A 72089-nucleotide genomic window follows, 5' to 3' on the forward strand; every position below is an offset into this window, starting at 1 on the left:
CAACACATAAAAAAGAGCGCATAATATAAAGTGAGGGGTCATGCGTTCCAACGATGCCATGAGGGTACTACAAGGTGCCACTTTGGTGGTTGAGAATATGATGCGTGAGGTAGGTTGGACACGATGTACTTTATACGTCCGTGGGGAAAACTTTGACTACACCTCACAAAAATCACTCCGCATTCCCAATCCCACTCGTAGAATGTGAATGCACCACGCAGAATGGTCTCTCAGGTTTTGGACACAGCACAGAATGTGGCGGGTCGTTCTCCAGACATGTCGAAAGAGGGTTTGCACAAAATTGTGCGGCCTGACCCGCCAGCTTCCGGGGAAGATTTTCCTAGCGGCAAGACCACTTCGTCCTATTTTTCTGAGCAAGCCAATAGCAGCTCGACAACCTCTTCCATGGCAGCAAAAACGTCTGATGCAGAACCTGTTGGGCCACCGACTGCATCTGGGCCTGTCTCTTCACGAAATTACGAGGCGCAAACACGCCCTCTTCTAGCCCGCACTCGGGAGGAAGACTCGTCTCTCCTGAAGATGAGCACGGAGGCCTCCTCGAGCCAAGAAGCCCTTCGCCAAGCCCTGGCGGATTCTGAAACGGTTGTCGCACCCTTTAGAGATTCCCCTTTACCGAAATATGAGCAGAAGGAGCGGTCTGTGCCCGCCTCACCTCTCTCCCGCGTTTTGGGGTTTGGTAGTCTGGCAGCTCGTCTTGCCGTGACTGGGGCCTACGAGGCTGTCCGGAGGCAAATAGTCATGACGGCCTCGGATCAGGAGGCGCCAGGATCTTCCTCTGCTGAAGCAAGGCCTCGAACGCTCTTGTCTGACAGAAGCGCCGAGCACATTGCAGAGACCCTGTGCAAGATGCGAGGCGCCGCACTGAAGCTCGGGCAGATGATGAGCTTACAGGACGAAGGAATTCTTCCAGAGCCGTTGACGAAGGCCTTGGAGCGAGTACGACAGGGTGCGGACGTGATGCCGCGTGCGCAACTGCACGCTCAACTGGAGGCAGAGCTGGGAGCGGGTTGGCGAGCGCGGTTCCGCACATTCGGCGAGAAACCCGTGGCGGCGGCCTCCATCGGGCAGGTGCACCGGGCTCGGACGATTGATGGGCGCGATGTCGCGGTGAAAGTACAATATCCTGGCGTGGGTGATTCCATCGAGAGCGACTTGAAAAACCTCAAGAGACTGGTCACGTACCTGAACGTCCTGCCGCCAGGACTGTACGTGGACGAAATCTTGGACGTGGCACGAGAGGAGCTAATACTAGAGTGTGACTACAAGCTAGAGGCACAGAATCAAGAGCGATTCAAACTTCTGGTGGAATCGGACCCGGCACTCGTACCGCATGTGTTAGTCCCTGGCGTAGTGTCGGACTTGAGCAGCCGCCAAGTGCTCACATCCGAGTGGATGACGGGGGAGCCCGTCGACCGCGTCGTTGCCCTAGATCAGGACATTCGAAACCGCGTCGCACGACTTATTTTGTTATTGACTCTTAGAGAGCTCTTTGATTGGCGATTCATGCAGACAGATCCCAACTGGTCCAATTTCTTGTATGACGGGAGCACGGGAAAGTTGGCCCTCTTGGATTTCGGGGCCTCAAGAAGCTACCAGAAGGCATTTGTGGACAAGTATTTGGAGCTAGTGTGGGCAGCCGCTAATCGTGACACGTCGAAACTTATGATTGCTAGCCATCAATTGGGATTTTTGACAGGTGATGAGTCAACTCAAATGCTGCGCGCACACGAGAGCGCCGGGCTTGTCGTAGGCGAACCCTTCGTAAATCACGAGCCGTTCGACTTTCACGGAAGCAACATGACTGTGCGAATATCGCATCACGGCAAAACATTCATGAATCATCGCCTTACTCCCCCACCTCGAGAAGCCTACTCTCTACACCGGAAGCTCGCGGGAGCATTTCTGCTCTGTATCAAGCTAAAAGCTGTAATTCCATGCCGAGATTTGCTGGAGGAAACTCACAAGATGTATACTGAAAATAAACTATGAAGCAGCGAACGGTAAAATTGCTACCAGTACAAAGAACCAGTAGTTCGCTTGAGGAATATTGCAATGCACAACAAGCAATATCAGATTTTCTGGCTCGCAATACGCCCGACGAAAGGCGTCGGGAATTTCTTCAATGCACCTTCATTAGCGGTATAGCTCAAGCGTTATGTTGTTCGCGCCTCATCTTGTATACAGGAATAGCTTTTTCGAAAAGCTTGTCGGTCCTTAGCCCAGGATTTGCCTAACAGAAATCGGGTCACAAGCGGAAAGGGCATGTGCTTCAAAAAGCCAAGAGAAGCTACGCCTGCCTCTCCACCCGATGGTGCCACATTCCTTTCAAGACTGCATTTTTGTAAGGCATTATGCATCGCATTGGGACATGGATTAAAGTCAAGGCACAGGTTTATTATCCTTCGAAAGCGAGCCACCGGTTGTCCAGGCCGAGGTAAAAGCCACCCTTTTTCGCCTTCGCTACAGCTTTTTCTATCACAAGCGGATTACGACCTTTGAAGATGCGTTTCCAGTCTCGATCGTGCTTTGTTGAGAGATTCTCGTTCGCATCTTGCAGCCATTTTAACAGTTCGACTGCACTCTTGTGTCCGTGACGCTCGACAATGTGGTGCTAGAATGCGAAGGAAATAATGAACGTAACTCACCATGTTGGAGAGGACCCAGAGCGTCTATGTCTACTGATTGATTTCGCACGCAAAGTCGTTATTGTACCAAACACGTCTTGTATAATATGTGGCTCACCTGAAAAAGGGCGTCGCGCATATTGTCAATATTGACATGTGGGAGCTTGGGATTTAAGCTGCTTTTGAAAAATGCCGGGAATTGAGACACGAGGTTATCCACTGCACCGTCAATAATCCCTTTAATATCCGGCCGCGCTCCACCATCGGGCAAATCAATCAGCTTGACTGGCATGGCACTGTTGATCTCAAGAAATAGAGCGCGGGCCTCGGATTCTTTCTCCAACGTGAACACTTCCAGAAGGCAGAAATTATTGTCTTTACTAATAATGCCAGAGTCGGCAAGAATTTTCAAAGCAGCTAGTCGATGCTGCCCGTCCAAGAGCTTGTATTGTTTGTCTGCAAGCTGATATAATGTAATAATGCCCGGCAACTTTACAGGAAAGGATTGTCGCATCTTTTCACGTGCGATGGATTCTGCTCTTTCCCGCCTGAGTATTCGTTGCTTCTCCCATATGGGAACATCAGCTAGCTGGTTGATCGTGGCACAGTATACTTTTTTGTAGCCCATGTCAGCAATTAGTTGTCCGAGAACGGGATGACTCGAGTCCTCGGGTTTTATCTTAGTTTGAAACGTAATTCGTTCCCTGAAGGGATGATGAATTGTAGCTATCAGTACAATGTGTTCTATTTACTGGGTATTCACATTTCACATGGGCCGTTAATAAATATCAACATGTCATGGAAAATCAATGGCTTTCGGAGGAATCGCTCCAGCCTCGACTCTCACCTCAGTCGCTCCACTTCTTGAAGTGCCGAAACGTGGGAAGCCTTCGCCGTCTCCACCTCCAATCGCATGCGCAAAAGTTGATTTTCGACAGTTGCAATATCTGTGTAAATTGAGCTTTCCTGTGCCATCCACTGGGCCATTATTTCCTTGCGGTCGCTTACCGGTAACATGGTGGCCATGCGCAGAATAAAATCCTTGCAAAGCCTCGACAGGCTTATTTTGGCCTTGGGCAATGATGCGGACGAGAAATTATTTACAGCGGCTGGTACAACAGAAGTTGCGTGGCGCCGCATATCTACGCACGGGGCCTATCTGTGTGAGATTGTCGATGGGTAGAATGGTGGCACTGAAGATAAGTTGGCGAGAGAGGGGTCTGTGAGCGAGCGGGCTTAAAGAAACTATGGGATCAACTACTTCCCGTCCTTGCTCGATGTGAATCTTAGCTTTTATGGTGCCACCAGCAGCCGCCCCGTCGGACGCAGGTAAGGCTTTCAATCACGCAAGCCATATCCATGACGCCTGTCGTGCTTTTTGTGTTACCTCTATCAAGATATTATGTTGTCTTCAGTGGAACTGCGTAGGGAGACGGCGGAAGGCGAGTCTGTGTGGTTGGCCTCGGAGAAGCCACCTCCCCGCAGGGCTTTGCTTCGGATTGCACCGACCGGAGCAGTGATAGGCAACGCGTATGTCGATCGTCAAAGAGGAATGGCTCTATGAGCGGGCCTCACATATCAGAAAGAGTGGTTTTCTTCATGGGAAGGGTGCGTGGCGTGGGTGCCCCCCTGACTTTAAGTGAGAGAGAAGCATACCCGCGAAGGCTACAAGGGAGTTGCCAGGCGAAGGGTCGCTTTTGGGCTACGCGGCGTTCTGCGTACTAGAGGTGAGCCTTGGCGGTAGCACCTCGTGAAAAGCATCACAGATCCATTACTTTCCCTTCCCTCTTCTTTTTCTTAAAACCCTTTCCCTGCTTCTTAGCCTAGGGAAATTCCCCGGTACGTGAAAGAAATTTTGTTCCCCTTTTGTCGCGCTGCAATAATTGTGCCTTGCTTGTATCTGAGTCGTCGACGCAAAAATGGCATATCTCGCGACACACGTTTTCTTGTAGGACAATTTGGGCGAGAGGCCAGGTCTGGACGACCCACCCCTTGCTGTTTGTGGATGGCCAAGACGCGACGTGGGCACACTGTGACTACGTCGGGGAGCCTCTCATTTTTGATGGGACTACGAATGGCGAGGCACAATTTGTCATGGTTCAATCTCAATGTGCGAACGCAACAGTTATGCGACCGTCTGCTCGTTGCAAGGCGAGTAAGGCAACAGAACGGGGATTACTCTCGCTTCTGGCCCCTTCCTTTATTTAGGGTTGCGCCACCTCTTCTGTTTGGTCTCCTTGTCTGGCGAGTCGACAAATGTATACAGTGAAATTGCGGTATTTTTCCGCGTATTTGGTTCTTGTCTAGGTGTGTTCAAAAATTTTAGCAAACGAGGCAGACGGCGTGCATACGATAGTCTTTATCGGCACCATTTCACAACTGCTTTGTTGTCGTGACATTTGCAAAGACATCCTGTTCATGTTTCGCACAAGGTAAGGGAGTGCATGATTAATACCAACAGGTGGCCTGGGTGCCTATGGAGGCGCGTACTCACTCCTTGAGAAGAGGTGCGTGACAGCATACAGCAACGTAGGAGGGGTACAATGCGTGAGGCGAAGACATGATGCGTTCACCCGATGTGGATGCCGCCCCAGGCATATCTCAAGAGCAGAAAGAGATTTCTTTCCTTTTGAATGACGATAAACACAGGAAATGGTATCTGATGCGTCTTCGCAGGACTTGGCAGCGATCGAAAAAATCATGAAACATCATTTGCTCTTGAAAGTGTGATGATAGCTCATTTCGTATTTCATACCTTACGTCCACTCTCACAGATGCTTTCAAAATTTCATAGGAGACCTTTGTCAGTCGAAATTTCATTGACTTCACGACGCGCGCGCTGTGCCTTCACCATGTTTCGGAATGATTGGAAGACGGAATTAGGGGGAAAAACAGTGAACGAAGATGCGTAAAGTGAATTATACGCGACTGAGTTGCTTTCTTCTTTGGTTGTTCCTTTATCATGTGTTTGCCAGCGGCTTTCCTCGTGCACGGGAATGTCCCGGGATCGGCCTTTCCGGTCATTCTGCCGCCAGGCGTTGCCCGCGCTCGTGGCTGCTTTGCACAAGCGGGACGATGGCCGCGCTCGTTCTCTTTCACGAATTTCCGGTCCAGAGCTTCATCGTTCAATACTCCCATCATAATCAACGGGCCTGGGTTTTTGAGCTAGGTTTGAAGCCAGCTTATGCGTCCGATCTAGGATCGTGTTTGAAAAGAGCCTATATGTCTTAATCGTCATACTGACCGACGCCATGACTCCCGTGTCCGTGGGAGGCACAAAGCTACCCACACACCTAGTTGCCATAACCTTGAATGAATTATATACTGATTCTTGCTTCGGTGAAGTTTTGGAGAATGTGGCTTGGAAAGTCCTAGCTTTTTATCTCAGACATGCAATGCTATCAGGAAAGATTTACCCGACAGATTCCTGCACGTACCCTATTGCCTCTTTGCATGCATCACCCCGTCTTTCAGAGAGTACCTCTTTGGGAACAGCGGCCATATTTTCTCTTTGGCTATCCCTTGTGCTCATGGTTTCTCGCCCCTGGTTGCACAGGATGATAAGTGCATTGAAACGTATCGCCTCGGCTCCTGTGCCGAAACGACAGGCTTTGGGCGTGCTGTCGACTGCGCGCCATCTGGGGACACTGGGGGAGGAGCTGAAAAGTGCCCCAAGCAAAGAAGACGAAGCAAAGTACGCGAAAGTTATCAAAGTGGGAGACAAGCTCTATGGCGTGCCCGCGGTACAGGAAGGTACCTTTGGACATGACCTTCAGCAGCAGGTCGGGCGGCGGTTTGAGGAGCTTGTTTACGAGCTCAACGGTGAGGTAAGTCTAGAAAAGGAAAATTAAGAAGGTCCTTTGTCGATCGACCTGTGTAGGTGCCCCTTTTTCTAGGGCAGTCCTGTAGCTTGCTTCCTTTCGATTTTCCCCTGCTCTGCTTCATGTCTTTGCCAATTGTATCGCAAATGTTGTCGACAAGAGTAACGAAATCATCTTATACCTCTGTGGGGTCTTTCTCCGACCGATTTCAGGTGCTGTTCAATCGTGATCCAGTTTTCGCGCTTCCCGATCAAGGAACCAAGAGCAACCCCGTGTTGGTACGTTACTTGCCCTGCATTGATAGGTGGTTGGTGTCATCTCCCCTTTTTTCTCTGTGGCAACTGCTCATTTTCCGAACAATCTTCGTCAACTCTCAGGTACCTTCTGGAGAAAACGAGCGCATTGTAGGCTACGAAGACCCGCACGTGCACCAGGTCTTCTGGTTCAAGCTGCGTAAAGGCGACCTTGTCTACGTTCCTAAGATCGATAAGTACTTTTCTCTTTACAAGATTGATTAAGTACACCACATTGACAAGTGGAGAGCAGAAAAATCGATGGGAGCGGCCATTTGAATGGACACGAAGGTTCCGGGTTGGTTAGAGAGCCCGCAAAGCAGCCAACCCCCTTATCTGCTAACGGTTACTTGCTTTTGCTTCCCTGTTAATTGCTCAGAGCGAAAGAAAATAGCTGTTGGGGTCGCATAATATACTCTCTTACGTGAAGCCGAGCTTAGTGGGTGAGAATTATGTCTCGGGTGTACGATAAAAGCTTGTCTCAGAAGATGTGGTTGGGAAGTGGTGTTTGCCGAGAAGATGGACATCATTTAAGGCCTCTTTTGCCAGCCAGCCCCGTCGCATTAGACAGCATTTTTTTGTTTCTTTAGCCCCGGACTGGGCGGTCATCGTCCACTTCCTCGGTGCTCTCACCTCTCGCCTCGTCATCTTCGCTCTCATCAATCTCATTTAGGAAGCACCTCCGCTTCCAGTGTCGCCTCCCTTCCTCGTCGCTTTCCTCCCTCTGCCGCGGTGCGGAACCGCTCTCCCCCATGGTGGTGCCCGACGGCGCCTCCTTTTCCGGCCTCGAACTTTGGCTCGGGCTGCGATGCCGACTGACTCCGCGTCCCATGCCCTGCTCATCTCCACGTCGAAACTCAGCTCCTTCCCCCGCCCCTCTGCCATGCTGCTGGTCGCATCCCCCATATCCCCCTATCCTCCGACTCCCGCGACCTCGTCCACTTTCTCCTCCGTACATTTTGCTTATCCGTATTACCCCTCCGCCTTTCTCCCCGATTCCTTGGATTGCTGGCCTGTTACGTCGCCTTGTCTCCCCCGATTCCCGCCCTTGCATGACCCTGTCCCTCTCCTCTTCCTCGGCCATACGCCTCGCTGCCCGCTCTCCAGCCTCCTCGTATTTGAGCTGCTGGCTCTTCGACTTTAGCCCAGAAAGCAAGTCTTTGAAAGAAGCCCCCGCTACTTCTTTGTCTCTCAGTATGGTGCGCTTAGCTCTGTTGTCAGCGGCTGTGTACTTCAATCTCAAATCAGACAACATCTCTTTTTTCAGACGCAGGAAAGTCCAGCATTTGCCCATCTCCACGAAAGGCTTGCGCTCCTGGAACAGAGATCTGCTAGCCTTAGCGAGGCCCTTCTGTACTTCCGAATAATTGTAACCATCACCTACAACTACCACGCCTGGAAATGCCTCCTTCACAGCGTGCATTGTCTGAGACAGACCGGTCTCGTTGGGAAAGCCCTCCCAGTACAGAACATCTGGGCGCAGGTTGAGTGTAGACTTTAGCAAAGCAATGCCCTCTTCAAATTTCATGCGTAATGGTACAACACCAACGAGAAGATTGTCTTTGTTCGATCCACGCCGTGCCGCTAAATGCCAAGTGTTCCGGAGGAAAGTGGCATAGAAAGGAATGCGCTCGAAAAGGTCGATGTTGGCAAAATTTTTGTTCAAAGACGGCTCAGCTTTGAGTGCGGCATTGTCCCAGGGATCGATGACAAAAATCAAAGCGCGAGGGGCATGCTCCGCGATGAACAATGTTGTTTTTCCCAGGTAAGCGCCGAGCTGCACAACTATTCTTGTCCCTTCCTGGAGCACATAGTTCAATAGAATCTGCTGCGCGGGGAACAGCCAACCAAAACTGAGGCGTGAAGTGGTGGAGTGATCGAAATGAGTCGATATCAAATGAGTAATTACCGCTGGATCAGACATGCCAGGCTTGCTGATGGGTTAAACGCCATCTGCCAATGGAGGATCGCAGTCCATACTACCGTACTCCTGCTTTAAGAGATAATATGTTGCTGACTATTTCCCCGTCAATAAATTACCTTTCCGGTCCCACATCCGGCTGTTCGACAGGGTATCCTACTCTTGAGTCGTTACGTATGAGAACTTCAGTCTGGTCTGAGAGACGCAGTAATGGATGGGCTGTCGGGCGATTTGGAATATCATTATCCTGCTCATCCGGGAAAGGATAGCTCTCCGTGCGATCCCGAAGACGGTCGCTTTGGTAATTTTCCTTCGTCGCGCGCATTTCCTTGGTTCTACCACCTCTCTATTTGTGGCAGAAAGTCAGCATACTTGAATTCGCATGGAATAGGAAATGACGCGAGATGAAGCACTTTGCCCCCCTCATCGCCTCGGCAGTGCACTCGCTCGCCGCCCGGAGGGAGGGAGGGAGGAAGCGAGAGAGGGAGCCAGAGTGGAAGGGAGGCGGGGAGCGAGGGGTGGAGGTAGCCAGAAAGTGAGGAAGGGGGTGAAGGAAAGATGGAGGGAGGGAGAAAGAGAGGAAGCGAGGACGCGAGGGAGGGAGGGAGGTAGGGAGGGAGGGAAGCCAGGAGGGAGGTTAGGGAGGGAGCGAGGGAGCGAGGGAGCGATGGAGCGAGGGAGGGAGGGAGGGAGGAAGCGAGGGAGGGGCTGACATGGAGGTGAGGGCAGTGCGTGGTGGCTGTACCGTGGCACTCGCGTTAAATCATACCTGTATCAGGGGCGACTCGTACGAAAAGATCTGTATTGAACTGCGAATGAGGTTGACATAGTGAAGGATTGCACCGACTGTTGCTCGGAAATTCTCGAGGATATGGTAACAGCCACGAAGCAACAGTCGTAACATTCACAAGATCGGGACACGCATAGCTCTTCCTTCTCTGCGCAGCTTTGTTCTCCTTCCTTTTCACACATTGTGACGCTGTCCATGATGAGAGCATCCTAGCGTAGATTATACTTGCCCCAGGGTAATTGTGCCAGCGCCCCACCAATCAGGGGACAGTGACCTCATTTCGGGCTGTGCATCCGTCTGATACACACACAGGGCTGAGAAGGTAGAGGCAGGCGATCGCGGCTCATCTTTCCCTCTCAGGGTAACGCACGCATCAAAGCAGCAAGACTGCGTACCATAGAAGGGGCTAAGTGGATCATCACATCTAGACGAAAAATCAAGTTTGCGAAATGTCGTCTCCGGGCAGAGCCAAAGCTCTTGTTTTTTCGCTCATAGGAGTAAGCGTCCTGGCAGGCCTCACGGTTGCCCTGTTAGGAATCTATGGACAGGGGATTTTCCCCAAAAAAGACAAAAATGGATGGCACGACCCGAGGCTCAGTTATGTGAAAACACCCAGTCTGGACGAGCTAAGGGCAACTTTCGTTCCGGACACATGCTTCGACTCCTTCGATCTCGCCTGGAGTTCGGGCAAGGATGGTCAGATATACGCCAACACAGCACCCTTCTTTGTCAAAGGTAAGTAATATAGACGGTGTAGGGTGCGCCTTTTCGCTTAGTGGGAGAAAACGGGCGTATTAATTGGCATGTCTTCGCAGGGCGCTCCCTTTGAGTTGTCAATTGATCGTCCTCACAATCTCCTCGCTTTCTATCCTTCGATGCCGTGCACACGTATCAGGCATCAGTTGGTTTGGATGCGAGGGTCATGGATATACGTTCACCGGCCTGAACTTCACCACTGTGGACACAATCTTAAACTTCTTCCTGCAGCACAAGTTCAACACGGTTCGCATCCCGGTTTCAGTGGCCTTCGGGTTAGCGCCAAAGGACTTTAAGCCAAATCAGCGCTTCGTGGGAAAAGGACTAAAGGGCAAGACTATCTGGGAGATCTTGGACGAGGTGATAGACCAGGCTGCGTTACGGGGGCTGATGGTGATGCTCGACATGCACACCCTGGGCCCCCAGGAGGCCACGGATCTTTGGTACGACGAGCAATACAAAGAGGCGGACATCCTGCAGGCATGGAGTAATATAATGGCTGCATACTCTATTAAATGGAATGTTTTTGCTCTGGACCTGAAAAACGAGCCTCACGGCATCGCTACTTGGGGCGTTAGTGCGCCTCAGACGGATTACAATAAGTTCTACGAGCGCGCCATTGCACACATTCACACCCAGTTTCCGAACTGGAAGGGCTTGTACATGGTTGAGGGTGTGCAATATAACAAAGAGACGGACAAGGTGACCGATTATCCGTTCTGGTGGGGCGGGAATTTCGGTGGTGCAATTCAACATCCTATATACGTGCCGGTACCCGAGGTCATGAACAGGGTAGTTTACTCGCCGCACGTGTACGGGCCCGACGTGTACGATCACCCGTACATGAACGTTCCAGCAGCAGAGCTGGCTAACGAGCTTGTTAAGGTGTGGGACTCACAGATGGGCTGGCTTATTCCGAAGCTGCAGAAGGGCATGATTATCGGAGAGTGGGGCGGGTCGCTGAAAGGGCGTGATGAGATTGTTCAGACAGAGTTGGCCAAGTGGCTGGTAAAGAATTGCATGGCTAATAACGTCTGGTGGGCAATAAACCCTGAGTCGTCGGACACGGGCGGCATTATGGCCTGGAATTGGAAGACGTACGACAAACGGCGCTTGGACTTGGTTGACTCGATTTTCCCGGACCCCACCCAGTTCGGTATCAAGCATTCCAAGCTCTGTCTGCGATTTGGTACCTATCCCAACCCGCAGTGTCCAGTTCAACCCTTTCACAGCCCTGAGGTTGCCACCCCCCAGAAATTACGGCATTAAAATGCCTCGAGTCAACCGGAGCACTCAGACTACTTTGGGTAGGTGAGGCAAAATGCGGGTAGATATCTTAAAGCATGATTCGAGGCGGTGTGTTGGCACAGACAAGCACACGCTCTCGTATAAAACCTTGTAATCTATCTGTAGCTCTGGGCGTTATACGACAAAACATACGCTGCTGCGCACAAATGCGGTGCGCAAATAATGGTGCAAACCTTATGCGCACCTCGAACTTCAAGCAAAGATCTCTGTGACCTTTTGGCTGAATCTCCTCCCAAAATAATGGCAAGTGTAGAGGGAGGAATAGAAATACAACTACAGAAGGGAAGGTCGACGTGTACTCTTTCTTTGGGTTGAAAGTCCAGTATAGAACAGTCGGATAGGACCTCGGGTCGTACAATTGATAATCGTTCTGCTTTCGTCGTTGCACCCATACCAGTGTTGTGTAAAAGGTGGGAGGAGATAGAAAACCTGGGGCGACCGCACCTTATTATCTGTCTTTAAAAGTCGGACGACCGGAAACGGGAATGGGCAGGATCAAAAGGGAGCTGGGAAGGTCTCTGGGGGGGCAGAGGCACGAATGTGATAGATTATTGTCTCATGTTGAGATCAATTAAAAAAGTTGGATCATGCTACTGTGAAATTAGAGGAAGTGATCACACATGAGAGCAACGGGGCAGTATGTGGATGGTCATGTATGGTATGTGTTTCAAAGGATCGAAGGGAAACTTGAAGTTGAAATTAGTCTACTTGTCATCCTCCGGTAGTAGCTGAAAATTCTTCGCTCTGCATGCATCATCACTGATTAAATTACATGGTTTTGATTGAAAGATGGATTTCCAGCGCACCCATGTGTAATCATGAACCCTCTCAGCTTCTGGCGCATCTTGAAGCTATATTAAATATGTGTTCGTCTGTATGTTTACACAAAAGCACACGTACAAAGGTTTAATATACCATATGTCCTGGGGGTACTTGGAAACATGCTTCCTTTCTTACTTAAGCAGCGAGCCTCCTAGCTTGCGTTAGGTACCCTCTAATTCTATTAACTATGTCCGCAGGAATCATCGACTGCGTAAAAAAATCCAAAAATGAACCATCGGGCCCGATTAAGTACAACACAATCGAGTGATCCACTAAGTAGTTTTCTTCATCTTCTTCATCAGCCTACAGATGAGGAAAGAAGATTTTGAGAGGACATCAATAACCGAACAGATGGATGTGACATTGAAATGTCAAAGATCATGAAATTAAAATTTTTTCTTGCTGAACAGAGGATTATGCCTGCGCGACTACCTTGCTGAAATAGACACGGTAAGCCTTGGTCATTCTGGATAATTGTTCCTCCGTGCCCGTCAAATACAGGATGCGCGGATGAAAGTCTGGAGGACAATGGAGTGAGAGTTTAGATTAAAATTGCGCTCAATTTTGAGTCTTCAGGCAACGCACCTTGAGCGTAATGACGTAATTGCCCCACGTTATCCCGGTCAGGGTCCACGGAAATGAAAACAGGTCGTACAACAGGCAGATTTGGCTCTCGATCTAATGAGTCCAAAATTTTGCCAACCTTGACAAGCTCCGACGGACAGATATCAGGGCAGTGAGTGAAACCAAAGTATAAGAGCAGAAATTCCCCCCGAAAATCGGCGTCCGTAACAGGCCTGCCGGTAAAATCAACGAGCGTCCACGGTCCTCCAAGAGCCGGCTTTCCGTAACTTGTTACCTTGCCCAGAGCTGGAATGCATCGTGGAAGATGAGAAGTCGCACTGATAAGTAAGACTCCATCAAATACTCATGATAGAAAAAAGACACAAACCTCCATCCGGATGGTGTCTTCATAAACAGTAAGGAAAGCTATGAGTGAAAGTGACTCTTCTTTGCGTGACCGCCTCCAGTGTGCAGCAATTATTTTGCACAGTGTACAATCACGTCTCAGTGTGGAGCAAAAACGCCAAAAGAACATTAGTTCTACCACATATACATTTATACTACCTTGCTGCTGCATTCGCTCTTTTTCGACTTGATAAAAGTACGCTAAGCCCGTCCCTGTCACTGCCATAATGGCTAAACCAACCCACGTTACTGGCTGTGGTAGGAGTTGAATGATATACAGTAGTAGAAAAGCAGTGAGAACAAAACCAACGTTTCATATCATATGCTTTTTGAATCAGAAACTGAGCGAAGTTGCTGAAAGGAGGGCTCCAGCAAGTGTTTTGCGAGCCTTGGCTTTGGAACGCAACCTTTCACTTTGCTGGCATTTGCCATTTTTGCCCTGGACAATGACAAGTCTAAACATCTCGAGAACACTGATACATTCTTAATACGGGCGAGCGACAACCGATCTTACCATTTTCTCACTTCTGGCGCTGCCAGGCTCAGACTTGGTCGCTCTCACGTTGTTGCTGCCGGAGTGACTGAATTTTCGCCTCGGAATAAGTCTCGCTCCATGCCGAGAAAAAGGATGATGATGGCCGCAGTGATACGTTGACCATTGCCGCATGGCTTTCGCATGGTACAGAAGTACTGACGATGTAGGTTTCATTATGTTCCTGTAAAATGTGTCCATGATAAGAACAGCTTGAGTCGACATTTGGATATCATTCATCCCGCATGGTAACATCAGAAGTCTTCGGAAGCTCGAGACTACAGATTCGAAATGGCATGCAGGAAAGTCCCCATTGCCTATTTATTAACTAGATCATTGCGTTCTCTTGCCCGCCGCGTCGCTCCACTACTCATCCTACGAGTCACAAGCGAGCGAGAGAAGGCTGTCCTCCATGGGCTGGCGCCACGTTGCCCCAATTGAAGAAAAGTGGCACTTAATTTGTGAAGCAAGTTCAGCATAGATTCATGGCTGACGGGTACGCACTCTACATTGCATCGCGGACGCAGGCCCGGGCGCCGGCGTCACGCCCTGGCATGTGACCACTGGGCCACGCCTTCTAAGAAGCCGCCACTAGGAGCGTTCGCGCCATTTTTAGCAATGAGCGATCACTCGGAGAGATGAACAGGGATTTCCCTCGTCCGGAAAGGGCCTCAGCTACTCGTCTTAGACAAGGAAACGCGCTATCCATCCCTGGCTGTCTTCATTTACTTTTTTAACTGCACATGGGGGAGCTTGTTGTCTCGAGATACCCCCCAGCTCTTGAGACGTTGTGCTAAAGTTTCAAAGAAAGAATTTTTCTCTCTATTCTCATAATTTTTTCTGAAACCTGTCCCTCCGCGCAAATGTGGCTCAGGTACCTGTCGCCGTTATATCTACGGTTGAACGACATTAAGACAGATGGATACGTCGGAAGTGGATGAACGTGCGCAGCAAGCACCGCATAATCAGCCGACGGCCGATGGAGGAGAGGGCGAGCTGACGGCCACCTCTTCGGCAATAGTGAGTGGGGATGCCCCCTCCCCTGCGAGTGGAGAAAGAAATGGAATGATTGTTGGTCAACAGAAGGAAGAAATTGCCGAATCACACGGTGTGAATGATGGGGAGGGGGCAGGCACAGCCGCAGTAGCTCAACATGAGCAAGACAAGGTAAACATGCAGTCCCTGCCCATCCGCGCCTATTTGGATCAGACAGTTGTGCCGATACTTCTTGACGGCATGTCTCAACTTGTTGTAGAGCGTCCTAGCAACCCAATTGAGTGGCTAGCAGCATATTTGATCAAAAATAATCCTCAGAAGTTCGAGTAAAAGAAAGTGTGCACCTAAGATCCACGACTCTAAAAAAAAAGGGTCTTTTTGAGAGCAGAGATACAAAATTGGGGGAGAGGATATGTGCAAAAATTCAAGTACGTTGTTGAGTTTTCTTTTCCGTAAACAATACGCTCCGCAAGAACGGATCATACCGACTAAGTTGCGATGACCTGTTTTCTCGATTTCCTTGCCTCTTCCCCGGTTTCTTGGAGTCATGAGAAGCGCGGCAGTCTGAGACAAGCAGACTGCCCATGAATATGCGGTTCACCAATTTGTAAGGGAGTTTTTGAGATGTGACCAGAAATCTTGAGGCACGAAGGGTGTGAGTTTTACGCACAGCTGCAGGACGCTTGTGTAAAGAAGTTGGGACGGAAAGAGTAATTAAATTGGTCACGAAAAATGAGGTCTGTGCTGTCAAAACGACCAAAGTCATAGAGACATTGCATAAGAATATGTGAAAACCGTGCAGATGGTTACAAAAGCAATGATATGGCACCAAATAGGGAGTGCACTGGATGCGCTTTGACTATGCTCACGGAGCTCACCTCATTTGCCATCAGCAAGGAATCCTTTTAGCAGCTTGGCTCCCGTCACCATGAAAAGTGTCTGCCAAATGCCCAATAGAATGCGCGGTACTACGCCTTTAAACAGTCCTGCAGGACCCTCTGTGGTCACGATGCCGCTCATTACCTTCAACATGGATCGCGAAGCCTCGCCCGCATTGGCAGCCGCCTGCATTTCTATCCGTGCCACTTCCTGAAAAATGTTGCCCGTGAAATAAAAAATGTGCCATGACTTAGATATAAAATAGGATGACAGGCAATATACGAAAGAAGCAAAGCGCAGACAAACAAAGGGAGGCAGATGTCGCGATTTTCCTCCGCGTGCTGTGCATTCCAAGCTTTACGACCAGCAATGCCCTCAACCTCCAGAGCTTCGACAACTAAAGCAGTCCAAGACTCACAAATGGGTGATTCCAGCAAGAGAGCGCACCGCCAATTATGCCAGCAAAGGCCTCCTGGGTTACTGTGAGTTTGGCCTTGCTGTCCCCATCGTGAAACAACACCTTGAATCGCTCCCTCACTGCCTCGGTAAACCCCTGACGTGAAGCCCAGTTCGTCGCTTGACGGAAAGCGATGGCAGTTCCTCCCGGATAAAATCCTTTGATCCCTTTGCTGAGCCAAACTTCTCTTGCCGTCGTCCACACAGATACTTCTTTACCGCCGCCTGTTACTGCTGCTGTTACCAGGAAGGTACAAGGCCCCATTACCACCACCTGACACACACCGCCGCCAGCTCCTGCCAAAAACCTGCAGCGTTACGGATAGCGGTTGCAAGCCATATGAGATAAAGACCAAAAGACGATCGGACATCAAGGCAAACCAGTATCTGTAGCGCACCATTGAAGTCACTACGAGTATTGGACCGCCATTCATACAGTGAGGCAAGCCCATGTGAAGGAAAACTCCTCACATTACTCCTGTACTTTCCCAATGTGCTCACCCTGTTGTGGTCTGCGAGACTCCAGAGGCCAACAAGGAATTGGCAATAGCCTCCTTCGAAAAAAGAAGGATCGCACCTTTGCTGGCGCTCTCCACCATCTTGGCTGAGGTCCCCCGCCAAAATGCGCTCACACCTCCTCCATCTTTGTACAAGTTTCTGAATGCTTCGAGCGTCGACTCAGTCCGAAATCGCCCCATTCGCGTTTTCCAGACTTCGAAAGGCATCCCTAAGGTCGCGGCCTCGACACACTGAAGAACGGCACCATTAAACAAATCCTGCGGACTAGCATTTTTGCTTAGGGGTGCCATCGGGATTTATGGAGGTATCACAAGTCGCCTTAATCTTACAAGGCCGCCTGTCCGATAAAGAAGAGACTTAAGTCAAGCGTTGAGGCGCTTATGGTAAAGCACACGTTGCTCCACTACTCGATTCAGTGTCGCCGCGTATGCGGTCGGTGACACAACCATGTCGACATCAAAAGTCTTGGTTCGTCCCTTTGCTTGAAGCTATTGCGGATTGAGGCAGCATCAAAAAAAGGCTGGGTCGATTCAAGCATTGAAGAATAATTTTGAGTTTTGAAAGACAAAAAGTCCCTCAACGGACATTGACTGGAGAAGGTGGCCGCTTACAAGTATTTACAATCAGGAAAAATAATGCAACACAGAAAGGAGGCTGACATATCTTGATGTCCACTGAATGACTTCAGTGGGCTGTGATAGAACTATGCAGACGACCCAACTTAATTCTAGGCATTTTAATATAATTGGGCGGGAGACGAATCAAAAGGGGCGAGCAGGTCGATTCCTCTCCATGCCAGCGGCGGGGGCCGGTCCGTTTTCAGTGCTAGCCTGGAGGGGGGCGGCCCGGAGAACGTGCGAGAATGCTGCCATCTCGACTAATGTTTGCGTTCTTTGTTTGCAAGGGCCATGAAGTAGTGTATCTAAGCTGCTATGAATTTCATGTCTTTGGGCGGAAATCACCGTATTTGTTTTTAGGCAAAGCCAAGGGGCTTCGCTCGTCATTGTTGTCCGTAGCTCGTCGTATCAAACCCACCGAGCGTGCTTAATACATTCACACCGGGTAAAAGCAAACATTAAACCCGGTCACTAGTATTTAAAACATATTTATTGTGAGCTTCATAAAGGCTCTGAGACATGCGATCAATTTCGCGTTGAATTTTGAAGGACAACCAAGGAGCATATAAAATGAGATAATGACCCTTCTACCAAGTACATGATAGAGTAGATAGGAGAAGGCTATTCTTATCTTCACTCTATAGCATAAAAACTCTCCGAGTATGAAACTCGAAAACTATATAATGAAAAGAGCTCAGGCTTAGCATTTGAGGGCATCGAACGATGTAGAAAGTCAATTTGTTACCATGCCTATAGTCTGCCCATGATCCATCCATTTAAATTCTTTAAAATTACCATCAACGCGACCCGAAAAATGTGCTGTGCACATTTTCGACGTAGGAAGTGAGGTCACGCCACTAGCCTAGTGACTGATAAGCCCTCATGCAAAGAGTCCCTGTGCTTGATGGACTCACGCATTTCAGATTAGCGACTGAGTGTGAAAGTGTTCTACGTCCTCGTTATAGATAAGATAAAGTTCTGACGTACATAGGCTTTACCGAATTCATAGAAGATGCGACAAACGGATTTGAGCTGCTGGCTGCCCCGCTGAGACTGGCAGTCACCGATCGACTTCAGGTTGACAAAGTGTTGACAGATACACACCTAAAATAAGAACACGATCATTGAACTTTCAACGAGATACCTATGGTGCCTCTTTTCCCATCTAGCCTAGATCCACGAAAGCATGTCCATACCAAAGCATGTCCATACCAAGCTTAGGATTACCTGCTAGAGGTCCTCTATTCACTATTTTCGTTTTGATTTGTCCTAACTTTCGGGACAACTGAATGCCACATTATTCAAAAATAATTTTTACGTTACGCTGTCTCCGTCAACTATTGTTCTCTTCCCTTGGCTTCCAGGCGCTTCTCGTGAATTTGAAGGAGAAAAAAAAATGTCGCTGTAATCATGAGCGTGGCATGGACCAAGATTAAAGAGGAACCATTTTGTTTCACATGGTTTTTACTTCTTTCAAAAATCACTCACATGATGAGACATATCTGGTTAAGACTCTGTCCTATCCATTTTCAATACACAAATCCAATCAACCAGAAATATTTATCATGTACACTTTGTTGTCTCTAGAGCCTATTGAACATTGCCAGGATTTCCTGTAAGGAAATACTGTTTCCTTAGGTAAGGTGATAATTGCTGGACTTGTCAAACGACTTTCGCCCGTAAGAATGAGCTCCCTTGTCCCTGTATCGACTGCATCGAGCTCACTGTCGAGATTTAAAAGCAACAACTTGCCAAATTGTGTTGTCAATAGGACGATTAGGCTGCCCTCTAGGAATGTGGGTTGTCCAGTTATCACTTCATCAGGCCTCGTCTCTAATTTTCTCTTCCAGCAATGCTTTCCAGAGCTTGTCTGGATACAATACAAAGATGTTTGGCAGGCTATTAGGACAAGCTCTATTTCCGTTTCCGAGTTGCGCGGCATAAGACATGGTGAAATAAAGATTGGCGATGATTGAACTTGGTCGAGTAGGATTCGCCATACTATAGATCCCCCGTGGAATGGATCCAAAGCTACAACTGCGCCGTCCGTTCCACCAAATACCAAATATGCAGTTGTTGTCGAATAAACAGGCGTCGTGAATACAGCGCACCCGATTTCTTGTTCCCAATCAGAATGTAGAGCCCATCTTAAGTGTGCTCCTTTCAGCACCATTCCTTCTCTTTCCAGTTTCAGTTGTGCAACACGTCCGCGGTTTGTTACAGTAATAATTCGCTCATCCGAGTCTGAATTCCGCTTTTCACCAGGAATTACAATCGGGGAAGCATAAGGACTACCTTGGAGAGGAAACGGTTTCGCAAAGCATGCTCCCGATGATGCTTCAACGACGTATATTCTACCATCGTAACTTCCGAAGAGGACGAGCGAGATTCCTTTGGATTCGTCATGAGTAGGACTTGGAAGCCAGAGAGGGAGAGGTGTACATTTTAACTCTCCCTGTGTTATAAAAGTCCATGCAAGCTCTCCCGTTACCAATGAGAAGGCATAGAGTCGGTAATCAAGGCAGGGTACGAAAATGAGATCATTTTGTACTGCTACTTTTCCTTCGATACGACCGCTCGTATAAGAGCGCCACTTAACCTTTCCTGTGTTCGCTTCTAAAGCAGCAATATAATGATCATGAGAACCGACAATTATCAAACGCTCACCGTTATCTAATGATACGACACATGGTTGCGCATCCACGCATTTTTCAAATTCAAAAGTCCAAGCCTGCAACATTGTAGGAAGTTGATTTCTATCTGAAATTGTTTCGGCGGTAAAGCTTCTGCCTCGCTTTCTCGGCAATGTGTCCCGATTTTTGCCTATCTTTTTCGAAATCTCAGCAACTGGTCGGGCCATATCTTCTATCATTACGCCAGCGCTTGCTGCTTTAAAATGCCGCTCAATGTGGTATAATGCTTGCATTGCTAGAAGTGAATGGCCTCCACGCTGAAATAGACCAAGCCCTATATGATTTTCGTCTTGAGTACCAACAAGCTTTGAGAAACAAAATTCCAACCAATACCCACTAGAATCATCTTTGAATCTTGATCTGACCATCTCTGCGTAAGATGTGCATCTTGATGCTACTTCAGAGCCCCAAGTAGATAACATCTGTCGATCCAGCTTTCCATTTGAAGTAAGGGGCAATAGCTGATCTTTCATACCAATAACTATTCGTGTCGGCATGAGCTCTGGTGAGATTCCTCGTCCAATTAACCGTTGTCTTAACTTGGGCAGATTCGGCCACGATTGGGCTGCCTTCCATGTTAGGGCTATTAACAGCTCAGAATTCTCCGTATCTGTGTTGCTCGAAACGACACTAAGTCCCAATTCTTCCTTAGAATTTAAGCCAAGCGCCAGAGCCAGCTCACGTTCCCCCTCCTCCAAGTGTATCCAAACCCCTCGGACTTTCGCTGAAGAATCCCTTCGATGGAGAAAATAAAGACTTGTATTAGTCGTATCCGAAATACACCTAACCAAATCTCCCGTTTTAAATACTGGATGGCCATCGCGTTCTTTAGCTACAAAATTGGAATGAATGCCTTGCTTGCCGTAGTAACCTAGCGCAACGCCTGGTCCTTCTACCCAGAGCTCTCCATTCATGTCAACAGGCATGCCAATTTGCCCCACCTCCAGTTTCGTTGATGTTTCGGACCCCACCAGCCACATGCGCGTCCCGGGAAGAGGTTTACCAAGAGGAACGATGTCCAAGTTCGCGGTTTTTCCATATTCCAGATCACCTGTAGTTAATGTCGTCCATGACGCGTCCCCAGAGACTTCCGTCGAACCGTACAGATGAATAATCGTACATAAAGGTGCACGCATCAATAATGTTCTCGCCGTGATGAACGACAGAGTCTCTCCGCTGCATAAACAGAAGCGCAACTGTCCTCGGCTTAATATAGGCGCATTGCAGTGAAGGAGATTCACAAGCAGAGAAGGTGTCAATGTCGCCCTTGTAACCCCGAGACATTGGAAAAATGCAGGGTCTGGCATTCCAAGACTAGTCAAATGGATACATAATCTGGTGGGGGAGACAAGAAAGAACTTTATAAGAGAGGTAGAATAAATGAGGGCATAGCAATTTTTTGGATAACGCTGAGTATGCTTCCTGTGGCTCAGGATGTTTGTACACACGTCGAATGCTCTCAGTCCTGTAACAGGCCTCCATTCCTCCCATTTTTTGCAAAATAGGACTCGTGAGTTTGCCTAAAAGTCAGACCGCCCGACGACGAATCATCAATGCCAGAAGCAGCCACAAAATTATCGAGAGTTCTTTTAGAAAAATCCATACTTACGGTACACCTGCCAGGAGGGCCCCCCATATCTCCCACACCGAATCAACAAACGCGAGTGGTGTCCGTCGAAGCACTAATTCCTTGTCTTTGATAAAAGGAAAAGCCTGATGCATCCAGCCGATCCGATAGACAAAACCTTTTTCCCTTCCAACGACACCTTTGGATGGGCCCGAACTCCCGGAGGTATATAGGATATTGAATGCGCCATCTAAGCTGCTGCGAGGAGGTTCTGGATCAGGCAAAGGCTGTCTGATGAGCTCATCGCCTTCAGAGATGTCTCCCCACCGCCCAATCCGCAACAAGGGAGTTTTATTTGGTAGAAAAATAGTTGATTTTCCTACATTTTCCCGACCACCGACCAATACTAATCGCACGCCTGCGTCAGAGACAATTCTCCCACAGGTAGCGTTGTCCAGTGCAACATATATCGCGGCACACTTTAGCACGGCTAGCAAGGAAATTATTTCTCCTGGATCTGAGGCATGAAAGTGAAGTCCGATGCGGTCCCCTGGAAGGACGCCTGCTTTCAATAAAAGCTTTGAAAGACTATTGCTGTATCGATCCAGATACTCAAATGTCAAATCTCGTACATAATTTCGGCTATATTCAGAAAGGTCGTCGATAGGGAGATTCGTCACCACTCGCAAAGCGGTATCGCTCCCACTGCTGGCCACGACTGCTTTCCACATTGCCAAAAGAGACATGTTTGAAAACTTGTCGATTCCGATCCTATCCCCTTCTACCATTCACATGTAATACACTGGCGTGTGCAGATTGAGACGATATGATGAGCTCGCATGTGCGTGACCCTAAAATGGCAGCAACCGCTGCAACCTCCTCCCCTTCCCACCGCCAGCTTTTTTCCGTACCAATTGCGTTGCAAGAAAGTTGTCAGGATATAAACTATGGCAGGCATTTTTCTGCACCAAAAATCAACCAACAATGTCTTGACACGCTCTATCTGGACGATTCAGCCGTCCCTTACCGTTGCTTTCATTCGCCTTCAAGTGCCTGTGGCTTGCTCAATGCCTCCCGGCGTTCGGTTTGTGCCATATGACGAAGAGTTGGGGTCTGAAGAGGGAAAGTAAGCTTGATAGTGAAATATCTTGTCGATTGGCAGAACAACTCTATTCATAATCTCACTGAAAGCGCTCTTAAAGCCTGATTAGTATGTCTCACCCTACATGGCAGCGCCGGGCGAGGAAGTAAGGAGTGAGGGACGTAATCATCTCCTTAAATTGTAGAAATAGTCGAAAATTCCATCCATTGATAGAGCATGATCGCTCCATTCCTTTTTTTAAATAAGGGAATATTTGTTCTACTCCCATTTATGGAAGTGGAGGGGATCTTAAAAAAAATGCTCTGAAGTGCGAGCGCATGTAGCAACGGTGGCTGTCAGGGTCTGCCCCTGCAACTCGGTGGTGGTGGTGCTTGGCGGGGTCTTGGGTCTCGCAAGTTTATATGTGTGTGTGACTGCATAATTCTTTAGATACGAAGTTTTTGCCCTCGACATGTTTTTCGCTATAGGGCGCGTGATTTTCAAAACGAGAAGAACGTTGTTCACAAGGTCAGTGTCCAAAGGGTTCGCGGCGCCGGTGGTCTCACCTTGTTCTATCTTGCCTCGCAATATTTCCAATCTCTCCTTCCCTTATTTGGGGGAGACAGCAGGATCACGCCCGACGTAAAGCTTTAACTGGCATCCTCGTGCAAGATCGCATGGAACTTTTGAAATGTCAGACCTGTGGCCTTGGATTTAACTCGTCATCAGCTCACAAAGATCACTACAGATCTGAGCTTCATCGCTACAACTCAAAACGCCGTACGAATGAGTTAGGCCCTGTGAGTGAGCATGATTATCAACGTCGGAAAGCCGCTGCACAGAGTTTAACAGGATCAGAAGGATCAGCGTCTCACGGATTCCATGGGAAGTGTCAAGTGTGCAACAGGACATTCGCATCGAAGGCGACGCTTCAGCAACACTTGAAGTCCCGTAAACATGCCTACGCCACAGAACGAAGCACACAAACGACCAGTAAGAGTGAAATTGTGAGCGAGGGTGGCGTTGTTATGGCTGCTCTAGGTGGAAGCGAGAGAAAAGACAGAAGCGGGACTACAGAGGAAGACGACACTGTTGGGCCGGCTGATCTGGATCCAGAAGTTTGTATTTTTTGCAACCGCAGATACTTTACAGTAGAGTCTGCAATTTTGCACATGTGGAAACAACATGGATTTCACCTCCCCGACGGTGAATTCTTAGTGGATCTGCATGGCCTACTCCGCTACTGCGCAGAGAAAGTGAAAATTGGGTGCATGTGTTTGTATTGCAACGGCAAAGGCAAGAGCTTTCTGAGTCCCCGGGATGCGCAACACCATATGGAAGCAAAAAGTCATTGTAAGCTTTTGTATGAAGAGGGCGAAGACTTGCATGAATTTCGACCGTTTTATGATTTCAGTGCCTCGTACCAGGTACTCGATTCCCGACGACGGTATCAAGAGGAGGAGAAGATGACCGACAAGACTGGACCAAAAAGTTCTGGTATCGACCTGGGCGCTGTAGATGATGATGACATGTCGCTGGAGACGGTGGACTCCGCATACGAGGAACTGAGTGACGGTGGAGGAATGACAACGATGGACGATGGCGGAAACGTTGGGAAGGGAGGCGAGATGGAGCAAATCTTCGACCATGCAGCTATGAGGGTCTCGCATTTGGGCGAGCTCGTGTTGCCAGATGGTCGCTCTTTAGGTTGCCGGGAGAACAACAGGTACTACAAACAGTATTACCGCCCTGAGGATACACGTGTGGCGTTAATAGCGTCGAAACAAGAGAAGGCTGGGCGCATGGCCTCAGGAAGTCATGACAGCGCAATGGTGAGAACGGGGAATAATACAAATGTGGCATATCGGAGCGGAGTCAGTAGAGAGGGAATGTTGGAAAATGACAGAGCTGCCCGACGTGCAGTGATGAAGGTGACGGCTGCCGTCCGGCGGACTTGCGAGAAATACAGACTGCGACGAGAGATAAGCACGAACAAGTTCCATAAAAGGCCTCAGATTGATGGCTAGATGTGTGGCAGACATTGAAAAAGTATGCAGGAGCTTCTAAGGACAGCAGTGGCTCATCGTGTGAGTAGTAGAAAGTGCATAGCTTTCTCTTCCCATTTTGCGAGTCTTTGTTGTACTTCCTCTCTTCACGACTCCATTTTTTTCTCATTTTTCTCACGTCGTCTTCTTTTATCTGCGTGATATTCGATGCGTGATCTTTGTATAAACTGTACCTCATTATTACTTTACGGGCCAGACGCACCGCTACCCGGCGTCACCCTCTTTGAGAGAGAAGACGTTTTGGAGAGGACCTCTAGATGCAGGGCTCTTTTCTATCACCTTAAGTATAACACCTAGCTGCTGCCTCAGGGACTCGACGCCATAATTCGAAAAATCATCGAAGAGAGCGTCGATCACAGCCTCTCGCTTCATTTCCGTCAACCTTCTTTCCTCATGTGTGATATTTTTGAGCGACGCAAAGTCAGGGGCGTAGAAATTCCGTAATGCTTCTTCGTCTAGACTGAATCCTTTTTCGTTCTGTCTGAAGTGCACTCGTTTAAGCAAAAGCTTGTCGGCAGCATGCATTTCGACTCCGCCCCGTTTCACAATGTAAAACGCGTCTTCAGGGAGGCGAAAGGAAGAAAAGTCTAAGAGGAAGCCGTTTTCTGTTGATACCTGTGGTAGCGCCTCAGCTATTAGCAGGTCATCTCTGACTGAAGCAGGCGAGCACACGGCGGAGGACGCGAAGGAAAGCAGTTCAGGCGTGGCTCTCCGACAAACTTCGAGCGAAAGGTGATACTTAATGCAGTCTATTGGTATCTCATGCAAGCTTCGCTTCATTTCTACCGCCACCAAGACTTGGAGCCGATTGGAATCTGTAGATGTAGGCGTGACAACGAGTGCATCTAGCTCGGCCTTAGGCCTATCTGTTAGATCGTAGACACGACCACATTCTCGGACGACATCTCCCCTTATTGCCAGCATTGGCTCTGAATCCAGAGATTTGAGGCGTACCCCAGTCAAAATTAAAAAAGGTCTCGATTGTGCGGGCAGCATAGCTTGTTGCCGCATCCACTTCACCAAGCAATTTTCCAGAATTTTCCTTCCTTCCTTTTCTACGGCCTTTCCCAAAGCTTGGCTCAAGTCCCGAGAATTCTCCACACTTGCTTGCTCAATGCCCTTTGTGTCGCCAAAAGAATCGTGTCGCGAAACTTCGCAGCCTGTGCTTCGCACTTCTCTGTTTATTGCCAGACATTCATGTTTCCAGATCACCAGGTGCTCTTCGATTGCTGCCAGGACTTGGATCAATACGTCAAAGCGATCGAGCCTGCCTTGCATCATCTTCGAGCGTTCTTGGCGTTCGAGGATCTTGGAACGAAGCGTGCCCATGTCGATAGTGCTGTTCACACTCTGTAGCAAAAGCTCTTCAATACTAGCATTAAGTTGGTGTAAGGCCTTAGCCAACTTTGCACGACCAAGCTTTGCTGTCAAAAAGAAAACAAGAGGGAGGAGACAAGATGAATGTAAACATCTAGATCCTGCCGACCAAATCTACCCCTGACTATTCGCTAGTTTGGCACTATCTAAACTAACCTTCAGCTAAGTGACTGGTCTTCTTGCTGGATGTTACAATTTTGGCCGTGACAGATTCAAACAGAACATTCTCGGAGGCTGCGACCCACGGATTCTGCGAAGTATGGAGTGCTTGCATCAGTTGCCTATACACGGGATCCCCATCCGTTGGCCCCGAAAGATGTGCATGCATAATGCGGCGCAGCAGAGTATCTTCACCCTTTTTTCCAAGTGTCTGCATGTCGAAACTTTCAAGAATGAACTTTCGAAAGTTCCGAGGGATCAGATAGCGGTCAACATCCGTGTCAATACTGGAGACGGCCCGAAGCTGCTGCGCGAGAATGACTTTAAACTCATCTTGAAATGAAGGTATAGGAGAAGGAGCATCACAAAATTTGCGTTCATTCATGTTCGTGGCGTGTGGCGTGAGACAAGATGAATTTTCGTGTGTCGGAGCAGAACATTTATTGATGCGCCCACCCGGACGGCGAAAGCACCATGAAGGCAGAAAATAATTCCGTAAGGGCGACAGGCACCGAAACTCGATGAATGCTGGAACAGTGCTGAGAGCTGCAAGCATGCCTTACTGCGATGCTGTTTTGCCAGGTGGGTGAAGTCACACATGAACACCGGATAAGATGGTGTCATGCGTAGGAGAAAGTGTTAACATTAATTTATATAAGGACCTGTGAGTCCTCAAAAATTTGAGATTTGGCTCAAGAACGGCCGCGTTATTCATGTATTTTTGCATTAATTGTATCAGGCGGAAGCGGTGGGGAAAATGAGTAACACAGTCAGGGTCTTATCCCGTCGACAACCTGAAAACAAGACGCGATACATGAGCCGTGTCCCTCAAGAAAGTTGTAACGTTTTGCATCGTATAATTTGGGCTACACGAAAAATTACCATACTTCACTGTAAGTTCCTTGGGTGAATTGCACTCAATGTAGATTGGCTCGTCGATGCCCCCCGCGCTACGTAAATTGGAAGCTTTTTTTTGGGTGGCCGGGCGGCTGGAACGTAGACACGGCGTCGCCGAGTCAGGCTACCGGCCTCAGCGAGAGGAAAAAAGGGCGCACGAGTCTCTGTATAACGTCACGCGTCTGCTTGACGGCATCGAATGCTTGATCGCGTAGGTCAGTCTTGCACGTTGAGCGGGTGCGTCGACTCTCAAGAGCAGTGCAGACCTATTTTCGTCTTTCTGCGCCCGGTCTCCTTCTTTACTCAACATCCGAGCAAAGAAAACCTTACCCCCCCTAGCTGAAGAGACGACTTCTGTTTGGGCATGACCATGGACACCTCATTCTCCTCTAGAAAGTAAAAGTAAGCAAGTAAAAGCAGGACGGCAAATGATTATGTGCTGCCAAAAGTCTAATGGCTTTCATATGTCATGTCATACGACGCTTGTTGACATCTGACAATCAAAACTCCACACCAGAACTCGCACTAGAATTCATCCACTAGGGTAATGTATGTCTCGACTGCAAAGATACATGGCAAGTTCTCTCCGCTCGTAGCGGCTGTCCTGTTCTTCCTTTTGACACATGTCCCCCTAGCTGTTGGGGGCTCTCTGCATGAAGGTGATTGGACCCAGAAGAAAGAGGACGAAACTATCACTGGTGGTAGAGAGCCATCTACTCGGGTCAAAGGTAAGCAGAGGCGGCGTATGGCGACGCACGTCAATGACGAAGAAATCCTTCATTTACTTCGGCATGACCCCGTCGAAATGACTTTGGAAGAGGCCAGTGACTGGCAGCGTGTGAAACGCAGATTAAGCAAAGCCCGTGAGGAGACCGGATGGTTCCACCGCGTTGAAGATGTTTATGTACCACCCGACTCGGCGTTGCGTTTTAAAAAGGACGTGGACAACAGCAAAGATGGAAGCCTTTTTGCAGGGGACTACTTTCGCCGGACTTCCAGCGATCAGCAGGAGGAAAAGGTTGTAAGATCAAGCTCCAAGGGGAAGGAGGCTGCGAATGAGTACCGGATCTTTGAACGCGCGCGGAAAAATGCGATCTAGCAGTCGAGAGAATGAGTAAGGAGGAAAGTGGGAATGGACATGGGTCATCGCAGGCACCATGGCGGATGCTCATGTTGTCTATGAGATGCGATATGCCTTCGTCAGATTTGCGGTTGCAGTTCGTAAGTTACAAGTGAAATCCATTCTTTTGAAGCACTCTAACATTTTTTTGTGAATATCATCTACACTTATGAAAGTTTGAATACTTCTTGCTTGCCTAACGCGGGATAGAAAAAAGTATATGTGCATCTACAAGAACCATATAGTCAATCTCTTTCACTTAGATACAGAGTTTGCAATCACGAAAATTGAAAAACACTCCGATTTACTGCCGTCTCGCCGCTTCGGGACTGGAGCCCCGCCACTTTCTCGACTGCCTTAAAGGCTTGCGTCATTTCCTTTTTTCTCGCTCGACCTTCCCGCCGCGCTAGTTTCACTGCGGCCTTACGAGCTCGTTTGTCCAGCACCTTTTCATCCTTGTCTCTCTTGCTTCCTGTATTTGCATTTGAAATTGCTTTCTTCGGTGCCAGCGGCAAGACTCCCAAAGGCAGCCCACTTTTTTTCGAGAGAGCCACCATTTCTGCCGCGTTCTCGGGGCATAATCCTACGTCACGACCTTCCGGCAAACGTGGCAGCTCTGAACAGTGCTTGCCATGCATCTTCCTCCCTTGCCTGCCCCGCTGCTCGCTTATGAGGCTAGGGTGATTGTCCAAATTGGAGCAAGTCGACAGGATTGTCTCACAATCCCACGGCACTAGGCCATCTCGGTCCTAATGCATGATTTGATATGTGTCATGACAAACGACCATAGGCACAAGGACAAGAAAAAGAGTAAGCCTCGGGAAGCCGTAGATCTACAAGCTGCTCGGCTGAAAGGCAGGAGCAGAGAGACCCAAATAACAAGATAAATACTCGTTATGTTCCTCATCCCTATGTAAATTTCCTTTGTCCACCCACCCTCAGCAACGCACTTACCCCGAGGTAGTCATGCTTGGCGATGAAGTCCTCTATGTCATCTGCTCCGGTCTCCAATACCTCCTCCGCTCCTTCATGTATCTCATCTTCCTCCATAACTAGCGTGGAGCTACCCGATGACCCTGGGCGCCCCTTCCTCCCAACCTCTAGCTCAGAATGGCCATCCCTCTTCCCCTGGCGCGCTGTGCATGCAATTTTCGCCCTCAGGAAGTTGTCCAAAATGTCTTCAATCCTATCTTCCTCTTCTTTCACGGCTCCTGGCCCCCCTCGAGCGCTTGCCTCTTCTTCTGTACCCTCCAGGCCCCCGATATCTTCTTCCCCGTATTCTGTCAGCAAATCTTCAAACTCCTCCTCAAAACGCGACCGCTGGGATTTATTACATTATGTCGAAATCGGTGAGGAAGTAGCACAATAACACGGTTCACATGAACAGCGGAAGAAACATCTTTACCGCCAATTCAGAGTATGAGGAACACCACTTCCAAAAAGACAGGTTACACGGGCCGGCATGCCCGCACATACATTTTACAGAGACAGCACCGACACTTGAAAATGCCTGTCTTACGACTGTAAATGACAAAAGGCGATTCCTCTCCCTCGCCACTTACATGCTTGCCAGACTTCGGCATTCCTCCTTCGCCTGATGACTCTTTCATCCGCGTTGCATCATGCGGTTTTGCCGCAGCACCCATTTTTTTGGATCTGCGGCTCAATTCCAATGTTTTTTCATCATCAGAATCTCGAAATCCTAAATGTCTACTCGGCGTCACGCGTTGCATGCTTTCCAGCTCCCCATGCCCCCATCCGCGCGCAGGAGCCCAACCCAAGGACTTTTCGCTATTCGCGATCAACATTGCCATGTGAGCTTCGAAGTCGAACTTGTCCCCTCCTCCATTACCATCAACCTCACCGTCCTCTTCATCTAGATCTTCCTTCGGCTCCTTGCCTGCCTGCAAGATAAAGTCGTCATTCAACTCCCCACAGCCCCTCACGCCTTCGACCTTCTCCTCCCCATCTTCCGTATCGCTCCCAAACAATGCCCTTTCAAGTTCCTCGTCCATGCAATCAGCTGACAAGGTAATAGCATCCACAACTGGCTTCAATCTTTCTTCACGGCACGGCGCAACTCCTTCATCTCCCGCTATTCTCTCGTCCTGCAGGCCTGACCCCTGCGCAAGCTGGTAGACGCCTCCTCTTGTGCGCGCCTGTACTATCTCTCCAGAAGCAGCAATGAAGCGACCACCCCCCATTGTTTTCAAGTGTCTACCATAATTGTATCCATCATTTGGCAGGCCTAATTCGTTGATGTGATCCCGCCAGCGGATATCCTTCTCGCGTTGACTTGGTTCAGTTGCCTCTCCGCGGTCCGCTGCGTTCCCACGCTTCACATTCAATGCCATGATATTTAAAGAAGGATACAAATGAGTAACGTGAGACAGACAAACGTAATCTTGGTACTTAAGAAACAGAAAACAATATGTACATCCTTGAAAAGCTGGCTAAAGCGTTTCGGGGACAAATGAAAAAGCCCCTTCTGAGCAGAATTTCTCCGTGTATTCAACCACGGCCTTCAAACATAGGAGGGTAAGACTAGACAATGCGACTTTCGAGGTCCATCAACAAGTCACGTACCCGTCCTGGCAACAAGACATATTGAGAAGCTTTAGGGTCGTCGCCATTCGCATCCCGCTGGCTGCGGTGTACTACATAGAAATGCTGCGAATTTGCTGGGTCAATAAAACGCTTTCTAGCTTTGCCCTTTAGTAAATGTACATAGAATAAAAGTTGGTATTTTTATGAAACCGTGCTGTATAAAAATGTCGAGTGAAGGAGAAGAAATGCCTCACCATGATGATGTATCTGGATACCGGAGGATATGCTGCGACACTGAAACCGTACTGATGTGTGCGCGACGGCGTAGCAGCTATAAATATCTGTTCATGCCCAAGAGAGTTGAATTCAATGAGAAATGCGATACGGCTCTGACATGTCTTGGTGGGAGCGTTCCCAATTTTTTTAACCCACGTGGCTGCAGCTCCTCGAGGTCGTGCGACAGGCGTCAGTAAGTACTCCTTGTGCAAGCCAGTGGCGGCTAGATTAGCTTCTCGCCCTCGCCCTGGCCGGGAGACCCCAACTTTAACGAGAAGGCAGCCTTTCTCAATTTGTTCATGATACGTGTAGATGAGGTGGTGCGAATCCGTCGCACCATGAGAGTATGGACACGAGGTCTTCAACCAATCTCCGGAGAGTTCGCGTCGCTCGGTTGGGGGAATTCATTGCGAAGAAGCATTCCTACCTTTTTTTTTTCGAGTAAGCTCCCCCTTGTCTTCTTTTGCCATGTCTTGCTTTGTACCATTGACTTGTTTTTATTTTTCTCATGGTGGATTTGAGAAGGTAGAGGACTAAAGACATCATTTCCTCCCCAAATTCGCGCATTGCAATTCGGGTTACCATACGTGAAATGTGATGAGGGAGAAGACTTCGGCAATTTACGTGGGCAGGGTGTCTGAGACGATTTGGAAACACTCAGCTTATAGTGCATATATTAGTTAGAGAGTTAACTTAGCTTCAGCAATTTAGGGCGTAGGAGAAGGATTTACCGCTGCCACAGCTGAAAACGCAGGTCAAGCAACAAATAGTAAGGACACTCAACGGAGCTGAGGAACTTACATGTTGTCAATCAAGTATTTGAGCCTATTTGCTGTGTTATTATGAAGTGTTTGCATTCCCGGGCACAAGGAATGAGCTCTAACAGTGAAGCAGTCGCGAGATGTAAGTACAGGCTGCAATCGTTTGTAAGGTTTTAAATTTCCCTGTTGCCTTCTATTCAAAAAACTTAGCAGCGAAGGACTGCATTGCTACTGAGCAGGCAATATAATGGAGAAAGAGATGGTATATCACAAATAGAAATGTTTAAGTTCCACTATCTCATTCATTGAAGCTTTAGTGTGCAAAGACTGGTTGAGATTGAAAATAGCGGAAAACATGACGACGGTCTGAAACTGGCAGCCTCCCATTTTTTTGCAATTGACTACATCTGGGCAATGATTGTCTCCTGCTAGTTTGTGAAATGATCCCTTCGAGGAGAAAAGAAATCCTTCGAGCATGTGGTGTGGCCCGTTTGCGTCTCCCTCCACTTGTTCGCATGCAATCTCAGCGGGTATCGAGACTTGTTTCCTTTTGATCAATTTGCAAAGTAGTCAGACGTGAATGTAACACAGATAAGCTTCGCAGTGTCACCCAAGACGCGGTGTTGCCCACCATGCAGGATGGAGGACGCTTGCTTGCCCCGAACTAGTCGAAAAGGCGTAAGCCAAGCAGATTCTATGCAATAGCTTTGCCACAGTTTTGGCGGTATGATCCATGTCAGCCTCCTGTAAGTTCCCCCGTCACATTTGTCTGGCTTTCAGGCCGCAGAAATCATGTTGCCATCTTTTTTCCTTTCTTTCGCCACCCCCGATTCTCCGATTTCACCTTCTTCCCTCCTTGGAGTAGCAGGTGACCCAGGGTCTCACTTATAGCCATCGACAAAATTTGTGGAGGTCTCCAAAAGCTGGTGGCATCACCGCTCAGGGAGTGATAAGACTCATCTATGTCAGAGATTCGTGGAGTAAAATGAGTCCAGTCTGGCAGATCCCTTGCAGGAGGGATGAGTGTCTCGACCCTATCAGCCCGCGCCGACCTTGTCAAGCTTGTGAAAGGCGAACTCATGTTTACAGGCGGATTTTTCCTCATGAAGGATTCGGTCGATCTAGGGGAACGACTCGACAGTCCTTGCGGTGAGTACAGGGCTCGAAGCGCATCTGCTATCTTCGAACCCGTTACAGGTCGCAACAAGGTGGCGGTGAAGCCAGCCGCAGATATAGAATCTGATCTCACACATTGAGCCCCAACGATCATAACCATAAAAGCATCTGATCCGATTTGAAACAAGTCTGAGACGAGCTCTTCTGCCGTGATGCCGTGCAAACTTTCTGAAAGGAAAATTGCATCGTACGGGACTCCATGGGCCAGAGCGAGTGCCTCCACACCATCTTGCACGACATCAAATGCTGCCACGAACCCAGGAACCAAATCACGCCCTACCTCGTGCTCCAAAAATTGTCTTATATCGCTGGCTTGAGCGATGTATGTATCCACGACCATGACGCGTAGTAGGCGAGGCTCGATGACATGAGCATAAGCGCGTAGTCCGACTGCTCCCGTGACTTCAGGATCAGTGGAGGAGCGCGATCTTCCCATGCAGACCATTATATGGCGGAAGATACGGTAGAGGTGGAGCTGAAATGCTATGAGGACTGGTCCACGTTATTGTGCGCAGGAATGTTTTTTTGATTGCTCCAGGATGGCAGCATCTCTGACGAAATAACCTTCTATAAGGGCAGGAATTGATAAAAGTCAGACGTCTGAAATGAGAAGGCGGGGCGAAATAAAGCTGCACTTCCACTCAACGGCATTCTGTTTGCCACAAGCCAACTCCCTGACAGAAGACGTGGCCTTCTTTCTCGGGCACGCTCGGGTAGAAAGCGGCAAGGCAGCGACGGGCACAAGCACGTCGCAGCGTGACCGTTTTTAAAAATGGGTTGTCAATCACGAGATAGAATGATGTTTCTCGATCTGAGGGTAGATCGAATCAACGATAAGACAGTATGCGTTATCGGTAACTGTACAACCAGGAAGTCAGGCGAGATCCCTAGAGATAATCTTGCAAGGTGATTGCTATATCTTTCTCTTCCTTACGGGTACCGTCAAGTATGGTTGATTACTATACTAATAATAGGGCGGATGGCAATAGAGGGTGGGACTTTTGCCAATGACTTGAAAGACCTGCTGGTCTATCAGCCGACGACTGCGCGCTGCGTGATAAAAAAACAATCACGAGAGAGCCTCTTGCACAGTTCTTGTCCTTTTGTCTCTGAATTCTTTACAGAATTCACATGGGAATGCTCAACACTTCCCGGGATTCCCATATTCTCTGATAGCACGCCATGAGCGTTCGCTAAAAGAGGGTAGACCTACCTTTCGACACCGGCACTCTTCACGGACATATCCCCGGTCGTGGACACCCTTCTGCCTCCACCACCACTCGACAATCATGCCCGGGCCACACAGGAGGACTCAGGCCGCTTTAAATCTCTCCCTCGCATTCTTTTTTTCTACTCGATGGTTGGCCTACTAAACAAGTAATCACTATATATTGAACACTTTTGCACTGTGGTACCCATATTTCACGTCTGCCACAGTCTTGCCCTACAACTCCATAATCAGACTCGGAGAGCCCCTAAGGAATAGATCGTAGGGGGGGTAGGGTCCCGAAGGCAGCACTGGATGCACCATCACATCCAGTGCCGCCTCGCATGGAAAGATAATAGGAGCGCGTCTCTTGGTTCTTGATACGCTAGTCCTTCACTGTTCCATTGCAGTTCACACACCACATACCAGTGAACACTTGAGGATAAACACATCTCCTCGGCGAATAACCTGTGACTTGCCAACGAAAGAAAGTCAACGTCCTCTGCCGACGTGAATCCCTCTGAAGATGTTCGCACGCGGCACGTATTCTTTGCTTACGCACGAGACACGGTGCGCGCGTGGTGCAAACCGATTTAGGTGACACAGACCTGGCAGGAGTCCCACCCTCTCGTGCCACGCGTCCCGTAGCTATATGCATAGGTCCTTATAGGTTGACAATACCCACAGAGAGAAGCAAGGTACAGAGAAATACCAAAGAGGTAAAACTATGACAACACCTTCTTCCCCGAGAAAAAGTCTATACTCCCCTGCGTGATTCCCGCCGGGTGGTATAGCGGCTCGGCTCGGCCTGGAAGATACCCAAAGTGCGCTATTCTGTCTACACATCGAGAAACATCTATCACTCACTTATAGCGCGATGGTTCGGTGCGTCGAGTTAGCTGCCACAACGTTTCGCTTGTTTCCAGGGAAAAGGTAAAACTCTGTACCGATCACTGTTGGACATCATCCTCATTGTATAAATGACAGGTAGCTTGCTCTTGTAGGCCTTGTCGCGGCTTCTATAATACATGGCACCCAGAGGATGGGCGACAGTCTCAGAGAGGGCACTGCTGAGACAAGAGATACAAGAGGAGCAGCGAAAAATACCAACCAGGCTTCCTTGCAATAATAATCCAGGCCAAAGCAAGAGAAGGAAAGGAACAAGGCATATCGTGACGATGACGAGTGGCCTCCTTCTTCTGGCATGCCCGCGGATCCTTGGCATGACCCATCTCGATATTGGAACAAAGCGTCAGCCGATTTCCTCTGTTGCATTTCTCCACTGCTTGCCGTCCAACGCACAGCCTGCCCATAGTCAGCCTTTCTTTGCGACTTTCTCACCTGCCTCCTCATTATTCTCTGCCTCAATGCTTTCCTACTCGCCACCCCCTTTATTTTTCGTCTCAAGAGCCGGCTCCATCCGACATGAGCGCTGGCGACTGTGCAGACGGACGAGGAGAGGCAGACAAGAATCTCAAATGAACGGGGACGTGTACGAAACAGTACAGGAGGAGGATTCCCGGAAGTATGCCGAGATTATGCGGGAGGTTGCCGAGAGGTGAGGTATAGTCAGACGCCTGATAAAAAATGTCCAGTTATCATATTCTCATTCTATGGATTTTTTTTAAAGACTTTCAGAAATCCATAGATGCTTGTTTGGTATGTGTCTTAAGGGCTTCGATGCTAACTTTGATTCACGTTTCTAACACAGGTTCACTGCTGGTGAAGAGATATACCGCAGTGAGACGGGCCTCAAAATGGCAGTGGCAGAGCTAAATAGTTTGGAAGCCACTGCCCAGATGTTGCAGAAGGAGGAAGAGGAAGCCAAGATAGAGGAAGCAGAACAACAGGCTGAGGCGGAGCGCCTGCGGGCGATAGTAATGCGCCGCAACGGAACGAGAATGCGGAGAAGCAGCAGCAGTGCCAAGTCAGATCAGCTTGAAAAAAGATATGGAGGAGATGTAGTAAGAGATGAAGAAGGCATGGAGGGACAATCGATGCGGAGTGCTTCTGAATCAACTCATTCCAGCGCGTTCAGAGACTTTTCCGAAGGGCTTTTTTCATCTTTCCAACCGGACTTGCCCGATTTTCTGGACGTCAAGACGATGGGCTTGATGGGACGATGGGAGGAGATAGGAGGCAATTTCTTGCTCCGTCCCCCAGATCACGAAACATCTCCGCCCAAAGCAGTCCTTCACTTCCTTGGGGGCGCCTTTGTCGGGGCCGCGCCTCATCTGACATATCGCTACCTCCTCACGGGACTGGCGGAGCAGGGGTACCTGGTGGTGGCCACGCCCTACCATCTGTCATTCGACTACGTGCAAGTCTGCGACACAGTACTAGAACGCTTCGAGAGGGTTGCCATCCCCCTGGCGAAGGAGTACGGTGCCTTGCCGGTGGTGGGCATCGGGCACTCCTGCGGGGCCCTGCTCCAGGTCCTCATTACCTGCCTGTTCCCCGACACGCCCAGGCTCGCCAACGCCCTCATCTCCTTTAACAATCAGATGGCTCAGAAGGCCATCCCGGCCTTCGAGGAGCTGGTAGTGCCCCTGTCCCTCTCGCTCATGGGCGAGGACGGACTGGGCGCCGAGACCCCCGGCATGACGGGGGAAGGCGGGGCTCTGGGGCCGGGGACGGCCTTGCGCCAGTCTCTGGGTCGTCTTCGCCAGAACTTCGAGGAAGTAGTGGAAGCATACGCAGTCAGTCCGTTGGCCCCCTCAGTAATCCAAAACGAAGTAGTGCCCCTGGTGAAACAGGCGATGTCGGTGGTCGACCAGCTGCCCCCCCTCTTGCAGTCTATATCAGACGGAGCCAGGGAGTTCGCGCCTACACCAGATGACACGCGAGAAGTATGCAGGCGGATGTACAGGGCACGACGAACGCTTTTGGTTCGATTTGAAGACGACTCAATCGATGAGAGCGAGAACTTGATGAAGGTTCTGCAGGAATCTCGCTCGATTATGCGGATGAAGAGGCCCCTGGTCAAGATGGACGTGCGCCTGGAAACGATTAAAGGCACACACATTACGCCTCTGGCTCAAGACATCTTTCAGAATCCACCTCAGGTCGTGGACGTGCTCAACCCTTTTGGGCCACCAGTACGGCGCTTCGCCCAACAGCAGTTCTTGACTACAGTGCGAAGCGTACAAGCCCTTTTGGTAGAGTGGTTGGAGGAGGGGCTTGTGAGATGACGGAGGCCTTTCAAGATACGTAGCTGATGGTGGTTCACCGTGGTTGACGCGCATCCAATAGCATCATCAACCTAGGCGCGGCCCACTTTTGCTTTCGTGACATCATGTAACGATTGAATAATTAGGGGCGCTGTCGAATCGAAAGTAAAAATTGTAAATCAGATTGAAATGCAACGCGCAAGTATACACAAAAAATATTGCGAGGCGGATTAGTAAGAAAGTCAAAAAACCGCATTACCCTGGAAATCAATTCCGTAAATCCGATTACCGGTCTTCGATCGCTTTTGTGAGGCCTCCCTGGTCTCTGCCGGCAGTCATGCGGCTTACCACTCCTTTTCTGTTCCCTTGAAAGAACATAAACAGTCGTTAATATTTCCCCCTTACAGAGTATGAAGCTGCACAAGAGCAGAAATCGATATTTGAATGGACGGATGAGCTAATGGTTTGTTGAGACGAGACTGGCCGACGTAAAGCGAAAACAGGCGATGCTTCAACAACGCGTGTGCTGGCAGGTTAACAACTAAATAGGACCCACGGAAAGGAAGGGAAAATAAGAGAAGAAGGGTCAGCGTGCCTTGCCTCAAGACACGGTTGAATCTGCCGTGATGTTGCACATTTATGGCGTGTCAGCCTCCTGGTGCCTTGCCTGAGAGACACGAGAGGGGAGGCCGAGGATCGCAGCGACCACCATGACCATCGCATTCCGCGTAATTTATGTCATGTGCGTATCGGCAGGATCGTATGTGGTGCAGGGACACATGCATAGTTCTGATGGAATTATACGCGAAGAAGCGTACCTGTGATCCTCGATACCTTACGTTGGGCATTGGGGTTAATTTCGAAATCCCAACGTTTAACGAAAGTTTGACGTGATTCTCACTGCTTCGCTCTACCCCTTCCCCTGGCATCTGTTGCCTTTTATCGACATTTCATCAAGCAACAGCACCCAAATGGCGCAAACTTATGATCCTCGTCGCTCGAATGTCAAGGAAGAGTCGCTCGCAACATTTATAAGGGCCCCCATCACGGGGGACTTGACTGAAGTGCCCGGGATCGGCAAAGCCGCCGTCTCCGCCTTGTCATCTGGAGATGATCCAAACGAGAAAATCACCAACACCTACCAACTTATCGGCAAATATCTTATGTTGAAAGGACCTGACGATGGCGAAAATAAAGTCTCGTGCGTAGAGCATTGTGACAAGTTCTGGGCTTTTTTGCAAAGCAAGGGTGTCAATGCCTACCGCTCGGGTATCGTCCAGTGCATTGCAGAAAAGTGTAACATTCTTCTGCCTGGAATCTACGATGACACAGCATTTTCTACCTGAAAATTAGGCGTAACAGGGGGTACATGCACGCATTGAATCCCATGCAGACGTGTCGCTTTCGAGTGGGCTGAGACGTGTGTCAAATTTGGACATTCCCATGACTGTCCATGCATGCAGCCAATTGCCCAAAAGAAAAATGAAAGGATCCATGTCACTCATGCTTTTCGAGCCAAAATAGAGTTCAGGGGGTAGATTAGCCTGTACGACTTCTTTCAATGCGAAGTTTGCTGACTTTCCTCGTCGACGTTTTTTTTAACATTTGTGCTCATCCTTTTATCTTCCCACTATTCTATCGCCAAAAATTACGTGGGATTTCCCGGACAATTTCGCTCCTGATGCGCTCATGCGACTTGTCATTCCCCACTGCTTCGCCACGGCGAGCCAGCTACCTTCAGTCGTAGAGGCCGTCCGCCTGCAGAGGTAAACGACGCATTGTTGAAAACAAGATGACCATATAATGGCAAAAGAGTAACGTTCTGGTCCGACCGGTCCGACCCCTGTGCTTTACATTACCTCCCAAAAATCCACAAGCAAATCGATCATCTGAGAAAGAGGGACAGGCTGTGGCAGACGGGCGTCCCCAGTTGTAGAAAAGATACTCTCAATAACGTGATCCACGTCCACCGATCTAGCCCTGTTGTTAAAAGCCACGAACATAAAATGAGAAAGTCGCTCATGCACGGTAGTTGCGCCCAACCCGGATGCGTCACCTCTTTGGAAGTTGACTTCTTGCTGGAGGAGGCTCCGAACGGGTACCGCCTCCTTCCGACTGCTTATTCTTGGACTGCCACTCTCTCCGTCTTTCGCTCCACAGCTTGAGACCTGATAAAAAGTCGTCGTATTCGAACGCGCCAAAAGAAGATAGATGAGTTCAACAAAGCACTTCACGAAAACTTCAAGACAACGAAGATGCACCACGTGGGAAGAGGACAATAGGACATGTACCTACGCGTCCAGTGGAGGTGGATAATAACGCCCTTTTCCTCTCACTGCATTCTCACGCACCTAAGTTGACATATTCCTCCCTGGACGCGTGCGTGCTGCCTGCTGAGGGGCTCTCCGCTGCTCCCCTCTCTGTGGCAGTGGACGCCTCTGAAAGCGACCCAACCTCTCCTATAGCCGCAGCACTCTCCCCATTAAGCTTGAAGTTCTTACTCATGTGCGACAGAGAAGACCGTGACTTCTTGGATGCTTATCTTCACCGTGCAAGGAAACAGAAATGCTGTCTCCCAGCTTCTTCCTTTGTATCCGCCAATATGGACGTGTTTCAAAAAAATCCCTGAGCGAGCAGGAATGTACTACTCTCAAACTTTTGCTAAATAGGAGGGATGCTGTGATATTTAGAGATCAAGCACATAAGCTTGGCTTATAAGAAGATAGCAGGCTGTGCGGCTGCAGACGGGTTGAGCGGGCGTTGAATATTGCCTATCGTTATGTGTGTAGAGCAGGGAGCGACATCAATTTTGAAAAAGCACCGAGTTTTGGCTGCATAAAAATGGCATGTAGCCTTACAATGAACAGTTGACCACGTGAGATCCGGTCGCAGGGAAGACCCGCATGCGAGTCCTCAACACAGTTCGGGTCGGGGCTCGGCCCCCATGGCGGCCACGGCACAAGATGGATGCATTACCCGGGGGCTGACACACTGTAAGTTGTCGCGGGATTCTCAGTCGTGCGCCACAAGACCCCACGCACAATGTACCGAAGTCATATTTTATGCTCTTCAGTGCGCTTACGCTTTTCGCCCGCATAAGTACTGAAGTGGTTTCGGCCTCAGCATTTATCGGACAAGTACGTTTCCTCCCTCATGCGTACACAGGCACAATTTCCCAATTGTGGATGGAATTAGGTTGGCGTTGCCTTCCTTTGAGTCTTTTTCTACGCGCTGCATCGAAGCGGTAAGGACAAGTTGTTTGCAGCTCAACAGGCCTGCGAGTTACTTATTACAAGCGTACAGCCTGGTACGAGCAACCACACTTAAGCATATATGGCATCAAACGATCCCAGTCCTCGTTGGTTGCAGGAAGACGCTACAAAAAGTTTGTTGGAGTCAGCATGTCATGAGGAGGAGGCCGAGGAAGAAGAGTCCCTCGCTACTGAGCAGTCACCACCAAACAAGAAGAAACGGCGTTCCGAGAGGCATGAGGAAAGTCGTTGTCAGAGTAACGAGCGCGAAACCCGAAGGCGCCGTATCACAAAGCCATTTTTTGCGGTACTATCAACATTTACAGTGCTCTTAAGTCTTGTGAGTGTAGCCTACAATTTGTATCTCATCGCGACTAAGGACAAAGACACGAACTCGATTCTGCCCCGGATACATAGAGGCTTTGCAATTGTCTTAGCATTTCCGGCTATCCTGAATGAGTCGGGCATTAAGTGGTGGAGAAAGCTATGTCCAATTCTAAGTAATTTTTTCGTGCGGGGATTTTTTTACTGTCTCATAGCATGTCTGAGCATTGAAGACTTCAGTCCAAGCAGCGATAATGTAATGGGCTTTGTTTTCTTGAGCTTAGGTCTTTTTTACGTCGCTTTAGGCATGCTGTGCGTGCGTCGGCATGTGGAAATCACGTGAAGGACTGCATTTGCGTGTAACGACTTGTGATTGTACGGTTCACCATGTCATGTATCCTGTCAAAGAAATGTAACTCCAGTTTCAATGCGGCTCTTCTTGGTCTGGACTTACTGACAAATCACTTCAGTTCAATCTGAGGCTATCTCGGACTGATTCTTATACATTACCAGTTCGTCCTAGGCATCTCACACTCGGAGTTACTCACGCAATCTTGCAGTGATATCAGGGATAAAAAGTGTCGTTCCTTCTTTCTCTCATTCTCCACTCGCTTCTTCAGTATTCTCAGTTACACCCTTTGTTCTAAGAGACGTGGAAGGGAAAGCTACGGCGGGTCCTTGATGACTCTTCGCGACAAAAGCTAGCACCTTGTACTTCCTTCCCATCTGCTCGGGGTCCACCAGTCGACGATAGGAGTCGTACAGCAACAGTGCCTGACGATCTGTCAACCCCGAGCGTTCCTCACCTTCGCCGCCCAGTAAGGCCTGTAACCGCGCCTCGATGCCCATCGCTGACAAAAATTCCCCTTGACTCATCGGTCCGAATACTCTCAATCCCTCAACGTGGGCCACGGCCTCCCTTAAACCCTGAAAGTCAACGTCCGCGCTTAAATCCACTTCTCCAGGCTCTGCGAGCGGATGCACCAATGCATGCATTTTTAATCCCCTCAGAGTGTCCCCCTGCGCCATATCCTCTCCATAGTCGACGAATAGAGCCGCACCACCTGTCCGGGAGACGCGCTCCGCCACATGTTGCGCGAGCTGCAAGGCCAAAGGGCAAACCTCCAAGCTGGTGCCCAATTTCTTCTTTTCTGGGTCTTCAATTGCCTCGTCCGTCTTCGTCCCGTCTGATATTTTATCGTGCCCGCAAGGAGAACAAGCGGCGGTGTCCAGAAAGTTTTGTAATGTTCTTGGCATTATCCTTTCCAGGTGGATAACTGGCACGGTCGGCTCTTTGGCTAGGATGAACTTGAAATGATGCGGCGTTTGGGGGTCCTCGTCCACGTCAACCAGCCGTTCCCGCCAGCCGTTTTCCGTATATTCGAATTGATGCACTGGCAACGCATCCAGTAGTTCTTGAGCAAAAATTATCGACGGGCTCTCCACCGGCATTTGCCTTACGTCATCGTGCCAGTCAATCTTACGCTTGCAGGGTAGGCACCAGCGGGCTTTGCGTTCGTGTCGCCTGCCTCCACGCTCCCATTCTGCCTCATCTCCAATGTCACGTGCGTCAGAGTCTCTTTCTGTATCAGAGTTAGTCCAATTTTTGTCGATTGAAACTGCTCCCAATGCCTCCGCCTGGACTCGCCGCAAAGCTTGGCTGGTCTCAATCATGGATACACCACCCAGCGCGTTGTGAAATGGAGGAAAGTTTTGAGCCACCCGCAAGATATCCTTCATCAGCGTCCCCTTTCCCGGTCCAATCTCCGCCAAGCGAAACACTCGGGGCGTTCCCAACTTTTCCCACGTTGCCACGGCCCATACTCCCAACAATTCTCCGAACATTTGACTGATCTCGGGAGCCGTCACAAAATCACCGCCCTTGCCAATCTTAGTCGTCTGCTGTTTCATGTAGTAGCCGTGCTCCGGATGCGCTAAGCACACGTCCATAAAGTCCGCAATGGATATAGGACCCACCTGCTTTATCGATGTTTGCAGAAGCTTTCCTAGGGGCGTCAGTGGAGACTTTTCTTTTTTTCCACTCATAGCTCGCGTCACTTCTTCATAGAGGCCTCGCTTATCAACGCTAATATAATGCTCCCCAGATACATCTGTGCTATTTGTAAGCGTTCTCCTTCCAGAGCCACCCAGGCCATATCTCTCGTCATGGTAAGTGGTCCTGACGTTCCTCGCTTCCCAGCTGCCACAACGCCCCGTTGGGGTCGTTAAAAATGTTCCAAGCGATGACGACCACGCACGGATGCGTACTCTATGATGAAGGATATGGCTCATTCTTTTTTGACCGTGCAGTGCCTCTCACCCTGTCCCCTGTGGATTTAATGCTACTATGCAGCGTAACGGGATGTGTAGTGAGACCCTTTCCTTTGGTGCTAATTGACAGTGGATGGGACGTGTGATGAATATATTTTCTATGCTTGCACGATCAAATGTCACTTCCATTTTATTCTTGAAGGTCTGTCGGGAGGAAGTTGGGCAAGCATGGTCGTCTTCCCCTTGCCCCTGAAGATGGAAGGTTTCGACTAGTGAACATCCCAAGACGTGCTCGCGTATACACGTCAGGTAACACTGATAACGTGAATTTGTCAGGTGGCCCAGCTTCTGCCGAGCGAAGCATCTACTTTCGAGACCATTGTTGCGCATCTGTTTGGCGGAGGGAAAACCGCAGGAAGAAGGATGACCTACGCTGTTGGACAGCACCAGAAACGAGTCTGATGTGTTAACTTTCTCGCCTGGGAATGAACTGATAATTTTATTTCGTGACGGATCTTGAAAAGTATGGGCTACCGTGTCATTTCACATGCAAGTACGTATATACGACCTATGCGTCCTCTCTCCCGGAAGCCAGGACGTGTCCAGGGTTAAGGGCCGCGTTTGGCGTGGCAGTGGCGGGGTCGGGCTCCAACTAAGGCCGACAACGGCCGGTGACAGGAGATGCGCCCTCGGGGAAATCGACCCGGGCCTTGAATGTGTCTCCGGTCCCTAGAACAAGTAAGTGCATTACACCGTATCAGAATACCCCACACGCCAACGATGCCAGCGTGCAAGCGCCAAGTCGAAAGCCGGGGACGTGTGCGTCCGTCCCTATCACTAGAAAAGCGTTTGACGAACGAAAATTGAGACGTCATGTCAGACGTGATTCAGTGGACCAGTCGACACCAGACTTTCACGTTGTACATCTCAGACGATAGACAAGAAAGCCAAGCACATGTGTAAATATTGCGAGGTATCCTGTTGAAATAGTCAATATGTATACATAGAGAGAGTGTGAAGAGACGAGTGGTTATAAGCTTTCCACCACGATACCTCCATCATAGCTTTGCGTCTTCACGTTGCCTACTATCCTCATAAACTCTCACATCATTTTCTCCTGGCATCATGGTAAATCGTTGGGAAAGGCAGCTTTTTTGGTTCTGGCGAAAATTTGGTCGAGTCGACCTGATGTTTGTCAAACTCATCTTTCGCTGGGGGACAGACACCCGTTTTCAAATTTCCTCCCTCACACCTCTTGATCCCAACTGCGTAGGTTCTAGTCCACAGAGCGTTGCACACTTCTGGGTGAATGGACTTTGGCGATGATAATGCAGGTTATGCAGATATGCGTGACATCGGCTCTTGGTATCAGTTGGGGGGGGCCGTGGTCTGTGTGATATGTGCAGCTTTCGCGGCGGGCCTCACTGTGGGACTCATGTCCCTAGACCCGCTTGAATTGGAAGTCAAACGTCGTGTTGGAACGCCAGAGGAACGCAAGCATGCAGAGAAAATTTGCCCTTTAATTGCTCCGCACCATCGGCTTCTCGTCACCCTCCTGCTTTTCAATTCCATAGCTAATGAAGCCCTACCCATTTTCCTGTCGGGCCTGGTTCCTGGCTACGTTGCTGTCTTGCTGTCTGTAACAGCCATTCTCATCTTTGGTGAAATCATCCCGTCAGCCATCTTTACGGGGCCAAATCAAATAATTATGGCGGCGCATTTCTCAGGGTTTGTCTACTTTTTAATGGGCGTCTTCTGGCCTATCGCGTACCCCATTGGAAAAGTGCTAGACAAGTGGTTGGGCCATAACTCTTTTAAGCGCTATACGCGAGAGGAGCTATCTACGCTGGTAGACCTTCAGCGAGAAGTAGGGGTGGTGAAGCATCGTCGGCCTCCGGGATCTCATTCCGGCAGCGGGGGTGGTGGTGGGACTCTGAAGGCGGCGAAAGAGAAGGAGTTAGGAGAAAGCATGCGCGCGATTACGGTAGACGAGGCGACAATTGTAGCGGGGGTGCTCAAATGCCATGCTAAAAAGATTTGCGATGCTTTAAAGCCGATGGATGTCGTGTACACCTTGTGTGAAGAAGATATTCTGGACGAGAACAAGCTCTGCGAGATCATGGCGTGCGGCTACTCACGTATCCCAGTGCACAGTGCACGTGGCCGTCAAGACATCCGAGGCTTTCTTCTGGTGAAGAGACTGATTGTTCTTGATCCAGCCGATCGTCGCCCGGTCCGTACTTTGCCTTTGCGGCAACCCATCGTTGTATCGCCCACCGGGTCCCTCCTTGAGCTGATCAACGTTTTTCAAGAAGGCAGGAGTCACATGGCTATCGTTTCTCCTTGTCCAGACCTTACGCGGCAGGCCCTTCGATCAAATAAACCTCTGGAGGGGAGGATCGCGCCCATAGGAATAATTACGTTGGAGGACTTATTCGAAGAAATCTTGCAAGAGGAGATCTACGATGAACATGATGATCGGGTGAGTAGGCTGGTCTCGAGACTGTTTTCTTGTCATTCTTTGTCTTTGCCATGCTACTCGATTAAGAGCGATTGTATTCTCATACCTTTGGATCAATAATGATTAATAATCATTCACCTGTTCTCTCTTTCCGCCACTTCAGGAGAGGAAGGCGATTGAGACTTTACGGCGTGTACGACGAAAAGTTCGTCGTCTTCATCAGCAGCAGCAGCACAAGCAGCAAGGGCCACAGCAACAGGCATTCAGTGGAAGCGGGCACTTAAGTGCGAGCAGTAGTACAAGCAGCAGCGTCTTAATGAACCAGTCACCGGATTCATCCCCTGCTTCCTCGACAATGTCCAGTGGCGGGCTTTCGCCCACTACCACTGCCACATTCCTGCTGTTGAATAGCGATACACCCTCTCTATTGCCTGTTTCGCATCGAGTGTCTGCATGCCCATCACAAAATGACCCATCAACAGGCCTTCTGTCGGGTGGGCCAAAAAATGATAGCACACATATACCCGGAGATGGGAAAACTGAGATGAAATCAGCCACGAGGAGAAAGAAAAATGGAGAACATAAAGAAAAGCCATTCAGCTGTTCTTCCACTATCGCCAACGGTCTCGTGAAGATGCAGTCTCCGACGTCGTATGGCAGCACCGACATGGGCGACTCCCTTGTGTAGAGAACAACGAGAAGCATTGCAAGGCACACGAGCGAGCGGTGGCTAAATCGGTGGAAGTCAGGTCTAAGCTGTATGAGTAATTTTTTTCTGCTGCTCAAGATGTTCTTGGGTGGGCTCGATGTCTGAAATTTAAAAGACGCATGAGTCTTTGCGTTCGGAGTGATAAGCGAAAGAAATAATAAAAATGGGGCATTTTGTGTCGGAAATTGACTGCTTTAGGGGCAACGTGTAGTAGCATGGGCAACACTTAGTACTAAAATCTCGCTTTTCTTGACTTTCAGAAAAGAAGTTTTCAGAATGTCTGCGCCATACGATTAGTGACAGTATGCCAGATTGGCTCGCGACCAAAAAGTTGTGATCGACATAAAGTGTGTCATGGAAAAGTTTACAACCCTAACCCTAACATTCAGGATACTCATCGTATACCAGTGAGGGTCCGATCGTCTTTCAAGGTTTGACGAGAAGTTTTTGAGGAGCAACCTTGACAAGAAGTCTTTGTAGAATAAAAAAAAGCCTGGATCGTTAACTTTAAGGCCATACATAATCGCTGGTCTTTGTTAGTTCCAATGCTCGGGAGCTTAGTTGGTGGTCCACAGGCTTTCCCAGATCGTGCAATAGTGGTTGCACTCTTGCTTCGCAGTCGGATGACTTGTGCTCGAAGACCAAAGTGGCTTCTTGGTACCGATGACTTAACTCGGTTCATTTCAATTAATTGTAAGTTGACTGCAGAGATCACTTCAGAAATGCCTGCCACTTCTCGGCAGACGTTAGATAAGTAAGGGCTACCCACAAAGATGCGCTGCAAACAGTTAGCTTGCCATGAAGGGCATTCCTTCGTTAAAATAATATTCCTTCATTAAAATAATGATACACCCCTTACGACAGAGGCCTTGACGTACCCAACAGCTGAAAATGTAAGCCATGGAAGATTGAAAGCAGAGACTTACGTTGTCAAGAAGGCAAGAAAAGCTTCATTGCTTACACGTACGTGAACATCTTGTGTGCCTCATGCTGTGTCAAATTGTACTATTGCCATTTGATGTACCAGACGATGTAGCGGGATCGGAGTCCCTAGTATCCATCTGCTCGGCAATGCGCGCGTACACCGGGATAAACGAAGTACCTACTAACTAGGCACTCAAAATAAATTTGGTAGAAGAACATATATTCTCCTGTAAAAACCGACACACAAGATTACCAGCATTCAGTACTCTCAAGAAAAAAGAGGAATTTGAGGTGCAACTCATATTGTAAATTTCCTGCACTTTGAGGTTTAAAGTTCTCCACGAACTCATTTAATTATCCGTCGGTTTGAGACCATGCTCGCGAATAATACGTAATACTCGAAAGACAAGACTAAGCAGTTGCAAAGGAACCGCTCCTGGCAATTGAATAAGAATCATGCAATAATTGATGCTATTTTTTCCACGAAGGACAGGTAGTTTTTGGTTTTTCTCATAAAATGTTCTCGTGAAGGACTTCTGGATTTCTGCTTGGCTACACGGGAGTCGTGCGAGATTTTCCTGCGTCCACATTGATCAAAAAAGACCATGAGAGGATCACGTTATCGTCAGCTTATTCGAAAACAAACTTTTGAAAGTACATGATTCGGGAATGGGGGCATATAGTTTCTCAAGGTGTTCCGCATCGAAGTTTAATCAACGGAAGAATTGGCTTACTTGCTGTGAATACCCAGAAAAATTAAATCCATGATAATAATCCATTAAGTACTCAACCTGATCTCCTGTGTTTTTACTCCTAACCTATTTGACTACAGTTCCAATTTATACTCTTTCGAAAGTAGGTAGATTGCTCAGTTGCTTTGCGTCGTCAACCGTCAAATTTCAGCGATTCGGACTCCCTCGTGTTCTTGGGGGAAATTGAAATCGATGCAAAATGTTCGCCTCGTTGATGCTGCCTTAAAGGGCGCACAGGTTGCTAGTGGGTAGACGCAGTCTTTGTGGTCGGCGCCGTCGTTCCCAATCCAATCCACTGGCTACATGAGTAATATCTCATCGTCTTTCGTCAGGAACGATAACCCCGCGCCGGCCCATGTCTTTCATTATGTCCGACTGAATGATTAGTTATTACGCTTTTTGATTGAATTCATGTGGGATTATAATCACTTTGTAGACCTTTATGCTTTATATGCATTTTTTTAAGATTCGTCTGATGCCATCATCTGGTCTTATCATTTTAGCAGAACCCGGGGGTGTGTTCGCTATGATGCAGACACGCATAACCAAGCTCTTCAAAATTCAGCATCCCATTCTGCTGCCAGGGATGTCATGGATATCTCAACCTAAACTTGTTGCTGCCGTTTCCAATGCGGGTGGCTTGGGTATCTTAGCGTCCGGGCCCCTCTCCGCCATCGAGACCGCCGCGGCGATCAAAGAGATCCGCAGACTGACAGACAACCCATTTGGGATCGGGACAACTCTTATGATGCCAGTGAGTAATCCAGGCCATTGTTGTTAATACAAATACTGTATACGCATTATCGTCCAGGCCAACATTTAAACACATCCCATTTTCCTTCCAGGGGGCGAAAGAAAATGCAACCGTTGCTTTGGAGGAGGAAGTACCAGTAATCAACTATAGCCTAGGGAAAGGAGATTGGCTGGCTGAACGGGCCCATATATATGGCGGTAAAGTCATTGCCACGGTCACCTCGCTTAAACACGGTACGAACTTTCGAAGCGAAAACAAGTTAACGGCTCCTTCTTGTTACTTTCTACGATCTTGGACAAAACATATCTTTGTTAAGGGGCAGAAATGGTGATGGAAGGAATGCCAATTTTCTGTAAAAGACCTCTACTTTTCCATTTTCTATTCGTTGACCTCAAAATATGGAAAAGCAAAGTCTGCTCGGGCGAGTGGCGCGGACGCTTTGTTAGTAACAGGCCATGAGGCTGCAGCTCACGGCGGGGACGTCACATCCCTGGTGCTTGTCCCGGTTATCGCCTCCAATATGCCGGACCTACCTCTCGTGGCGGCGGGCGGCTTCGGTGACGGCCGAGGATTGCTGGCGGCGCTTTCTCTCGGTGCGGACGCGGTCGCCATGGGCACGCGTTTTGCGTGTACCAAGGAAAGCCCCCTTCACGAGAATGTCAAGGCGGCTATCTCGAGCCCTGAGAAGACGGAAAATGACACCGTGTACTCAAAAAATATCGATGGAATTTCTGCCCGCGTTCTGAAAACCCCTTTCGCCGCCCAGACAGCTGTCAGTCGCCCCAATCCGTTGCGGGTTTTGATAGAAGCATTAAAGCAGGCCAAGAAGTTCGGAGTGAACCCTGTGAAGATACTACCCGGCTATTTTTGGGAGCCGGACAAAATTTATATGCTTGCTCAATTCGGAGGAGCAACTCGAAAATTCGAGCTCGCAACGGTAGGACCTATCTGGCAATTGCCAACATAAAGTCAAACTATGGCTGTTTTCCTCAATATTTTCCCAAGAGAGTCGAGGAGACCGTTCCTTCTGATTTGTATATTCTCCTTTGTTTAAGCCTGATAGATCATGAAGATAGTGTAGTTTTGAGTAAAGTCTCCGCGGACGATGGTAAGGACGACGAAAATCCATTCTTTTCACATTTGCTCCACTCATGCGTACTACAGGTCCAGGGAGATTTGGAAAAGGGAATACAATTTGTGGGACAAATTCAAGGCCTTGTGAATGATGTGCCCACAGTACATGAACTTGTAAAAAGAGTGCTCTCAGAGGCGGCACGGCTTCACGAAAGGCAGCAAATGAACTTTTTCCGAGAAAGGAAATGATGGAATAGAAGAAAGGTGCAGAATGTTCAAATATAGGCGACAATGTTCCGAAGATTGCTACCAGCAGCTTAAATGGGCCTCCAAGTAATAGTCACGTGCGATTGCCAAATAAAACTGCATATATTTTCCAAGTGGCTGTATGCATTTTTTGGACAGCTGATATGTGCGCGGGCATGTACACTGACGTTCTATTGTTGAGGTACTTTTGTCGGTGATATGAAGGCAAATATCAGTGTCCAGTTCAGCTTTCGTGACATATTATTCCATTAAGTTGCGAACCAAATTTTAATATTTCGAGCAAGAGTGGTTTGGGGCCGAGGGACCCTACCACGGAAGCTAAAATTTCATTTTTCTTTTCTTTCGAAAGTCCCATGTGCGAAGGTGTTTTCGTCTTCCTGTCACGCACTATCACGCAGGCCCCCACGCCCCTCCTCTTTCAGTGAATGATCATGCTACCATTATACATAATATGATACCCGGCAATTAGTGGGGCTGAAGCTCTCACACCGAGGCTGGAAGTACATGTGTTAGTGTCTGCCGCTCTGTATGACTTTGCGACCACTATCTCTTTGTCTACTCCAAAATGCGCTTGATAATTTATGCGCACTCATTATTGATCGTAGCAATCCCGCATATAGCTTTCCTCCCAGATGCTACCCCGCGAGGGTGAAACTCGTCGAGCTCCTCCCTGTCCTTCATTGTCATACTAAAGCCAGCAAAACAAGGCCCGACTACCATTTCGGTTCGGAAGTCTTATTACAGGCATTATGTTGAGATGGATAAGACAAGATCGGATCATGGATATGCCCACACTTAAAAATCACACCGCCACGCTTGTGGGAAACCGGGTACGTTATCCCCCCCCCTTTGCAGTGGTAACCGTATACAAGAAAGTTACCATTCATTTTCATGATTTCCCTCTAGATTTTTGTCTTCGGTGGTTACGATGGCCAGCGCAATCATTCGACTCTACATGTTTTTGACCACACTACCCTGCGCTGGGTAAGTTTCTTTTTGTTCCTCTTTCCCGTTCATACACCCGTATATTATTATACCGCCCCGGATATGATCCACATAAAGTTTTCTAGCCTTGAAGATAGGGGGCAGCTTATCATCTTATCAATTTCTTTCTCCGTTAAAACGCAAGGTCTGCGAAAAAGTTTCCGGCAAAGCTCCCCCCGGGCGCAACGGTCACACTGCCACCCTTGCAGAAAACAAGCTCTACATCATTGGGGGCTGGCTGGGCTCCGGGCCTCTGGCGGCCAGCGACGTGCACTACATCGATCTAGCAGAGATGAAGTGGGTGGAGCCCCCCATCCTGGGTGAAGCCCCGGGTCCGTGCAACATGCACACGAGCGACTACCTGCCTCACCGGCGCCAGATCCTGGTCTTTCGGGGCGGGGACGGCCGGGAATACTTGAACGATTTGCATGGCCTTCACGTAGACACCGGGCGGTGGGAAAGGCTGCGATGCTCAGGGACGATTCCGGAAGCGCGCGCCAATCACTGCTCGGCTGTCTTAAATCGCCACCTCTTCATTTTCGGTGGGTGGAATGGACAGACGCGTTTGAACGACGTGCACGTATTAGACACCGACACGATGGTGTGGAGCCGCCTTGAGCCGCGAGGTGTAGCGCCTCCGCCCCGCGCGGGTATGACCCTCACCCGCATCCGGGACAGGCTCTACTTGTTCGGGGGCTCCGGCCCTGCAGCCAAGTGCTTCGACGATCTTCAGATCCTTGATCTCAAGGAGATGTGCTGGTACGTGTGGGGGCTTAAAATTTCGGGAGAGGGTTCAAGAAAGACGGGCTGTTAGAGTGATCGACCTAAGAGCGCATAGACTCTTGTTCGTAATCACTACTCTGCCGCCCGTGTGAGGCAAGTGACATGTGTCAGGACTTCCCGTATTCCCGTATCCGTGATCGGCGTCCACACGGACCACTAGGACGGGCTGATACCTGACTGTATCCTTCCAAATGCATTCTCAATCAGGACGGAAATCACATCACGATCGAAAAGCGGTGGAGGTGGCAGTTCAGGAACAGCGCTGAGCAGCGGGTCCGGAGTCGGGGAGGAAAGAGCAATTCCAGGTGCACACCTTGCTTCCGCCGCAGAGAACAGCGGTCTTGAAAGATCGCGAGGGGGTGGTTGGGGCGGAAATCAGGCCAACCCAAACGATGAGCATGTGACGGAGTCGGTCTCAATTTGGGGAGAAGGTCCTGGTCCTCGCGCTGGACACAGCGCAACCGTGCTCGATCGGCGCCTCGTCATTTTCGGTGGCTCTCACGGATCGCGCTACCTCGGTGAGATGTTTGTGCTTGATACAGACCCCGTTCCAGAGCCCCTGGTCATCGCTCCATCGTGCGCTCAGCTCATAGGGAGTCATTTACGACACTACCTCGATCGGGAGGATTTCTCGGATGTGACGCTAATCGTTGAAAAGCGGCCTGTTCGGGCGCACCGATTGGTCCTGTCCATAGCTAGCGATCGTTTCAAAGCAATGTTTTCCTCAGGGTTCCGAGAGTCATCTGAACGGGAGGTGGAAGTAGAAGGCTGTAGCTTTGAGGTCTTCAAGCTCATGTTGGGATACATCTACACCGGAGAGCCCCCGAGCGCATTGCTTGTTGGCAGTCAGTCGGATCCTATATTGGCTGCCGAACTCCTAGCGCTCGCGGATCAGTACATGTTGGACCACTTGAAGCAATTGTGCGAAGCTCGCCTCACAGAGGAGGTGAGGGAGGACACCGTCGACTCCATAATGGATTTGGCAGAAAGGAGCAATTCATGGCAGCTTCGTGCAGTCTGTCGGCACTTTGTGCGAAATCGTGATGAGAGGCACGCGTCCTTCGCCTCGTCTTTCTGAGTAATCATAATCCAAAACTAAGCGATGTACATATTTGCTCATGAGACAACAGTGGGGCCGTAAGAAACGAGACTTTATCTAAAACCTTTTTTTGCTCCTTATGTTCAGAGCAGAACAAATAAAAAAAAAGATTACCCCAGGGTAACGCCCAGAAAGTGGAAGGGCGCAAGGTTTTCAACACTCACTATGTTTATCAACACTCATTATGTTTGGTATGATTTCTTATTTTTTACATTTCAGACCTGTTCCAGCTTCTTCTTAATCGATCTCCCAGTCAAACTCATCGACTACTCTCTCACCAGCCTTGGGGTCATGAACTACCTCTTCCCACCCCTGCTGGGATTCAATCAAATCTTTCCCGTCCGTCATACTTTCGTCTCCCGCTGAGGGCCTTCGATCTACCATATCCCACCACTCCTCATTCTCTCTTCCCTTTACTTGGGGCCATATGCCATGTGCAACTGAAAACATGTCTGGAGGCACTGGTGCGACAAGACGCAAAGGGTCCCCTGTCACGGGATGGTCCACCACCAGGCGGAGGGCGTGCAGCATCGGTCGAGTGACTCCCCACCGCCGCCGTGCCCGAGCGTTCCACTGAGCATTCCCGTACAGTTCATCTCCCAGCACGGGATTCCGGCGGTGCTGTAGGTGTACGCGGATCTGATGCGTGCGCCCTGTTTCAATCCCTACCTCTACCACGCTGAGCCGACCATCAAAGGCGAGGGTCTTGACCGTGCTGCGTGCTTTGCGCCCCGTCAAAGGCGTGTTCCCCGAATTTCCCCCGCGGCCCATCAAGAGCTCTTCTCCCTCTGTCGAATTGTACCCAATTTCCTGATCATCCTCACTGTACCCGTCATAGTTCAGCACTGCGTCCTGGGCATAGCTCGCGCCAGGAAAAGAAGAGGTATGCGACGTGCGCGCTTGCATGGCCACAGCCATCCGCTGCCTATCCCTGGGATGTCGGCCAATGGGCACGTCGATTACCGCTCCTTGTGAGCTCGGATTTCCAATGCTGATCGCCAAGTAAGTCTTGTTGACACGGCGCTCGGCGAATGCGGACGACAGGGCCGCGTGAGCTCGGGCGGTTTTGGCCGCAAGTAACACTCCGCTTGTGCCCTTATCCAACCGATGCACCACGCCTGGACGACCCTCGCTTCCGACAACCTCTTCAATTTCCCCCCCTCTACGAGCCACGTGAGCCAACAGGGCATTGACGAAGGTCCCATTCCGATTTCCGGGAGCCGGATGCACCACCATGCCCGGGGCTTTATTCACGGCGATGACGTGTTCGTCCTCATACAACACGTCCAAAGGTATGTCCTCCTCCTCCACTTCTGCCAACCTCTCATTTGTCGCGCACTGCCGCACAAATATTTCGTCGCCCTCCACAATTTTGAGACTCTTCCGTGCGGGACTGCCGTTGACGTAGACGAAGCCGCGGTCCAGCAAGTCGCACACCGAGCTGCGGCTGTGGCCCTTCAGTCGCTGAGTCAACAATCGATCCACGCGTATCAAAGACTCCGAAGTGTTCGCGACGAACATAAATTGTGCTGTTATATTTGCTTCATCTCGAAGCGTCCCAAAATTTCCATCCGTATCTTTTAAAGTATTGTCAGTCTTTTCGGGGGTCGAAGATGAAGTTTTTGAAGTAGGGGTGATGCTCGGAACAAAGGCAGATGTTCGAGGAGAACTCCCATTCAATAAGCTCTGTTCAAGGACCCACAATTCATCTTCCGAGTCTTGCTTCTTATCCGGCCCCCGGCGTTGCCATGGTGGTTTTCTGCCTGCCATCATAGCAAACACCGTACGCTGCTGAGGGCAGGGACTCAAGGATAATCGCTGCATACCACCCCGAGGACAAATAAATCCATCAGAAGTCTTCAAATATATTCCCATTACAAATATGAGGAAATGGACGGAAGAAAAAAATGCAATTGTGGTTCCATCGGGAGGACACTTTGCCATCGTTGTGAAAGACTGGCTCAAGGAGGCCTTCGTGATGATATCAATTAAAACGCCGGTTTTACCGCTGCCAAGATCCTACAATGCGTACTTGATTGATATTTTCCCTGTTATATGTGGTGCGAGACCGAAGATGCATACCGTGAAAAAGAGAGAGTCCAGGGGGGACGGGGCGCTGGGGGGAGGCTGGGGCGAGTATCTTGGGGCGTTGGGCCCGAGACGTTTCGTCAACGGTCGAGCTAACGGCAAATCTCAACACGCCACCATCTGGACCACGCCTGGTGACACCCACCGAAATTTCTGACACTCCTGACCGCCATGGTCTTGATTCGATTATGCTGACAGAATCTTGGCTATGTGAAGGAAACTGCTGTGCAGAAGGCGAAATTGGAACTCGATCTTTGACAGATAAACGCATGTCGATTACCTACAGTTTCTACTGGTCGAACGCTCACTTTTGCGTTCTTCTATGATGAATTCATGGCCAGATTATCAATCTCTCGAATAACAACTTAAATTTTTGCACGCATATCTTCTTTCAAATGATTCAAAGCCTGTGCACCGGACTGATCATCCCATGCACCTGTAACCTCGTTTGTAGCACGACGCTCTTGCTGTGTGTCACCCCGAACTTTACAGCGAAAGAAGTTGGCAGTTTAGCAACGACGCCTCTTCACCCATACATGCTTGCATGTTATTCTTCTATCTCTCATCATGAACTTGCCTCTTAAACCTTGCAGAGAATTTGTATTGCGCGCAGGGACGGCAACGACGCTTTGCGGCGCCTAGTATATTATTTTTACAAACTAAAACGACGTCGAAAGTCCGAGCGTACAAAAAGCCACAAAGATGAACGAAAATTGCAAGTCTTCTTGCATAGCAGAGGGCGAATCCCCGAAGCTTGCAGAGATATGTAGCGCACGAGTAGGTAATACGCGTGCGGACTCGCAAAACGCAAAGACAGCGATTTTAGGCAAAGACTTTCAGATGGGGTTCTCTGAAGCTCAACTGCAGCACGTGCATGGGGCAGGCGAGACATTGGTCGAGAGTTGCCGGGACTCGACGCGGTCTTACTCGATGGACAGTTCTGACACGTCGGAGCACAAGGCTGACGCGGAGCTTGTGCTCTCCTTCCTGACCGAGATGCACTCGACCGGTGGGACGGGGCAGCTAAGCAGAGGGAAATGTGAGAGTACGCAACCGTCCCAAAAGACTCAAAAACAACCAGCACGAACGTATTTTGAAGAAGACAGTAGCGCATGGGCTACTGACGGAGAGTCTCTGCTTCTTTCTCTCAGAGCCAAAAAGCCCGGGATCGCGTCCTCGTCTTCTTCCTCACAGCTTGCAACTCCAGAGACAGTGAGTAAGCAAGGAAGTTTCTCCTCAGAGAGTATATCGACTTTATCAGCCCATTATGTAAAGTCTCCTGATAAGTTGATAACAACTTCGAAGACCGACCCAGGGAGAAAAGATTCGCATGTACGGGGTCCAGCCAGTCCAGTGGTGGAATGCCATGGCGACGACGAGGATGAAGATGCCGACGCCAAAATAATTGTTAGTTTCAGGCACCCATCAGCGTCAAATGCCTCTTTTTCGGATTCGGGTTCTGGCGAACTTGCTGCCTCTTCCGAGGAAGAGACAGACATGTGGGAAGAGAACGCGACCAAACCTCGGTCACCACGACATCCTAGAGCCGATTCCGCCAGTTCCTGGAATCTTTTCAACAGTCTCGTCAATGAGGCAGGAAACGGTAGTCGTAAGCTTGAGCGGCAACTCACGCGCACCTATGAATGCCCTTGGCATCGCGTGGGCTACTATCGACGTTGTCACGACAAGTATGGGCAAGATGCATCCATTTACGATTCTGAGGATTCAGACTATGAAGAGGCCAGCATAATAGAGCAACGGGATTCCAGTTCCGGATGCTCTCGAATTTGCGGGGGAAGTGCTCGAGAATATGGGCCATATACTAGCGAGTTCTCCTCCGTGCGCGCAAATATGCTCAATGCAGACAAATCCGCTGACAGAGCCGTGGCCGGTGGCGTGCCCAAGTACCATCGAGACTGGGGGAGGCTTAAACGACGCGGTACCATGCGCCAACAGCAACGACTGAAGAGAGAGGCCCGGGGTCGTATTCCTCCTAATTACAACAATGTGACGACCCACGACCGGATCGGGGCTGACGCTGAAGAAGATATGGAAGTGCGAAAGCACAACAGCGCAGGCGCAACAAATCTCGGCAACCTTACAGCTGCGGCTCGTGAGTTTGCTGTTGATCCTCAACGCACCGCTTCCAAAAAAGAGAAAGTGGCCTCAAATAGCGGTGGCAAGTCCAAAAATGTCCATGGCAGCAGTGGCTCGCTCAAGAAGAGCAAAATCACTGGGCAATCCGCACCGAAACGTCAAAGTACCGCGCTTACCCTCTCATTTGAGGTGCAAGAGAATGGCCTCATCCGCTGCAAACGCTGTGGTAAACCTAATTTCAAAAACCATTTTGCTCTCCGCTCTCACCTGTCGCATTGCCCCGGTACCATCCACATGAAGGAGCAACGCATGAAGATTGAAGCCGGCCTTTTGCCACCTGAAACGCCTTTATGCCTCCCTGTGGATGAAGATGAGCGGCAAAAGGGGCCTAGTAACGCAGCTTGGGTACCTGCATTCAACGTATCAAGCAGTGGCAGCAGTTTGGGTGCCAGCCGCTCCGTTTCCGGAAGTTTTTCCACCGAGGCGAGCGACCAACCCGCTCCTCCTACCTTCCAGAGGGCCGACAGCAACAGTCGTAAGACGGCAAGTGAAGATCAGGACAGGATGCATGCCTCAACTTCATGTGCGTCAAAATCTGATAACAGGAATTTCGTTCGGAATGTACCCTTTTCTGATCCACTGCAGCAGCCACCTCGCGACCCGACAAATTCAGCCACGGCCAACTCCGCCGGCACGTTCTCCTTCAAACATGAGATACATACGACAAATACCTCTGCTTCATCTCCACCGGAACCAACGAGCGATTTACCGGTGCACGAAGGGACAGCTTTGGTGCCTGCTTTCATAGCGGACGGTAATTCTTTCGTGGGCCGAGTAGTCTCCTACAAAAATCATGGCGCGCGCAACTATGTGGACGTTTACGTGCGGAGCTACCGATCACGGCGAAACTGTCATTTTGTCGTCTATCCGGATACCACATCCGAATGGGTCATCCTTACTGACCGAAACTGTCGATGGGACGCTGGTCATCGAGCTAACCTCTCCGACGCTTCTTCCTCACCGATTCGTCCCGCCGCCGAAAGGAAGGGCATTCTGACAAGCATTACCGAGTCCACGCACTTTGGAAGCGGCACTCCTAATACTGCAAGCCCTCGCTCTCCTCCGCGAAATGTATTTTTCAGCGAGCAGGATGCTCTTCTCCTTCCTCGTCGCCCGCTCAAGCGCAAGGCTGATTCAGTGCGAGACGAGGAGGCTTCCAGTACGTCTTTCACCACATTGTCGGAGGAACGTGTGGCGAGAAAGGGCGAAAAAAGTGATAAAATTGATACGCCCAAGCCGAAAATTAGGCGTGTCGATAGCAATGAAAGTTTGACAGCAAGCGTGGGGGCACCGGGCCCGCAACACTATCACTCTCACAATCCAACTCTGCCCTATGCCCAGCACATACCTCACCACTCTACTGGTCCTCCTGCCTACCCCTACCACGTCTCCACCACCGGCTATACCGCTGCAGAATCCTATGCAATGCAGCTCGCTCAACACACACCAGCCTCCACCTTTATTTGTCGGCGCTGCGCAAAGAGCTTCCATAACAAGCAAGCTCTGGGCTGGCACACTCGCAAAGGGTGCTATGGGCATCCAGGCACGGCCATTACCAATAATTTGCCCTCTCCATTTCCTAATTCATCCGTGAATACTCACTCCCATGCTCATTACCCGCCATCAACGAATTACATGTATGGTTCGCAGGCCTCGCCTGTGCAATCCATGCACCATGCTGCTGACCAGCCCTATTCTTACTAGCCTGGTTTTCGGATTGAGCATGTTGGAGTAGTATACAAGCCATATTTGGATCATTATTGCATAATTACGTTCGTGTATGTGTATGTATGTGAAGGACAGAAAGCAAACGAAAGGTACTCTATTTTCATATTATACATACTGTGTGGCTAGATCCACACATTGTAGAGGGTCAAAACACCACAATAGAGAGGCGGGGTCTCGGGACGATTGCAGAGGAGAGGGTTCACTTAGGCAGATACGCGTAATATCACATATGGAAAAGCAGTGCACACTTATGAACCCCGTGAAAGCGGCGGCGGCTTCACGTCATTCAGAAAAGAAAAGGACCTTCATGGGAAAAGCACCGACGCAGAAAAATGTTGCATGTATGAACTTGAAGAGACTACAGGTGAATACGGTCCCATCGAGGAGAACAAGCAGGAACTAGACATCAGAATCCAAGTAAGCCTATATATGTCTCCACGTTGACCGGCAATCGATGATCGAAAGCACACAGACGCGATCATGCGGATTTGGTAGGAGGAATCACATCTGATCAGGGGCACGGAAAGATTTAAGAGTCTATCAAGTGCACGTGTTGTGTCGCTACATTCCATTCCTGGTACAATGATTGCGCGGAGACGAATCCGCGCGTCAGATAGCGAGCGTCGAAAACATGAAAACATATCACTGCCTCATCTATCGATGTAAAGATAGAAGGTAAAAAGAGAACGGGCTAGGGGTGACTTCAAGCATTCACACGGGGCTGTATGATTTAAAGGTCAAACTTATGAGATAGTAACGTCCTTGTGCCCTTTTCAAAGTCATTGCTTTGAAATGACACGAGCACGAAATATTTTGTTCGCTTTTATGTCAAGTGATATATCTTACAGGGTTCGTCCTCGCGTATCATGTGTACTTTTCGCCAACTTCCATCCTGCCACAAACATTTCCCTGTGCGTACTTGATGCGATATCCATAGCGGTCTACCCAAATGATGCCCCGATTGGCTGAGGAGGAGAACGTGCCATGATGGGAAGAGATCCCTCCGCGTGTTTCCTCAGGCGAATTCGAACCTGAGTCCGAGATTTGGTACCCACAAATTGGGCGATCTGTTCGAAGTCTGTCAGAAGTTCCATCTGAAAAGTGAGAAAACGTCTTTGGAAAGCTCCTCATACACTCCTTCTTACCTGATTCTCCGTATAACTGGACAGCGTGCAATAAGCGGCCTTCCTCAATTGAGCTCCAATAGGTACCACGGACGTTTTTTCGCACGACTGTTTGCGAGTGGCAAGGGAGCAAGCATGACGATGTACATGATTTTAAACGCTTCTGAGTGAATAGCAAGGTGCATGAGCAGTCTGGACTTACGACTAGTGATGTGGTCGAGATAATTATTGCCGGTTATGGAAGAAGGATTGGTGACGGATTGTGGCGCCACATCGGCAGGAGTAGAAAAAGAGGGAAGTAAAGGAAGAGGATTCAAAATTGATTGTGGGTTTTGTGAAGGGTTGTGTAGTACGTCAAGTTGTTGGAACCCGCCTTGCGAGTGTTGTGGATGGTACCAGGGCTGCTGCTGTGACTGTATCTGAGCCTGAAGACCCTGAGCTTGCGCCTGTGTCATTTGAAGACTTTGCTCGGGTGTACGGAAGACAGACTGCAGCAATGACGGGTCGAAATTCATCTGTCCTACCACTGGCAAATTCATCGCTTCCTGTACGTTGTTGCCTACGAGCTGCACCTTCATCAGTCCAAGCGGTGTCTGCACAAGAGCCGATCTCCCTCCACGTGGTGTCGCATCGCCTGCGTTCGCACCCGAGCAGGAAGACAAGCTCTTCTTCGCCAATACCTCTGAATCTCCTTGCTCTATCCGTTCCCGTTGTCGCTCATCCAACAGCTCCTGCTGATGAATTATGGCCTGATAATGTTGTTGGTGTTGCTGTAACATCTGCTGCTGGTGCAGAATATGCTGCTGCATCAACTGCATTGCATCGTCCTGCGGTGAGGCTTGTGCCATCTTCAGCATCTCTCCTCCTCCGGTATTAAGTGACTGGCTTTGCAAAGTCAATTGTGCTTTGTGCCTGTCCATCGAGAGCGGATCAGCAGCGTCTGACATACTTAAAGGTTGTGCCGTGTGCAATCTTTGCAATGAAATGTGATCACCATCAATGACAGACGGGGAAAGTGCTGACTTGTTGCATGAAGTGTCACATCTAGCGCCAAGACAAGATTTTTGCTGCTCCTGAAAGGCTTGAGGCTGACGGCACAGCGGAGATACACGTTGCTGGGCTTGTCTGTGGGTTATATTTGCTCCGTCGACACAATGTAGGACATCCATGGAAGGAACAGGCATCTCAGTAGCGATTTTCCTCTGCCGAGGCAGCTTTTTCAAGGCCATTTCCCGAAAAGACTTCGGGTAGTATTCTTGACTGTCACAAAGCTGCGTCAAAACCAAGAGGTTCTCCTGTAGCTGTCGTTGGTACTTTGCAGCCCGCACGTTTTCACCCAACCGCTGACTTTCAGAAATGGCAAGCAGGATGTCTTCATTCTGGTCCAGAACTGTTGTCATTACTGACAGCGTCAAAGACGTATGCTGATGCTGTGAAAGCTCAGGCGTCTGCGCCATCCTGTTGGTGCGGTTTCAAATATCTTTAAATTACCATACAAATTCAAAGATGGGAACGTGTCTCCATGGGTGAGACACCATTTATCCGCGTGTCATCCGGCCGGACGGAGTTAGCAGTGATGTGAGTTGTCAAAGAGAGCTCTGGGCAGGGCGAGGACATGACTTCTTGAAGCAGCAGGGAGACGGCGAGCGGGGCGAAGGAGGGAACGTATTCGTGTCGTGCGCCGCTTTCTCGTCTCGCGCCAGTGGGCCACAGAAAAAGAAATGCACACAGCATTTCACAGAATTACATAGACTTATTTGGCTTGGTGACATCGCGCAGGTATTAAAGCGGGTGGTGGCTGGGGAGGTCCCGCGTGCAGTACAAGCCCTTCCCAGCTTGAGAAGAGGGGGTATGGAACGCGACAAAATAGAAAAATGCAATGCACGCCGCCAGACACACAACGTCCTAGCTACGAGGCCGCCTAGCACATGAAGAAGCATGTAGCTTTAGACAGAATAGTGACTGGAATAAGATTGGCGTGCAGCAAGATTATATTGCAATTTCTTTCTTCCCTTTCGTTTCTACGATGGAATCGGATCGCCGCCATCATAATTTTGCGAGTATTGAAAATGTTGCCGCAACTCATTCGTCCCGGCCTCCATACGTTCCAAGCTCTCCTTCAAGTCCCAGAGTTCAGCCTGGGATATCTCCTGATAATCCCGCGCCTGCTTGACAGCTTGTTGGCTATCTTTTAGTTTCTTCTGACACCGCAACAAATCACGTTCGAGCCTCTCCTTGTCGCGTATTAAAGCATTCTTTTCGGCTTCGTATCGCACAGCATTGGCCCTCATAGCACGGCTCTCGCTGTCCAGCTGGTATACTCGGGTGCGCAGCTCGTCTTCGGAGCGTGCATGTGTCCTTGCCAGCGACTCAAATTGAGTGCGGGCTTCGGCTTCTTGGGAAGAAGCTGCGTTGGCTGCATCTAAAGCTTTCACTTTGGCTGCACGAAGCGTCTCATTCTCTAGTCGCAGCTGTTCTTGCCTCCCCGAGAGTTCCGTGATAAGGGCCTGCAATTCCTCCGTTCTCGTAAACAGGCGCTCGGCCCCCTCGGTCGCCTGTCGGGCCAGCAAGGCTCGACCTTCCGACCGAGTCTTTAGCCTCAAACCCCTTTCCAGGCGCCGGATATAGCTCTTGGCCTTGAGATATTTCTGTCGCAGTGCGTTCAGTTCCCCTCTTTCTGGCGGCTGTTGCGCCAACTCTCCGGCAAAACCTATCGATGGCGCGAGCGCTTCGCCGTCGAATTTGTCACCAGAGTCAAAATGAGCTTTTCGAGGAAATGAAGTGTTTTCACTAAAACGATTCACAGGAGGGTTACCAAGAGCGGAGCTCGCTTGGATGCGACGTGTGCTCGGGGAAACAATTCCTGACGCCGCCGGATCTCCGGCCTGATTGACGCAAGGAGCGAGCAAAGGGTCTTCTCTTTGGCTTCGCAGCAAGACGAGGCGGAGAAGCAAAAGAACGGAGGCCAGCTCGTCCTGGACGCTGTCCAGTGCGGAGACTTGAGCCTGAGGGAAGATGTCTCCATCGAAGTCCTCAGGGGCCTTATCAATAGTTACTTCAACTAAGCCGAGCACTTGACCCTTACGGTCGAGTATTCGTGCCACTAAAGACACACCTCCGAGCAACAGAGGCCCTTCCTCACGAAGTGCAATGTTAAGACCCAAAGCGGTCGAGTCGCCCTCCTCCTCCATGCGCTCAATTTCGTCTTGTTGCATCGCCACAGGAATGCGCTTAATACGGGGCTGACCCCTCTCGTCCATAGACCAGCTGGTGAGAAACAAAGGAAGCAGATTGCCTCCGTGACCAAGGATGTTCGACGCAATGCTTGGGCTATGAAGCAGGTACAAGTTGGCGTGTCGGCTTGCGATAGTGTTCAAAACGAGTTTTTCCGCTGCACGACTTAACGAAATTGGGTCGTCGATCACAGCTTGCGGCGTTAGGAGTGAAAATACGTCCGAATCTCCATTTGATAGCGATCCCACTGCTCCACTGAGCAAGATCTCGTTCATGAACGCATGGTAGCCTTCTAAGCGCCGCAATTCATCAACTGAGGCCTCGCATTCCATCTGACTGCTGTCGATTTTTTGTGGTGGACGCGCGGTTCTCTCAGAGCACCGCAGTATCCGTGGCCACGTTGCTTTTCGTCCCTTGTTCGATGACATGGATATTTTCCCCCGGTAACAAGACGGCCCTCTCAGAAGTGAAGTAGCCACGCGTCGAATTTCTCCTGGTGCCGCGAGGAAGAGGCGAAGCTAGACCTTGGCGACTCGGGCGAGCGGGACGAGAAACCCAATTGGAGATCCCTGGAGATGTCTGGAAGTATTGAGCAGCAAGGGACTTGGATGAGACAATCGCGGGCAGGTACCTCCCGGGATCCTGCCGAGTACGGCCAAAGGCAGGAGGAAAAGAGACCGTCTTGCATACAGTCGCGGGACAGGGACGTGTCGTAGCCAGAGGAGCGCTCAGGGGCTGGAGGGGCCCAGTACGCGGCGCCGGAGGTCTTCAGCGTAGGCTCACTTTCATTCACTTATCACCTCACAGCTCTTTCCCGTGCCATCCTCTATGGCGTCGTCCTGACTATAAATCTACAATCCCAATTAAGCCGCTCAGCAGCACCCCCTGTCCCCCCCCTGCATCCCTCTGTCTACCTCCCCACCTAGCCCCTCGCCTCCTTTCCTCCCTATCTCCTGCTCAATTTGGCACCTGTGTATCTGCAACGATGGCAACGAGTGCGACAAAGATGTCAAGATACGAGTTGCTGGTTCGAAAATTGTATCAGGTGAACATGTATTGCGCAGCTAAGCTCGGTCTCGATAACGTTCAAGCGCTACACCAGGCGATCGGGAGGCCCCTTCAGAGGGTCCCGAACATCGTGCATGTTGGCGGGACTAATGGCAAAGGCTCGGTCGCCTTCAAACTGGCAAAATGCTTGGAGTACTCCAACATTCGCACCGGCCTTTTCGTCTCCCCGCACATAGCAAGTTTTCGGGAGCGTATGCAGGTGAATGGCGAGCTCATAAGCGAGGCCGAAGTCGAGACCCTTTTAAGTGAGATTATGGAAGTCCGCGGGGCTCAAGCTATTCCCGCCACTTTCTTTGAGATAACTACTGCACTAGCTTTCAGCTTTTTTGCTCGGCGTGAATTGGGAGCTGCAGTCGTGGAAGTCGGGCTGGGTGGACGCCTGGACGCCACTAACATTATCGAGAAGCCGCGCCTCGCTGTTCTCACCTCTATCGGTCTTGAGCACACAAGAATTCTTGGCTCTAGCATTGAAGCTATAGCCCGCGAAAAAGCCGGTATAATCAAGCCAGGCGTGCCCGTCATCCTCGGACCTCATGTCCCGCACGACTTCTTGGGGGCCATCGCGGCCGAGCGCCAGTCTCCAGTCCTGCTGGTGCCGAAGGGACCCTACCCTAATTTCGAGGAAGAAAATACGGCCATCGCTCGAACAGCTCTCGAATATCTGCGCACATCCCAGCCTGCCCTTCCCTGGCGGGAGGGCCCGGAGGGGGACCTCGCACTCGCTCGCGGCCTGCGGAGCCGACCGCCCTGTCGCTTCCAGGAGATGGAGCGGCGGGTGGGGAACCGCAGCGTGCGCGTGGTGTTGGACGTGGGCCACAATCCCCCAGCACTCCGTCGCCTTTTTGAGCGTCTTCTCTCGCCGACAAAGAGCGAGCTTCAGGCACGAGGAGCACAGGCGCCCCCCGCGTGGAAGGAACCCGTCGTCAGACTGGTCCTGGGCCTTTCCGCCGACAAGGACATCCGCGAGTGCCTGCAGACCGTCCTCGCATTCGTGCCTCCTCCACGTCTGCACATCATCCAAGCGCGTCACCCCCGTGCGGCAACGCCAATGGCCTTGGTAGAAGCAGCTGCCGCCTTAGGCGCCTCGCTCCCGTCGGGGAACTACGGCTACGCCTCTGTCCAGGAGGGTATTGACACTGCCTTGCAGGCCGCCGCAGTGTCTTTCACTAAACGTGCAGAATCTGACAACCTGGAAATGGATGAAAATACGAAGAACGAGGCCCAGGAGACAGTTGTAGTGTGCGGATCCTTCTTTATCATGGGGGAGGTGCGGAGGGCCCTAGGTATCAAAGAGCCGCAAGACTCGGCAGTGATTTCGGAAGTGGCGGGTGCTCAGTTCTCAGCTGCGCAAGAAGTCTTTTTAAATCAATCATCGTGTCAAAATGGCAATGCTGGCTAATGCATGTAGCAATGATAATACTGTATCGAAAGTCAGGTATACAAATGTAAAGAACGAACATGCGTACCATACGCGTCTATGATTGCCTAGGGTATCGCTTTCTTGCTGCCATCTTTTTCCCTCTTCGCGCATTGATTCCTCCGCCTCCTAGTTATAAGCCCAACAATTTTTTCTCCAAGCTCGCAAGGCACGGTAGGAGAATTGAGTCTCCTTCCTCTCCTGGCGACCTCAAGAGTGTGATCCCTATCGCCTGCCTCCTCACCACCCCTCTTATTCCCACCATTGCGTGTGTCCCTCTTAGCAGGACACTTTGCAGATCTCCGTAGACACTATCCACACATATTCAATGTCCACCTTCTGGCCTTCCCATCGCTGGCAGCCGACGTGTCGCTTACTCCTCCTCGTCCTCTGGCGTCTTCTTGCCAAACTTCTTTACGACCTCCTCTTGCACATTCGGCGGGACCAGGTCGTAGGCCGCAAGCTCCATCGAGTAGGAGGCTCGGCCCTTGCTCATTGAACGAAGGGCGGAAACGTACTGGAACATGTTCGCCAGGGGCACCATGGCCTCCACCGTCTTGGCATTGCCACGCTCCCCAAGTTCGGCGATCTGCCCGCGTCGAGAGTTTATGTCTCCAATTACGTCGCCCATGTACTCCTCGGGCGTCACCACCTCCACCTTCATCATAGGCTCCATCAGCTTCGACCCCGCCTTGCGCAGGCCCTCCCGAGCCGCTGCTCGCCCCGCGATTTCGAAGGCCAGCACGGAGGAGTCCACGTCATGGAAGGCGCCGTCGACGAGCGTAGCCTTCAGTCCTTGCACCGGGAAGCCTGCAAGCACGCCGTTGCCCATCACCGACTCCACCCCTTTCATCACCCCCGGGATGTACTCCTTGGGGATGGCGCCACCCTTGATCTGAGTTTCGAACTCGAACGCCTTGCGCTCCTTCTTCTTCCCGTCCTGGTCCTCTTCTCCTGTCGCCTCCTCCTCAGTCATAGGTTCAAAGCGAATCTTCACACGTGCAAACTGTCCTGACCCACCGGTTTGCTTCTTGTGTGTGTAGTCCACGTCCGCAGCCCGGGTGATCGCCTCGCGATAAGCGACTTGCGGGGCGCCCACATTGCACTCGACCTTGAACTCGCGCTTCATACGATCCACGATAATCTCTAAGTGCAGCTCCCCCATGCCCTCGATGATCGATTGGCCCGTCTCGTCGTCGCGGGAGTAGCGGAAGGAAGGGTCCTCCGCCGCTAACCGGTTCAAGGCCATGCCCATCTTCTCCGTGTCCGCCTTGGTCTTGGGCTCCACCGCGATCTTTATGACGGGATCCGGGAAGTCCATCTTCTCCAGAATGACGGGTTTCTCCTTGTCGCACAGCGTCTCTCCCGTGATAGTGTCCTTGAGCCCGACGATGGCCACAATGTCGCCCGCGCGCGCACTCTTCAGCTCGGTGCGGGAATTCGCGTGCATCTCCAGCATTCGACCCACGCGTTCCTGCTTGTTCTTGGGGGAGTTGAGGACAGAAGAGCCGGCCTCAAGGACGCCGGAGTATATTCGTGCGAAAGTCAGGGGGCCCACAAATGGATCGTTCATGATCTTAAAGGCCAGCGCGGAGAAAGGCACGTCGTCGTCGGAGGCGCGCGAGGTGGGTTCACCCGTGAGGAGGACGCCCTGAATATCCTCCACTTCTGTAGGGGAGGGCATGTAGTCGACAACCGCGTCAAGCAGCGGCTGAACACCCTTGTTTTTGAAGGCCGACCCCGTGAGGACGGGCACGAAATGCTGCTTGAGCGTACCCTGCCGGATGCACTTCTTCAGGACCTCAACCGATGGCTCCTTCCCGTCCAGGTACTCCATCAACACCTCTTCGTCCTCCTCCACCGCCTGCTCCACCATCTTCTCGTGCCACTCTTTGGATAGCGCCTTGAGCTCGTCCGAGACCTTGGCGCACTCGGCCACGGGCTCCACGTCGAACTGGGCCCCTAGCCCCTCGTCCCGCCAGGTGATAGCCTCCATGCGGACCAAGTCCACCACACCCAGGAAGTCGGACTCGGCACCGATGGGCAGCTGAAGCACAATTGGATTCGCGCCCAGATTCTTTTTGATCATCTCAACGCACCGGTAGAAGTTCGCCCCCATCCGATCCATCTTGTTGACGAAGCACATGCGCGGCACCTTGTACTTATTGGCCTGGCGCCAAACCGTCTCGGATTGGGGCTCCACACCGGCCACTCCATCAAAGACGGCAACAGCACCGTCCAACACGCGGAGAGAACGCTCTACCTCCAAAGTAAAATCCACGTGACCAGGCGTGTCGATGATATTGATGCGGTAGTCCTTCCAGAAGCAAGTGGTAGCGGCCGATGTGATAGTGATGCCACGCTCTTGCTCTTGCTCCATCCAATCCATGGTAGCTGCACCCTCATGGACCTCACCAATCTTGTATGATTTCCCTGTGTAGTAAAGAATTCGCTCTGTCGTAGTAGTTTTGCCGGCGTCGATGTGTGCCATGATACCGATGTTGCGATAGTCAGAAAGGGGAGTAATGCGCCCCTCCGATGCAGACTTGGCCGCTGCCGGCTTTGCTTCGGCCGTCGTGCTCATCGAAAGCATCGTCCGTCTGTTAAACAGAGACCAAAAACAGCCAAAGCATTAGATTCCTCTACAAGCGTTTGTTGCTTATGTCACAGGCTAATATGGAGCATCAAGTATGCAAGATTACTTGCACTTAGAAAAATCATCGACCAAGGCAGAAGTGCTCTATCATATATTGTTCCATGACATGTGTACTCAGGGGAAGCGGTACATTATTTCCGGCTTACCTGGCGTTGGAAGGCCCATTATATCGTGAAGAGGTGGTGGCCCGGAAGGGTGCCAGTGCGCTGGGAACAAAGGCAGCAACCGGACACGCTCCCACGAGCAAAGCCGCGACGGAAAGCAATTGCATGATCACGTCTAGAAGGTGATGTAGTATGTCATCGGAAGAAAAAGTCAGGGCGTATATATGCGCATAGAGACAAGCCTCGTACGTGGAGGTAGCCACTACACGAAAGATTGCAAGAGGATCTGATTACAGAGGAAAAGAATCCGCAAAGCACTGTCCACCGCTCCAGGGAGCGGTGAGGTTTGCAGGACACGGAATGATGACGCTACATCGTAGAGCAGCAGAGACCGCGCCCAATGGCGTCCACATCGGCCTGCGGGAAGATATCAAAGTGGTATGTGCGCTGGTGTCTCGCCACCATTTCCTTGGCGCCGAATGCGTGGACGCGAGCCAGGACGCTCGATCTTCTCAGCCGCCCCGACCGCGTAGGGCCCGGAAGTTTGACCAGCCCTTCCAGGGTAACTTGGCATTTTAAAGCATGGTTTTCTGTTTATGTAATATTTATGCCTCTATGGTTTTCTCATTCTGTCGGATGCGTAATACTGCTCCTTCTTTGTAGGCCACAGAGTGCGCAGGCCCTCCGTTAAAGATAGAAACAACAGGCGAGGAAACCAAAATAAGTTGCTTCAAATTTGGCAAAGTAGCCGATTTTATGGCTCTTTGACGTAAAAATGTTAAAAGTGGATTATTCTTCAGAAATAAGAAGCGAGGCCTTGGCACATGTCAGAAAGACGGCAATCACGATACGCGTTGACGCAACTCCCCCGACTTCCCATCCCACACGCGACGCGCAATACAACACACAGGATCAACACTAAGATTGTCATACATATATCCAGTCATAACAGATAAATCTTTGCCTCTTTCCTCTCTCGCATTCCACCCTGAAAAACGACAGGTCAAAAAAGCACACCCACGTATGTATAGAAACCTGCGCTACCCTGCTACAGAGAGAGAGCTATAGAAGGACGCTGACGACACTAAGACAGACGCGATAGCTCACGCACAAAACCAGGCATGATTCTTAATGAGCGGTGCGGCCGACAGCGCCCTTGAAGGCCTCGTCTAAGACCTCACATAGCGTTGGGTGTGTGTGCACCATCATGGCGAGCTCACTGACTGGTGTCTTGGCAGCCATTGCGTTCGCACATTCCTGAATCAGGTCCGCTGCATGCAGGCCAATAATATGCACGCCTAGAAGGTCTCCCGTATCCTTGTTGACCACGACCTTAGCGATCCCGTCCGGTTCCCCTTCGGCCAGGGCCTTGGAGTTTGCACGGAAATGTCCGATGGACTTGCCGACCTTGAATCCCTCCTTCTCGCCTTTCGCCTTGGCCTGTTCTTCGCTTAGCCCAACAAAGGCCACCTCGGGGTGCGTGAAGCAGGCAGCGGGGACTGTGTTGTGATCGACAGCGTGCTTGCGGCCTTTGATATTCTCAATCGCTGACACTCCTTGCGCAGACGCGGCATGCGCCAACATCAACTTCCCATTCGCATCCCCGATACAGTATAGATTGGGCACCACTTCGCCGCCCTCCGTCTCCGGCTTGGTCAGCACTCGCATGTTTTCGTCCACCTGAACGAACCCGCGAAAGGTCTCCACGCCCATTTCTTCGAGCCCAAGCTCCTTCGTGTTAGGCACTCGCCCCGTGGCCACCATACACGCGTCCACCTCCAGCACCTCGACCAGCTCTTTGGTCTTGGCATCGATCATCTCGATCGTTACTGGTTTTTCTCCCGGTATTCCCGGGGTCACCTTGCTTGCAAAAACACCAGTGCGGTAGTCGATGGCGCGGGGCTTGATCAGGAGGCGCTCCGCTACGCGCGCAATCTCAGGATCAAAGGTAGGCATAATGCGGTCCATGGCTTCGATGAAGGTCACCTCCGAGCCTAGGGCCGTGTACACGTCCGAAAATTCCAGGCCGATGTATCCCGACCCAATAATGGCCACGTATTCGGGCACGCGCTCCAGTCGTAAGCCCCCATCGGACGTGAAGACTGTCTTCTCGTCGCACGTGACGCCCGGCGGCACGAAAGGCAGCGAGCCTGGCGCCAGGATGATATCCTTTGCCGTAAAGACTTTTCCATCTCCCATCACTTTATGCGGACCCGCCAACACACCCTTAGCTTCGATTACCTCCACTCCTAGCGCCTTGAGGGAATTTTCAAGGTTACCCTTGACTTTATTCGCCAAATTTGCCGCGTGCGCTGCCACCGAGGCGCGGTCGTATGTAATATCGCCCTCTACAGAGATACCCAAGGCCTTCAAATGGTGCGCATCTTTCATTTCTCGCACTCGTCCCGACGCTGCCAAAAGTGCTTTGGACGGCACACACCCTCGATTAACACATGTCCCCCCCACGTCCCTGCCCGAGAAAACCGCTGTTTTGAGACCCTCTGAACGCGCATGCAGGGCCGCTCCGTGTCCTCCTACCCCGCACCCAACAATAATGACGTCATAATCAAACTGCTCTCCCATGAAGAGCGCGCCTTGTCGGTGACTGACATCCCCGGATACTTCTCGTACGCGTTGTGCCGTCGCGACATGCGCAGGGACGAAGCCTCTAGTCGCTGACATCAGGTGGGGCATGGGTTTGGGGCAAAAGAAAGCCGTAGCCCCCGTGATGGCCAGAAAAAGACAGGTCGACGACAACCGCATCGTTGCTGTGGTGTGACTGGAAGAGAATGAGACAGGAAGAAAAATTACGACAGGGAGGCCATAGATCACCCGTCCTCAAAACCACGAGGGACAGCTCGGTGTGGGCGAGGAACTCGACGCATGTTTCTTCCATGCCGGTGCATACTGGCGTGAGCCGGCCGTACAGAGCAGGCCACCGACGTTGTTGATCAGGCCATTCCGCCTCGTCTTCTCTTTCGGAGAAGGAGGGCTGCATGCGGGAGGCAGGTATGTCCTGGCGTGTAAGGTGACAAAGCTGCCCAGCTGCAGGATGCGGGCCGAGCCGCCGTACGTATGATGAGGCGAGGCGAGGGGGTGACGAGGAAGGATCATGGGCGATGGCGAGCCGCAGGATCCGGGGACCGGAATATGGGCCAAAGGAAAAGGACCGCTTCAAACTTGTCGGTGTACCATGTGGGGGTCGAAGATTTTTCTTGGTTCCGAGGTCGTCGAATCTTAAGCTGAGGATTACTTGGATGAGACAGGACCCCAAGGGAAAGCATGACGTCCAATCCCGTGGTCCGACCCCGTCTCTGCTTCTTTTAAGACGGTCTGGTCTCACCGGCCTTGCGAGCCACAAGACAACTTCGTATGTGCTTGCTTGACACGCCTTCATGTACATTTCAAGGTTCTCCCTTATTGTCGCTTTGCTCTGTGT

The 72089-nt window shown here is 50.3% G+C and overlaps 1 protein-coding gene across 1 annotated transcript; it reads left to right on the forward strand.

Moving 5' to 3' along the window:
• Window positions 1-23287: 23287 nt before the first annotated feature.
• On the forward strand, window positions 23288-24779 carry NGA_2003800 (c2h2-type zinc finger-containing protein; the record flags this gene model as incomplete). Its single annotated transcript, XM_005856095.1, has 1 exon — window positions 23288-24779. A coding segment is annotated over one exon (1405 nt), but the record flags the coding sequence as incomplete, so codon positions are not given.
• Window positions 24780-72089: the final 47310 nt, after the last annotated feature.

This window comes from Nannochloropsis gaditana (assembly GCF_000240725.1).
Source record: "Nannochloropsis gaditana CCMP526 unplaced genomic scaffold scaffold041, whole genome shotgun sequence".
NCBI classification, from domain to species: domain Eukaryota; class Eustigmatophyceae; order Eustigmatales; family Monodopsidaceae; genus Microchloropsis; species Microchloropsis gaditana.